This window comes from Nelusetta ayraudi, unplaced genomic scaffold (genome assembly GCF_046127955.1).
Source record: "Nelusetta ayraudi isolate G7.1 ecotype Tasmania unplaced genomic scaffold, CSIRO-AGI_Nayr_v1 ptg000011l, whole genome shotgun sequence".
Classification (NCBI taxonomy): Eukaryota; Metazoa; Chordata; class Actinopteri; order Tetraodontiformes; family Monacanthidae; genus Nelusetta; species Nelusetta ayraudi.
The window spans coordinates 15,454,593-15,515,540 of NW_027466061.1; the positions used below are offsets into that span (position 1 = coordinate 15,454,593).

At 42.9% G+C, this 60,948-nt stretch overlaps 4 protein-coding genes across 4 annotated transcripts; all 4 read right to left on the reverse strand.

The window, feature by feature from the left end:
• Nucleotides 1-11,784: 11,784 nt before the first annotated feature.
• Nucleotides 11,785-22,849, reverse strand: LOC142884299 (uncharacterized). The gene is made up of 13 exons (XM_076019811.1): nt 22,373-22,849; nt 22,004-22,131; nt 21,660-21,921; nt 20,294-21,486; nt 19,149-19,470; nt 18,568-18,737; nt 18,250-18,481; nt 16,322-17,425; nt 15,037-15,315; nt 14,323-14,392; nt 14,140-14,242; nt 13,810-14,062; nt 11,785-13,162 (listed from the first exon to the last, which is right to left on the reverse strand). Exons 1-13 carry the CDS (start codon nt 22,658-22,660, stop codon nt 12,170-12,172), a joined length of 5,397 nt encoding a protein of 1,798 aa, XP_075875926.1. The 5' UTR covers nt 22,661-22,849; the 3' UTR covers nt 11,785-12,169.
• A 3,484-nt stretch (nt 22,850-26,333) lies between these two features.
• On the reverse strand, nt 26,334-33,430 carry LOC142885169 (angiomotin-like 2a). The gene is made up of 11 exons (XM_076021367.1): nt 33,265-33,430; nt 32,310-33,094; nt 31,699-31,867; nt 30,129-30,273; nt 29,951-30,040; nt 29,057-29,352; nt 28,780-28,955; nt 28,579-28,680; nt 28,289-28,485; nt 28,054-28,188; nt 26,334-27,612 (listed from the first exon to the last, which is right to left on the reverse strand). The coding sequence occupies exons 2-11, from the start codon at nt 33,014-33,016 to the stop codon at nt 27,527-27,529; spliced, it is 2,103 nt and encodes a 700-aa protein (XP_075877482.1). The 5' UTR covers nt 33,017-33,094; nt 33,265-33,430; the 3' UTR covers nt 26,334-27,526.
• A 14,582-nt stretch (nt 33,431-48,012) lies between these two features.
• Nucleotides 48,013-53,106, reverse strand: aire (autoimmune regulator). Its single transcript, XM_076019812.1, has 11 exons — nt 52,960-53,106; nt 52,604-52,778; nt 52,155-52,274; nt 51,468-51,595; nt 51,274-51,395; nt 51,090-51,162; nt 50,225-50,365; nt 50,027-50,148; nt 49,218-49,296; nt 48,953-49,051; nt 48,013-48,313 (listed from the first exon to the last, which is right to left on the reverse strand). Exons 1-11 carry the CDS (start codon nt 53,104-53,106, stop codon nt 48,230-48,232), a joined length of 1,290 nt encoding a protein of 429 aa, XP_075875927.1. The 3' UTR covers nt 48,013-48,229.
• Nucleotides 53,107-54,340: 1,234 nt separating this feature from the next.
• Nucleotides 54,341-60,645, reverse strand: rab6bb (RAB6B, member RAS oncogene family b). Its single transcript, XM_076021368.1, has 8 exons — nt 60,433-60,645; nt 58,389-58,447; nt 57,970-58,023; nt 57,523-57,628; nt 57,292-57,403; nt 57,090-57,183; nt 56,522-56,588; nt 54,341-55,378 (listed from the first exon to the last, which is right to left on the reverse strand). Exons 1-8 carry the CDS (start codon nt 60,500-60,502, stop codon nt 55,314-55,316), a joined length of 627 nt encoding a protein of 208 aa, XP_075877483.1. The 5' UTR covers nt 60,503-60,645; the 3' UTR covers nt 54,341-55,313.
• Between the last annotated feature and the right edge of the window lie 303 nt (nt 60,646-60,948).

Sequence of the window (60,948 nt, forward strand, 5' to 3'; positions counted from 1 at the left end):
AACCAGACCAATTCTGAGGTGTTCTGAATTCATCATCCAAGGTTAGTTTATACAGATTTATAGATATTCTTCAATAAACCACATTAATTACACAATAACCACCTTAAACATCAGATTATGTGCATATGCACCAAGCAATAAACAGCTGAAACCTTGATTTATATGAAGGATTTCATGGACACGAGTGGCAGAAGTTGTAGAAGACCATTTTTATTGAGAAAAAGAAATAACAGGGCTGAAGTATTTCATCTATTGCTGGATGTCTGCACTTAAACAAGATTTCCTGTGTAAATCTAATTCAATTTTGTCTGCCTATCGATGTAGCTTTTCTCCCTGTGATGTCCAAGCTGCAGGCGCATACAGCCGGCTCCAGTGTAATTGCTCTAATCAGTTTAAATCCCTAAAATACAATGAAATCTGTGAAGTTGTTATCACCCACCAATTTTATTGCATTTTGGAACTTAGGGGCTCGATTTGCATTTCTTCCTGCAAGCTCCACTTTTTGGCATACTCACACAAGAAATTACAGTCAGTGTACGGCCAAAAGAAAACAGCCCACTTGCCGGCAATTTAACACTTTAACTCATGGAAGCAGTTTGCAATAATGGGTCTAATTAACCTGAGAGTATTTCATACGTGTTTAAAATGAAAAGAAAAATGAAGGGGGGGGTTGGTAAAAATAAAAAAAATATTTTCAATTACTTGCACTGTGGTTGCGAGACAACTATATTTAGAAGTGTGTGGCTTCTTTGAACAGAAGCAAGTTACATGTCCAGTGGTTGACTATGTCTGCACAAGGACAGTGCCCCTTCTGTGTGTGTGTGTGTGTGTGTGTGTGTGTGTGTGTGTGTGTGTGCCTCTGTTTGCTCCATTACTTGTCAGGTACTTTACACAGCAACCTAAAGTGCTGCTACAGGCTCCGTGACTTTCTGCAAGGCAAAGCAAGTGATCATGAAATAACACAGGAGGCAGTGACCTTGCCTCTCCTCTCTTCAATGTGCAAAGAGTTCCTCTTAGTCCGCACCCCAACACCACCCCACCCTCCCTCCAACATTCTCCCTATTCACCTCGATCCTCAGAGCTGTATCACCATTAAGGTAATGAAGCAAAGTCTTCGTGTGCATGTGGCAGCGATACAGAGAGCGTACAGCGCGCCCTTAATGCCTCCTGGCACCTCCTCTGAATTTAGAAAAGAGGCCATCAATCTGAGTGTCCAACTGCATGTACAGCAGCAGTGACACTGCAGCCGGGAAACAGTGTGTGTGTGTGTGTGTGTGTGTGTGTGTGTGTGTGTGTGTGCGTGAGCGCATTTGTGCGTGCTGAAAAATGCCAAAAGGTTGAGAATGGAAGGTAACAAAGACCAGTGCAGGACTACCTTCCTTTTGCCTTTCCCACCTTTTTCACAGCCTGTCTCTGCAGGCAAGACTGGCAACGTTTCACTCTCGGGCCGACAACATGTTATACATTTAATACCTTGCCTTGGGCAGTAGCTGGGGGTAGTTCTTAGATATTCCTGTGCTTGATAAAGTGGAGAAACGTGAGAGCAGCTGCCGCACGCGATGAAGTGTTTCACGGATCTGACTGAGGCCAGGAGTCCGTGTGGAATTTAAAATTATATTAATTTTGCCTGTCTGCTCTCTTCGCCTTGATGATAATAGGCTCTTAATCCACTTGGGGATTTTTGTTCTGTCTTGAAATGAAATTTAAAAAAAACACAGACGCAAGTTTGCTGAAGTGAGTTCAGTTTGCTGAGGTGAATTAGAGTGAAATCTATAGAACTGTTTTAATTACAATGTCCAGCATGTAAGATTTAGTGGTATAGAATGAAAAGAGCGCTCGCTGCAAACAATCTCTCATTGACCTATTTGATCTCAATTCTTTTTTTTACCTGCTGTTACGAGGTAAGAATGACTAAACCTTGAACAGACCCATCTTCTGGAGTACTATAGATATATTGTAGCACAATATGGCCACATTCCATTTCCCACACTTCCATTGGGACCGCCAAGTCTTGATGTAATCATAAATATATATTATTAACAATTGGTATCTTCCAATTGAACTGCTACATACTCGGCTTTTAAACAGCTTAAAACAACCATGGAGAAGTGAACATTATCCATTTGTTGTGTCCATGGTTTGGAGAATCACTATCAAAAAAAAAAAAAAAACCTTTGAGGCCTTCAAGGCCAAATCAATCAAAACAAAAAAATCGAAAAGTAATAGTTTTTTTTTTTTTCGTTTGTTTGTTTTATTAAGCAACAGGTGTTTTCTTTTCTTTCGCCAACAAAATCTATTCTACTTCTATTGGCATGAAATTGAATGTTCCAGACTGGGTCATACTGGACCTTTAAGCTTATAAGATACAACTGGCAAAAAGATAGAATTCTACACAAATAAATATGAGATGTATACAAACCACACACAAGCCTCCCTGGAGACATTCAGGAGGTTGGCTTTATAGAGGGATTTTCCTTAAGAGCCCTGTAAAAAGAGACAAGGCAGCCAATAGCAAATTGTGAGCAGCACAGAGCTCTAGGCAGGAAGAAGCCATGTGTGGAGAAAGTCAGAGAAGTGAATTATAATTTCAAACATCGCTTTGATTCTTTTCCGCTCCCCAAACCCCTCTCCTGGTTGTTTTCAAGCAGCATCCCTTCATCCTCCGAATGCCTCTCTACTTTCACCTCTTCAGCCTGGAGTTTAAATCCATGCCTCTGTGTCTGGGTGTTGCCAGGGATGAGGCAGGATGTTTAGCGCAGGTGGTTTTGAAACGAGCTGCAAACTCAGTAGGGGTGGCAGCATCTCAGCGGAGGGCCTTGTCTGTGCTCAAGAGACAAAAATGTTCCTATCTGTCCCAAAAAGGTTCCATCTCCTCTGGTCGTGGCGGATGGATTGGTAGCATTAAATAAAGATGGGGGATTGATTGGCATTAGCCACACATGGCAAAGTCACCCTAAATTGGGGCTACTCCATGGGGTAATAAAACAAAACAACTAGCCTACGACTCTCAAATATCAGCAAAATGTTCTCTGAAAATACTCATAGCAATAATATAGTAATACTACGGTAATAAGCTAAAACAAATCTGAACTTTTCTAACATCTCTGTCTTGTAAAGCTCAGGCTCAGAACACCAAGCCGAAAAAAATAAAGCAGTTAGTAACACAGTAATGCTACGCTCAGGGTTGCACTCAGGGTTGCAGGGGGTTCCAAGAGCATATCCTAACTGTCTTGGGGGAAGGGAAGCAGGGTTATACCCTGGACAAGTCACCAGTTCATCACAGGTCCACAGAGAGACAAACAACCATTCGTATTTGCACTCACTCCTTTGACCAATTCAGACTTCCCAATTCACCTCACATGAGTGTTTTTGGACTCAGGGAGGACTCGGAGTATCTGCAGAGAACCCATGCAGTCCAAATGAGAACATACACACTGTACGCAGAAAGGCCCCAGGCCCGGCCAGGGATCAAACAGCCGACCCTCTTGCTGTGAGGCAACAAGCTCACCACGGCACCACTATGTTGCCTATGCTACATTCCAGTGAAATAAAAAGTGCAGTTAAATCAGATTTAACTGCACTTGTTGGGCAAACAAGGGTTTATCAGCAGAGCCACTCAGAATATTTCTAATCATCCAGAAATGTTGACAAAACATAACTACCTTGGCCATGACAGGCCCAGTGTTTACGACGGCGGAAACACCCATCATACACGTTTCAGTTGTTCATCATAATTTGGAAAAAACACCAAAAATGAGCATGCAAACTTTGCCTCCAATCTGGGTAAGTTTATTCAAAGGGCTGCCATTTCCATAAACCTTCGTAAGCGAATCATCAAAATGCAAATCATCAACACCTTCTATGGAAACGCTCCCACAGAGTTTTGCCAAATTAAATGGCTGCGGATATATAAATATATCTGCAGCACATTTTTTTCTTATGTGTTGAGGATTGGGTGTTTTATATTTTCAACCAGTGTTCCTGCCATCCAGCTACATCTGAGTGCAGTGCATCGGCCGGCCAGTGTTATGCCAAGAAGGTCGGACAGGGCCCAGATAATCATTTCAAACGCTTATCAAACGCCATTACACAAACCATATATCCTTTTATATGATCTGCGAACAGACTTTACCGAGGAGTACGTCCACTGTGTCCTTGGTTTAATGGCAATGTAAGTTGATAGAGTCGCCTCTTCAGGCACCATAAATGTGCTTGCAGTAACATACGCCGCTATCGCGTTCCCCACACAGTGTGTATGTGTGCGTGCGTGAGTGCGCGCATGTGTGCCATAAGGTCACCGCTGTGACACATCGCTGCCGCAGTTCATTGCTTGGAAATCTACGGCAGACCTTGAAGAGACGACGTTTAAGATTAAATCACGTCCTCTACAAGCTGCCCGGACACGCGGAACAGGTGAGGGGGCAAATCTCAAGAACGGCGGTCTCAGGTTTTGCTCTAAAATCACCTCGTAGCTGTCGCCTATTATTCCATTTACTGTGGGGAAAAAGTGGAGCTGTAATACTGCTGTATAAATGACAGCAGGAACGTCATTTATGTTGTATTTCGCATGCACGCCGTGTATCATCTGAACTGAGATGGAGAGATAACCCTGCCACTTTCTTCACTGTTATCTGCACTCAGCAGCGCTATTTAGCCTGACAACCACTTCTTTGAAAGCCAGCGATATTTTGTGCATATTCATGATTCCCATGGCGTGTCGTGACCTTGAACTCACAAACCCATCCGCAGCAAGCAAGGCCACATGCATGCACACACACAAGCATATCAAGACCTTGATGTCAACATCATGCGATGAGCAACGGAGGCAGGTGATGTTCATTTTTTTTTTTTAAGTCAGAAAAGAAAAACAGAGGATGTGTTTAAAGCAAGATGAATACAAATCAGATGGTTGAAGGGATTTTTCTCTGGTCTCGAGCTTCGGCGAAGAACGTGAAATAAAATCAGTACAGCAATTTCTAGATGAACAGAGATTTAAGGTGATTTCTGTTAATCTTGTTTGGTTGGGCTGTTTTTTTGTTTGTTTGTTTTTTGATCAAATAACATAAAAAAGGCAACAAGCTGCTAAATTGAACTTTTTCCAAGTCTTATATGTCTGTTGATTAATGTGGTCGTGGAGCAAAGTAATTTTGGCAGTAATAATTGCAGGGGAGGAGAGAAACACGGGGTTAATGACACGTGCCCTGTAGGAGGGATTAAAGTCTTATAAATGCAGCCATGCAAACAGATTTGTGAGGATGTAATTAGGCAAAGTTGTGCACTAAGCTACCCTGATATCGGCACGATACGTGTAAAACCCTGATGCATTTTTACCCTTTTAGCTTTAACACCACAGAACGCCACTGTAACTAATTAGCTCCACAAACTAACATATATCAATCGATTCACATTAAAAAAAAAAATAATAATAATTATTGATCATAGTTGAGTTCACTTGATCACAGTTAACAAGAATGTCTGGACTGACTACTTAAAAAAAAAAAAAAAACATAGACATAATTTGCAACTGTAACAATAGCACGGACACAACAGTCTCAGCAGAGACACCCAGCCTCCCCTGTCTAGTCACCTCCTCCAGCTCATCCAGTGGGAACCCAAAGTGTTCCCAGGCCTTCCTCAGCGTCTCCTCCCAGGGGTACATGGCCGGAACACCTCTCCAGGGAAGCGTCCAAAACAGATGCCAGAGCCACCTCAGCCGGCTCCTCTCGATGTGGAGGAGCAGTGGCTCTACTCCAAGCTGGCAGGTAACTGAGCTCCTCACCCTGTCCCTAAGGGTGCATCCAGCCACCATACGCGAGGAAACTCATTTCGGCCGCTTCAATCCGCAATCTCGTTCTTTCATTCATTACCCAAAGCTCATGACCATAGGTGAGGGTAGGAATGTAGATCGGTAAATTGAGAGCTTCGCCTTTCGGCTTAGCTCCTTCTTCACCACAAACAGATCGCCGATCGGTATAGCAACTGCATCACCGCAAACGCCACACCAACACGCCTGTTGATCTTGCGCTCCATCTTTCCCTCACCCGTGAACAAAACCCTGAGATACTTGAACTCCTCCACCTGAGGCACAGACTCTCCACCAACCCGCAGAGGGCAAACAACCTTTTTCTGTTTGAGAAACATGCCCTCAGACTTGAGAGGAGGTGCTGATTCTCATCCCAGTCGCTTCACACTCGGCCGCAAAACACCCCAGCAAACATTGGAGGTCCTGGCTTGATGAAGCCAACATGACCACATCATCTACAAAAAGCAGAGACGCAATCATGTGGTTCCCGAACCGGACCCCCTCTGACCCCTGGGTGCACCTAGAAATTGTGTCCATGAAAATAATGAACAGAACCGGTGACAAAGGGTAGCCCTGGCGGAGTCCAATATGCACTGGGAACAATTTTGACTGACTGCCGGCAATGCAAACCAGACTTCTGCTCCAATCATACAGGGACCGAACGGCCTTTAACAAAGGCCCCCGGACCCCATACTGCTGGAGCACCCCCCACAAGATGTGTCAAGGGGTTACGGTGCAACGCCTTCTCCAAATCTAAAAGCATTTGTGGACTTGTTGGTGAACTCCCATGGACCCTCAAGCACCCGGTGGAGAGTATGGAGCTGGTCCAGTGCTCTGCGATCTGGACAGAACCCGCATTGTTCCTCCTGAATCTGGGGTTCGACTACCAGCCATATCCTCCTCTCCAGCACCCTGGAGTAGACTTTACCAGGGAGGCTGAGGAGTGTGATCCCGCTATAATTAGAGCACACCCTCTGGTCCCCCTTCTTTCCAGATAAAGCAGGCAGAAGATGGATGGATGGAACGTTAGCTTCAATTTCATCAAGATGTGAGATGTGACCATACAATTCATTCACTGCAGAGGATGAATATTTGCAGTAAAAACTTGAAAGGGTGCATTGGGGCTGCCAAAGGTGTTCCTCAATCACAAATGCATTGCTGGATTAGTGTAAATGCAACGTCCACTCTCACATACAGTAGATGCATCTGCCAGTCTCTACACTCACAGGTCATTTTCCAATACCTTCATGGAACACTGTAGCGCTTTACAAAGCTTCTCATTCACTCATTCACACGCACACTCATCTACCAATAGGAACAGCAAGCAGAACCCTGCAAGAGTGTGGATTCTGCACAAATGCATTCCCTTGCTGCAAGGCACTGGGAGGAAATGTATAATAAATAATACTCTTCTGTCAGAGTCTGAGGAAGTCCTTAGATAACTGTGTCTGTCTTGGCGTGGCAGTGTTGTGGCTGCCACTAGAGATTTTCTGCCACTTGTATTTTTCCACTGTACCATTCTGTACTTGGGAGCAGCATGGTGATTAACATTTAGATGGATGATTAAAAAGGTTTCCAGTAAATGACTGCACCTCAAAAATGGGACGAGGGAAGGAAACAGATGCCAGATCTTAGACAGAGAGAGAGAGAGAGAGAGAGAGAGAGAGAGAGAGAGAGAGAGAAACGCACACGCGTATGCACACAGAGAGCCCTCTTCATCTTCGCTCATTGAGACATGCTTCTCTGGAGAGAAAGTGAAGTGAAAGCAGAGATGAAGCTGATGAAATGAGGAGCCAAAATTTAATTATTTAAATTTTAGCTTCTCTTCCAATTCCTTCCAGTATCTGCCATCCAAAACTGGGCAGGAAAGAAAAAGGGGGACTTTTTTCTTTCATCCTCATTCACAAAAGCCCATCAACAGAATGTATTATGTGATGTTTGTAAAAGGGAGTGAATGACATGAAGTTTCATCAGTATTCATCATTGTACAATTCTTTATGCATGAGCGATGTGTGTTTTCTCTTTCTGGGTCATTCGTAATCAGAGTGCATTAGTATGCGGCCATGTGTCATCATCAATGCACTCATTATGAATGCATTATTTTATTTCATTTTTTGTAACGCCTTCCATTTTATCTGTCGTGGTGTTTTGTCACCTGCCAGAGTCTGGCTGGCTGGTATTCCAGATGAAACGACCAGCAGGCAGAGAGATTCTCAGTGCAGGCAACGTGCTGGAAATACTGCACATTCATGTCATCTGTCAGGTGGCACTGTGGCAACACAAACCACACGCAACAGTGGTTCACATGAACTTTAAAGGTCCCATATTATGTCCCATCTTCGGGTCTTTTCATCTCAGACTCCAGTGATGGATGATTGAACTAATCATTTGTCGGATTTACCACCAACATGCAAAAATTCTCTGCTTTAGCTTCCTGTTAAAAACAAAGCTTTGTTCACAGGCTTGGAAGGGAGGACACACACGAGGCAGCCATGAGCTGGTCCCAGAGGGCGGCGTCCACACCTGTCTGCCGGCACATTGCCATGCTGTGAGGGAGACACAACTCCTACCACCCGTCTGTCTAAGTGAACAATTAGCTGTTTGACTGACAGCTGCTGTTAAAGGCTCTCAGAGCGTCTGCACTGTATGTATGCCTACTCCCGACCAGGAACACGCCTCCTAACCAGAAGACAACTTGCAGTTGTGGCAGATGCACAGCTAGCTCCCTGCTGCTTTTAGACTGACGATGCCACGCTGTCACGGCGGCTGCACACCAAGCAGGGGACAGCCCATTGTGCTGCTGACGAGCATTATTCCTCACCACTGTGAAAAAGACAGAGTGCTAAATATCGGAACACAAACGCTATTGTGTGGTTGATTAACTTTACGGCAATGCCCTTTGTTTTCCTTGCATAGGTCAGAGTAAAGGAAGGCCATTCTGATACAACAATAAAACATACTCCAACCTTTCAAAGAGAAAGTCTACGGTAAATGCAATCCTCACTGACAGCCGATGTGGCCCACTCTGTATTTATATCCACTTTAGAGGCGGCCAGGCTCACAGTTTTGTATGACCTTTAATCTCACAGCTCATGCCTTAAAATGTGGTAAAGGGGCAACTTTGCCTGTTCTACCAACCCTCTGAAAGTCCCGTCGGTAAATTGATTTTTTTTTTCTACTGAAATTGTAAAACAAGATAAATAAAATATGAATTTCTAAGAAATCGGTAAGGTCAAATGGCTCATAACTATGTATCTTGTATAACTAAAAATAAATCATGAATTTTAAAAAGAAAGACGGGGGGGAAAGACCAAAGGCAAGGGCATATGATTTTTATTGTAAGAGGTGTTGCCTGTTATCCAATAAGTAGGAAGGATTTTGGTTCAGACCACATTTGCTGTGAACGTCCATTTTCATGTGCCTATGTGATATTCATCTGTCATGAAATACAAAATGCAAAACAAGCATAAAACATTAGCACAGGTTACAGCTGCCTTGGGCTCAACATGTAAATTATCCACTCGTCATACTGCCAAACCTCGCGTCTCTTCTCCCTCCCACCCAGACTTTGACATAGATCTGAGTTCACTCATTTAAAAAAGATCCTCACCCGAACTCCAATGATAGACAGCTGAGTCCTCAGGTGGCACTCTCAAACCCCAGCATCAATCTGGTATTCTGATTATTTCTTACAAAGATTGACAAACATCAAACCCCGGAGAAGGCAGCAGCTAAGAATTATTCATTCTTTTTTTTTTCTTTTTTTTAATGCCAGTACAAGACGGAAGGCCTCTGGCTCTCGCAGTCGCAAGCATCTTCAGCTTCTCTGTAACACTAACACACCCTTGTGGACTCTTGGCTATCAGTGAGACCACACGGTCACCTGTAGACCCCAGCATGTGTCTGGAGTGGGAGATAATGTGTGAAACTCTGTTCACGAGTCGGGGTTCACAGGGACAGAGGGGGTGGTGTGTGAGAGAGAAGGTATGATGGACAGACCGCTGTAGACCGCGCAGGCAGGATCAGCTGCTGAAACAGGACCGTTTTCATAGAAATTGTCTCAAAGAGGCAGCCGTGTTTTCAAACTGGCACATGGAACATGGAGTGAGGAGGACACCTGGTGGTTGGTCTATATTTCGCAGGCCACGTTGCTGTGGCTTTTACCCTTGGTCAGATTGTGGGAGAAGCAGTCGTAATTCTGGAGTCTGTTGGACAATAGATCAAGTTGGACTCTTTTAACCCAGCACTTAGTACCGCCATGACACCAACAAAAATACTGTACACATTTTGTTCATGTATTTAGAAATGTAATTCATTACATTAGTATTTTTATAATTAAAAATTTGGGGGAAAATCTTTAAGTAAAAAAAACACCAACTAACTTCCTCACCAGCTAACTTCACTTTAACTAAACTCTCTTTCACTGAATCCATAAATCTTCTCTTTGATCTTCCTCCTCTTTATGTTGACTAAAATTCTGCATGCGTCAATGGACAATTTTGTTTACCCCACCGAAACGTCAGTAAGCTCTTGTGCGAGTACTAAAGTGTGCTAAATTAGAGTTGTCTGCTACTTGGCAGGTGTGGCCTGGATCATGAGCTTAGACTTTGAACTACTCTCCCTGCGAACCTACACATGGGGTCCACAATGGTAGAAGAGCGCTTCCCTGCAGGGCAGAGAGCCCTCTCTCTTCAGAGTTTTCAACTCATAACAAGAAAACAGGGTGATGAACATGTGAAGCAAAGTAGTTTACTGAAATGTTGCTCTCAATAAGTTAGCATTATAATCCTCTGATGTTAAATAATTCAAGGTCTGCTGCTGTTCTGATCAACCAGCACTGTATTGCTATGCAGTAAAATGTTTTTGGTTGCATAAAAAAGTTTTTTTTCTCCATTAGAATAATAGTCACGCTGATTTTTTTTTTTTTCTTTTGCTGCCCTAGTCCACCAATATTAGGTTGCTCACCTTATGTTTGATGGGGTCATTTTTCCTCTGCAGTGACATGCCAGTGGATTAGTTTGTGAAATCCACACAGGACTGAGGTTTGGTGGTATTCACTCAGAGGTTCTCTCACATGCTGGCTTTTCTTGATGAAATCAAAGAAAGATATGTGACGGAATTTTCTTGTGTTGCATTACCTGTTCCAATTATCAAAATATTACATGGGGCCCCTTTCTTCTGCCAACTCCCAGAAGTATCTCTCCTCACCATTGTCTTTCCTTGCCGTCACCAGTAAGTTTGTTTACATAGAGTTGAGCACAGCACTTGTATCAGGAGTGAGTGCAGTCACTTGGGGACCTCAGATTCAAGTCAGGCCTGCCACAATCAAGGAAGTGCCTGCCTTCCAAAGGCAACTCTGTGGACAAGTTCCAACCACCAACACTAGGCTGTCTGACTGTGTGATTTCAAAGGGTTCCAAGTTCCACAAGGTCAAAAGCCTCATTAAAACATTTCTGAAAGAAGCTGCTTCAAATTCACAGAGCTCTTCTCTTTTTTCTTTAGTGTTTCAACAGTCCCAAACGTGCCACTACTGCCACCTCTTTTTGTAGTTGTTCACTGCCTCGCTTGAGACTATACAGTTAAACACTAATTGTGTGGTGATTAGCATTAGCTAGCTGGACCTAAATTGAATGAGGACAATCACTTTTCTAACCTATTATTCATTTTATATTGTGTGTAAAATGTGTGTGTGTGTGCGTGTGTGTGTAAATGAGAAACCGTTAAGCCCCTATAAATTAACTGTGGACCAACAGTATTTCCCGTGAAACAAGATGTACGTTTTTTAACTAAGAAGCCTGGGACTTGTTTTGTTTTGTTTTTTTTTATCCAGCTAACACCAGCCATTATGTGAAAAATATCCTTAACCAGAGCACAAAAAAAAGACTGTCAGTGTTGGTGAGGCCCCAAGTGTAAACTAACACCCCATAAAATAAACAAAATATTCATTATAAAAGAAATTAACTGACAACACAGACACTGAATCTCAGCCTCAACTCCACTTTATTAAACCCTCAGATAGGATAGAATTGTGTTTCAAGGATAAAGAACAAACGGGAAAATCTGACTTGGCCAAGGTCCACAGTTTATACAGTAAGATGCACTTTAACAGGAACTTGTTTCTGTCCAGTTAAACAGTACTTAGTCCCTTTTTAGTAACATTGTGAAAACTTCAAGACTTGGAACTCTTTCATCTTCTCAGTGTTCAACCTGTTGTTTTTCTCCCCTTCCTCCCTCCTTTTGCTGAGTCTCTCCATTTTTTGTGCTGTGTTAGAACATTTTCAGGTCATTTGGCCCCCAAATATATCCACTGCCACAACAACTTTTGCCACGTTTCCACTCCTGCCGCTGTTGAACTACTGTGTGATTTTAAAACTGATCCTCCATTTGAACAGCCAGACTTGAGCTATCTAAAACCCTTTTCTTCGGCCTTCCAAGGGGTCTCCCTGTACTCTTCCTTTTGAAAATCGGCACAGTTGTCCTCCTGACCACACCTACATTGCACTCTTGTTCATTTTCAGGTTGGGCTTGTGCTCCTGTGCTGCTGCCCCTCTCGATATTCAGGTCTTTTTGTTCGGAATCAGAGTTGGCTTTGTGACATTTCTGGACGTGGTTCTTCAAGCTCAAATTGTGATTGAAGCTTTTGTCACACTGCTGACACTTATATGGCCTCTCTCCTGTGTGCAGACGGGTGTGGGATTTCAAGTGGCTTGCCTGCTTAAAACGACAATGGCAGATGGAACATCTGAAGGCCTTCTTTCCCGTGTGAACAGAATAATGTCTTTTCAAACTGCCGTGGTTTCGGAATTCAAGTTGACAGACATCACATTTTCGCGTTGGGGGGCCTCGGTGGAGAAACAGGTGTTTCATACGTTCAGCGTAAATGGCAAATGTTTCTGGACAGTCGGGACACTTGTAGGGCTTTTCCTGATTTGCGTGCGTTTTCTCATGACTGATTTTATCCGCTTTTGTTTTGAATGTGACGTAACAGTATTTGCACAGATGCTGAAAATTTTCATCGTGGACTTTACCGTGAGAATTTAGGGCATTCTCGCTCACAAACCTCTTGCCACAAATATTACAAGGATGTGGTTTGAGGATGTGTTCGCACATGTGCTGCTTCCACATGTTGTAAAACTTTCCACACTCTGTACAAAGACGACCGTCTGAGGATGCGACAGGCTCGTCCTCACTGAAGTCGCTTCCCCCATCTGACTCAAACTGTAGCAGATCGTCCAGTGGAGTCCATTCCTCTTCTGAATCTCGGCAGACCTCCTCGTCAGATTCCACAATTTCATCGCTAGGATCATCATCTTCTCCAAGTCTACCAGACACTCTGTTGTTGCGATCTATGGACACAAACTGTGAGAGATACAATGTTACAGTACATTATGGGCTGAGTATAACTTAAACCATATTTCCATCCATTAATCTATTTTCAAGACCCGCTTCGTCCTGCACACACAAGCAAACAGCCGCACTCACACACAGCCACCTACGGTCAATTTAGAGTTTCCAAATCGCCTCACATGAATGTTCTTGGACTATGGGAGGAAGCCGGAGAACCCGGAGAGAATCCACGCAGACACAGGCAGAACATGCAAACTCCACACAGAAAGGCCCCAGACCCAGAATCGAACCCACAACCTTCTTGAGGCAACAGTGCTAACCACTGTGCCGCCAGGTCGCTATTTTCAAAGTGTTTTTGGAAAAATACAAAATACTGTATTAGCACAGTTTGTAAAACTCATATTTATTTCATCACTGTGCACTCTGTAATCTCAGTGCACAGATGTACAAATAATTGTATGTTAATTAATAATTTGTTATATAAAACATTTAGAAAAAAACAACTTAGATGAATCATATTCATTTCATAAAATATGAACTAGCAGTAAGCAGTTGAACTGCTGACAACTTATTTTTTTTAATTAAGTATTATTTTTTTTGCCTTGCGAATATTTCAAACATTTTTAACTCGTCACTTAATTCATGTGCACACATCTTACCTCTTTGATCTGTGAAGTTATATCTTCTCCACCAGACAGGGGTTGGTTTTCCGGGACAGCGCCATTGACTTGGCTTTTCCACTGCTTTCTATAGCCACACTGAGGACAGTGCTGGTTTATAACAAGAAGCACCCCAAAGGTCAACTTCTCCACCTTCACCTCGGAATCACAGGATGGGCATGTGGGAGTGAACAACTGGAGGAGTTGTTGTTGGTTTACAATGTGATTCTCTTGTTTCTGAAGAAGGCCAACTCTAAAAATCAAACAAGGGTGAGTTTCAGTTAAATGGTCAAAGAGAGGCAAAAAAATAACACAATGTTCCAAACTTACTTGTCCCTGATCATTTCAAGGTTTCTAACTTGTTGAAGAGACTGGCAATATTCAGATGCTAAGGCTTCGGAGGAATCACTTGGCGTTGGACTTGCTGGTGCATCTGCAAATTATTTTAGTATTGGTGATTCTGAGAAACAAAAAACATATTTTGTCAAGACAAAAGAAAATGAGGATTCCCACCTGCTATGATTTGCTCTGAATCGTCAGAGTCTTGTGCTTCATTCTCACAATCTTCATCATCAGTGTCCTCCTGCATAGAAGGACAGAAACAATTTTCAAAGTAAACAAAAACACAGAGGGGAAAAGGGGAATTCTCCAACCTGGTCAGATTATTCAACAAGGTTTCTCCAGTATCCCTGAGTAAGGATCGACTTGAGTTTGTTTTTTTTTTTTTTTTTTTTTTTTTTAACATCACAGCTTATAAGAAAGGTGGGCGGGTGTGGCATCAGGAAACGGGAATAAAAAAAATATAATATTGTCCTTTTGTATGCATCGACGTTAGACGACTCGTTTTTTGCAGGATAGATAATTGAGCCCAGAATTTGTTGACTACAACTAACTAACAGCAGTTAGTGGCATATGATGTTTGACATATGCTGACCACTACTGAAGAGTGCACACTGGGCCTTTAAGTTCACTTATATTAAAAACATTACTACGAGAAGCTGCGTGATGAAACGAGTACATGTGGTTGCGCATTAGCTGGAAGTGGCCATATTACCTGTGGCGCGTCTCTAATGGTCTATGATGCGTAGATTTTCAAACTGAAAATAATTCAAACATGGAGACTGACGCAAATAAAAAAGAGTTGTATGCAATAGTTATCCAGATTAGATAGTCTCTACCGGTATTTTGTGCCTAGCTAAACTAAAGACAAGAGAAATGGACCATTACCTGGTTCTCTTCCAATACCTTTCGCTCCGCTCTCGTCCCCAACGACGGGACAGCGCCAGACATTAGCCGCACGGTGCCAGCCGGAAACGCCGTAAAGTAAGAGTCTTCATCAAAGTGTTCTATACATATGGTGATGTCAGTGCAGGACGATTCTTTGAAGCGTTGTTCATTCACTTCGAACAGGAACTGGACCCACTTCAGGCGCCTGTCCGTGTCCTCTGGTAACGGGAAGCGTAGCGCATTGCGCCGCCACGAATCACAGTCGAACACCGAGCACATCTTTCAACGTCTGCTCCGCTTTTAACAGTGACTTGTCTCAAAATACGATTCAAGTTGTTTTACTGAAAGATAGTACATATGGCCCGATAAGGCTCTCGCTGCCAGTCGCGTGAAGGCAATTTCCACAGGATTGTTCTCTCTCTTCTTCCCGTGTTGTTAGTGTGAAACTAAGTTTAGATTGGATAGTGCCCCCTACAGGGCTGGAGCATGTAGGGCGGCTTTTCGATTGGAATACCTTCGGTTCCATTGCTGCTTCCCCGCGGTACAATATGTGAATTACACTGATTAGAGCCGTTACATGCGCTGCTTCAAGATTTGAAGATTGACTTCGAGCAAGGACGCACAAAATGAGCAGAAGCAAGACAAAACCGTTTCATCTTTTTGTAAAAAAAAAAATATGGTCATAATTATCAGTAATGCAAACAGGCTGTACAGTCTCAATTTCAAAAAGTGAACCCATCCACTTAAACAATCAGAGAAACGAAAGGAAAGAAAAACACGTGTAAATTAAATATGGAAAACCAGTCTTGAGTGGTTTAGCAGGAGGCAGTGTCATGAACCGTCAGAAAGGATACCTTTCCTGCTCTATCATGTATTGTAGTTGCACATAGGACAGAAACAGAACAAAAAGAGCAATGACATTTGTTGTGACAATGACTTTTCATTTCTCAAGGTCTTAAAATAGCTGTTAGTTGTACATACAGTGTATGTGGACCATTTTTAAAACCCCAGTGATTCTTAAATATACCACTCACAATACAATGGTTTTACTGGTGTTGCCCAGCCCAAACACAATAGTCACAATTATAAAAGCTGTACTGCCATTCCTCTCTTTTGTAGAGTGTTTTTTTTTTTTTTTTTTTTTTTTTTTAAGACTGTGAAATCCAAATGATTCTTAGTGTCATTCTCTTTCACATCATGTTTGGTTCTTGGTATTGTTCAGCCCAACCTTTGGTCACCACCCTAAAAACGTTTCCTTTCTTCTTTTCTTTTCTGTCCTCTCTCATTCTGTTACCTTTCTTGGCCTCCCTTTTTTTCTACCACGTTTCTTTTTTGCCACCTGGAGTCTCTCTTTTACATTTTCAGGATTTGAACACTGATCTGCCTTTTTAACTGATACAGCTGGGCTGACTGCGGTATTCCTTTTTGGCCTTCCAGTGGGTCTACCAGTGCGCCTCCTTTTGAATTTAGTCGCAACATTTTTGGACTCACATTCTTTTGCTACATTGTCGGGTTGAGAGTGATCTCTTCTGCGTTCAGCTTCATCTGCCTCTGGCTCCATTTCAATCTCCCTGTCTTTTTGTTCGGATTCACAGTTGGCGGTGTGATATCGCTGAATGTGATTCTTTAAACAGGAATTGTGATTGAAGCTTTTGTTACACTGCTGACACTTGAACGGCCTCTCTCCTGTATGTAGACGTACATGTGATTTTAGGTGGCTTTCCTGGCTGAAACTGCGCTGGCAGATGTTACATTTAAAGGCCTTCACTCCTGTGTGCACAATATAATGTCTTCTGAGACCGTTGTTGTTCACAAATTCAAGTTGACAGATATCACATTTTAGCTGTGGAGGACCTCTGTGTATTATCAAGTGTTCTTTGCGTTCAGAGTGGCTGACAAATGTTTCGGAACAGTCAGGACACTTATAGGGTTTTTCCTGATTTTCGTGGGTCTCCTCGTGTTTGATTTTTTCCAACTTTGTTTTGATTGCAATGTTGCAGTATTTGCAGCTGAATGAATAACTTCCACTATGAATTCTACAGTGAGTTTTTAGAGCTGACTCAGTGGCTAATCTCTGCCCACATAAATTGCAAGAGAATGGCTTAATTTTGTGCTCACATGAGTGTCGCCCAAGATGAACATAAAGGGCTCCACATTCTTCACAGAGGTGTCTGTTTTTGAAATAAGACTGCTGATCCTCGTCTGCAGGTTCATCCTCCTCTTGAAGACAGTTGGTCAATATAGGTGTACTGCTTGGCTCCCAGTCCTCATCAGAATCCTCTGCAGCCTGATCACTCGACTCCCCTGTGTCGTCCAAATTTTCACTGTCTTCAAACTCAACATCACAGGTCTCAGATGCTACTAAAGCAGCATCTTGGGTCGCAACATCCTGCAATAGAATGGTGAGCACATATGTAGTTGTTGTTTTCTTTAAAGTAAAATCAAATTAAATACAACTGCGCATACTTCTAATGTGAACACCAAAGATGAGTGTCTCCACCAGTTCAAGATTCTGTAGTGGTCCAGTACTGAACATTAAGATGTAAAATCAAACCCATCCTTCAACTCATGGTGACAGCACGCTGTCCTGCTGGTTTAAACTAACACAGCAGTGAGACAGAGGTTAGACTCTTTCTATTGATGTGCCATGTTGTTGTTCATTACATAAACACGTCGATTTGCACTCGGTGTGTCAACCCCTCACAAATCCTAATTACAAGATATCGAACAAGCTGAGGCTAAAAAAAAAAAAAAAGGTGTGGAAGGTTTGTTTGTTTTTTAACCAGAGACGCAGTTATGAGATTGTCTGCAAGTTGTGTAAACTGGAAATGGCTCTAGCAGAACTGCTACACAGGAACACCTGAAATGGAAACATCCCAGAGCACTCCATCATTAATATAAGAAAACAGAACCATAACCCTTTAACGTTCTGCTCAACTGTTCGGTCAAGCACATTTTGAGTCCTTGTATCCTATCCAAAAATGAGTTGAAACCAACCTCAAACTGATTGGGCCATCTCAACTACTCGGTTTACATGTGTGGTCTATAAAAAAAAAAATGTTTTTAGATCTTGCTATTATTTTACACAAGAAAATAAAAAATGCAAAGAAAAAAATTCCATAACTTGTTTTTTGGACTTTTAAGGGATACACTCGTTCAGCTTTCCATATTTAAAGGATTTTGTTTGATTATGTTACTTGAACATAATTTTACCTCCTTGGTCTCTGAAGATCTTTCAACTTCTGGAACGCTTGCATCCACTTGGCTTTTCCACTCATTTTTATACTCGCACAAAAGGCACTGCTGTTTTAGGGTGATGAGCACTCCATTGGTGGTCTTCACCATATTCATTAGAGAGCCACACAACGGACAGAAGGTAGGGAACAACTGCAGGATGCGCGTTTCGTTGACAACAAACTTCCCTTTCATCTGGGCACGAGCAGCTCTGAAAACAAATAGATTGGCATGTTGAAAAAACCTTCCTCTGTGTATCTTAGGTGTTCATCACAGATGTTTTTCAAGTAAACTTACTTTTCTGTGACAAAACCAAAATTCACATTTTTTGGATCCATCTGGCCATACACTTTTATTAAAACATCTGAGGTATCAGTTGACAAAATTCTTGGCACTGGGCTTGTACAGACTCCTGGAAATGAACTTGCAGAGTCTGAAACAGGGATCTGGGACTCCAATTCTGATTCCTAAAAAATAAAAATAAAAAATGAGGGTTGGGGTCCGTCATTGCTTACGTTCTCTTAGCAGAAAACGGGCACACTGGAACGGAAATGTATGTAGTCGTGAGACAACACAGTGTAACACAGAGACGACAGAATAGCAACTAAACGCTTCAGCTGAGAAGAACAGCCACGACAACCATGACAACACAGTTGTACATCTGGGCCAAAGGGGACGTATTAAGTGTCTCCACATTTAACATTGTGTGTGCACCTTTACCATCAGGTAATGAGCTTTTGAAAGCCGAAGCGTCTATCCTGTCCATCTGGGTAACACATCGCTATAATTTGCAAGACACGTGTTGGCAGTAATTGCTACTGTCGTGCAATGACACTAGTAACAAGCAGTCCTTCATGCAGAGAAGGTAGCAGACTCACCTCACTTTTCATTAGCACGTTCATCCCACTGACGCCAGGCTGGACGCACAGTGACGGGACGGCATCTTTCTTCAACGCGAAACGCACCATACCAGTCTGAACAGAACGATTCGCTGTCACGTTTTCGAAACAGTCATTTGTAAAGTGGTCGCAGCAAATAGTGAAGTCCATCCAAGACGATTCTTTGAATTGTTGCTCATTGGCTGTGGCCAAAAACTCGACCCATTCCAGCCTCCTGTCCGGATCTCTCGGCAAGGTGAACCGCTGTGCAAGGCTTGTACATCCAGCGACCGAGCACATTTCCAGACGAACCGCCAAACTCCGTCACTTTGACCTTTTAATTTCTTAAGTTGACACCTTCTGAAGTTGATGGTTTTGCTAGCTGCTAACCATGGACCTGCTCTGTAAACAACAATGTTTTTCCCGGGTCGGCATCAAGTGTGGTCGCATTAGTGACGTCACTCACTGTGGTGCGGCCAATAGCGTAGCTCGATGGACAGAGTCATCCAATCGGATCGACCCTTTTCTGCCATCTTGGTGTTGGTCAAATAAAATTGACAGTGAAATAAAAAAAATTGCATTTATTTCTTCTTTTTTTTTTTAATATGTTGACACAAAAGTGACTGAGGAATGCAATTAGAAACCACGACATTGGCTCCGATTTGTAATTTAATAACAATTAGTGGCGGTTCTTAAAACAGAGTGCCGCTCTGTTATGATCACCACAACATAACCACAATTAGTTTTTGATAAGAAATGTAAATCAATGAACAACCATGTTGTGCATGTTTTTGTAAAAAAAAAAAAAAGAAAAAAAAAAAGATTTGCACAAACACCAGTTTATACATTAAAGGCTACGATGACATATTTTGCAGATAGTAGGAAGCAGTGTGCAACAGTTCCATTTCATGCTTTATTCTACTTGGATCAGAGTGAACACATGTAGAACATGGAATGTCTTGAGAAATCAACTCAAATTCTTTTACACAATTAGAAACAGTGATTCCTGGCCCTGGTAACCAGGATATAGTTTTGCTATCAAGTTATTTAAAACCCCAATGATTCCACAGCTCATTCTTCTCATATCAAGTTATGTTTGTGGTCTTGTTCAGTCTAAGCTTTTGTCATCATTCTGATAACTTTACCTACTTTTCTTTCCTTTCTCTTTCTGTACCGTCTTCCTGGGCCTCCCTCTTTTTCTGGATTGGGTGGTAGTTGTCATCTGTACTGTGTCCTTGAACTCCCATGCTGAGTTGGTTTGTGCACCGTTGTGCTTACTCCCTTTCAGAGGTTTTATTGTATCAGGGTATGAACACTCCTCTTTAACTGGTGATAGTGAGCTGTCCGAAGCATTCTTTTTCGGTCTTCCAATTGGTCTGCCTGTGGCCGTCTTTTCTAATTTAGCCACACCCTTTTTGGCTTCTCTTTTTGCATTGCTGGGTTGAGAATGTTCTCCTCTGCCTTCAGTATCCCCTGCCTGGTTTTCTCTTTCACTCTTTCTGTCTTTGAGTTTATATCCACATTTGGCTGTGTGATATCGCTGAATGTGATTCTTTAAGCATGAATTGTGATTGAAGCTTTTGTCACATTGCTGACACTTGAACGGCCTCTCTCCTGTGTGCAGACGTACATGAGATTTCAAGTGGCTCGCCTGGCTGAAGCGACGCTGGCAGACAGAACACTCAAAGGGCTTCGCTCCTGTGTGCACAAGTAAATGTCTCTGAAGCCTCACCGTTTTGAGGAACTCCATCCCACAAAAGTCACATTTTAGCTGTGGCGGCCCCCGGTGATCCTCCAAGTGGACTTTGCGTTCAGTGTGAGTGGCAAATGTTTCAGAACAGTCAGGACACTTGTAGGGCTTTTCCTCATGTAAGTGAATCTGCTCGTGATTGATTTTATCCACCTTTGTTTTAACAGTAAGATCGCAGTATTTGCAGCGGAATAAATAGTTTTCGTTGTGGGTCCTGCGGTGAGCATTTAGAGCATACTCAGTGGCTAATCTCTGGCCACATATGCTGCAAGAGAAAGGCTTAATTTTGTGCTCACATGTGTGTCGTCTGTGTGGAGCAAAGAACGCCCCACATTCCTCACAAAGATGTTTGTGTTTGACAGGTAAAGGGAACAGATCATCATCCAGGTTTTCAACAGCTTCGACCTTCTTTGGAAAACCATTAAACAGTATAAACCTACTGCGTGGCTCCCAGTCTTCATCTGAATTCACTTCAGCCTGATCACTCGACTCCCCTGTGTCATCAAAGTCATCACTGTCCTCGCTGATGACTTCGTGAGTCTTAGGAACACCTGACGCCCAACTTTGGGTTCCATCCGTCACAACTTCCTGTATTACAATGAGCAATGAACAGTAAATTCTAGTTACTAGAAGACGGTATAGCATTCACAGGATTAAAATTTAAACATAACATTTACTTAAAACATTTTTCGCTGCTGCACAACCCCTAAGCTACAAACAAAAGTCAGCACAAGTTACCTGTCTGGATGTTTAAATCTTACCTGTTTGGAACCTGAAGACACATATCCACCTCCTGTCAGTGCGTGTTGCTCTTCAGCTGCCGATACACCCTCATCCACCTGAGCTTTCCACTGGTTTCTGTACTCACACTGCAGGCATTGTTGTTTCAGTACGAAGACAACTCCGTGGATTATCTTCTCCAAATTCATTATAGAACCACACAATGGGCAAAAGGAGCGGAACAACTGCAAGATGCGTGTGTTGTTGACAACAAATTTCCCTTTCCTCCGTGCACGCGTTGACCTGAAAAATACATTTAATGGGATATTTAAATGGTAGCCTAAGCGTATCTCAAGAGTTTGTCATAAATGTGAAGAATAGTTACCTTTTTGAGATTAAATCTAAATTCCCATTTTCAGAATGCATCTGCCCACATGGCCTTATCAAATCGTCGGAGTTATCAGTTGAAAAACCTCTTGGACCTGGGCTCCTACAGGCATCTGTAGTTTGTGGCTAAACAAAGTGAAGTAAAAACAGTATGACAATAAATACAAGCATATATTGGACTGCAGGTTAAGACAGCGGTCTAACACAGCATCATAATTAATTATACATGACGTGGGCAGAATCTGACTGTAGAAATTAAAATATATCAGGTAGGTTCATATTTGAGCAGACCACGACAACGCATTTGGCCAAAACACAGAGTCGTTGTCATCCCTGAGATGTCCTGGTGGGGCTGGAGCAGACTCACCTGCTCCTCGCTCTGACCTCCGTCTGGCTGAACGCACAGTGACGGAACAGCATCGGGCTTCAATGTGAGCCGCACCTTTCCAGTAGCTTCTAAACGGCTTGGTATCAAGTTTTCGAAACAGTCCTCTGGAAAGTGGTTGCAACAGACTCTGAAGTCCCTCCAAGAAGACTCTTTGAATTGTTGCTCATTGGCCGTGGCTAAAAACAGGACCCACTCCAGTCTCCTCTCTGGGTCCCTGGGCAACCTGAACCGCTGCGCGAGGCTTGTACATCCGGCGACTGAGCACATCTCGAAGCGAACCGCGGAACTCGGTCACTTCAACGTTTTACTCACTCAATTCTATGCACATTAACAATGACAAGTAGGCTTGTCTATACGTGTGTCCCACAAATGTAGCTCATTTAGCTAGCCTCTAGTCAGCCCAAAATGTTCAGCCGCTAAGTGAACATGAATGTTTTTTTCCGGGTCGACGCAAGATCAAGCTTTGCCCCGCCCTCAGTGCCTCTGATTGGCGGCTCTTGTCGTGGCTCTTACCAATACAGACAGGAGGTACCCTGTATTTCCGGTGGTTTTGAAATAAAGTGTGTCTGTGAAATCATTGTGAATGCAGATTTAAAAAGAAATGTAGGATTATTTTTTATATATTAACAAATCACATTTCAGTTTAGTGTTTTAACTATTAATTAAAACTCGCGAATTGCGAGAAATGAGTACATGCACATATACATACATATTAACAAAATTATAATTTTGAAGAGGAAGATATATATTGCTACACATGATATATGATTTATTCTTAATGGCAGCCTCAAGTAAGAAACTCTTTACAGAAGATAGCGCCTGAGCGGGTTGGCTTTAGAATTCCTCAAGCAAGCAAGGTTCTTAATTGCCAGCAGGGGGAGCTATTTATTGAGTTTTGTTTTACCACAGCGTGCTGCCACGAGATGTCTAGTATGCAAGTTCTTTGTGACAATTACTAACAACAGGTTTTAAAGTTTCGTTTGCGCTTCTTTTTGTTTCCAATTCTCCTCAGACTGCTTACAATTCTACAATGAAATGAGATTGCTTAGTTGTTAAATACTTTAATTCAACGACGTGATATCTATGTTTTAATTGAACAGACTTCAATTCATTCAAAGAAATCTAGTTATTTAAGAGAGCCAAGTTAAATAAAAAACTTACATTGCATTCTATGAATTAGGAAAATATGAAAAGTTAAAAGCAATAAACCTCCCACATTAGTCTTGTAAAAGCAACATTTTTCAGGAGGTGAAGTGCAAGCAGTAGGTTTACATTGTCATTCTGTCTCTCAGAGGATCTGTGTGTGTGTGTGTGTGTGTGTGTATGTGTGTGTGTGTGTGTGTGTGTGTGTGTGTGTGTGTGTGTGCATAGCCAATGAGAAAGAACAATGTATATACATATATATATATATATATATATATATATATATATATATATATATATATATATATATATATATATATATATATATATACACACACACACACACACGTGGCTCCAACATCCAAACACACATTCATGAACTGGTGTTACAAGGGTTTTGCTTGATTTCCTAGCATGGGAGAAGATATATCTGTTGGGCATCAGGGAGAAAAAGCCAGGTGCTATCTCTAATTGCAGCTTTTACAGCTAATTATCGACATGTTTCGCATGTCTTCATGCTAATTTATCTTAAAGATTTGGCCTTTTTCAAAACAAAGACATACCCCTATGTTGTGAGCCAAGGACTATCTGCATTCCAAAACCTGCCCCATACCCCTTTGTCTTTGATATAATCATTTGCTGTCAGCATAACTGTTGAATGTGCTGAAGCTTCAAAGCCTGACATTCTCAAAGGAATGTGCAGTTAAACTGTAAACATTCTGATGGGGCAATAAAGCCAAGGGTGCACACAAACACAGTGTGAGAGGATCATTTCCACGGTTTACACAGCAACAAACCCAGTCCTTTCATTGCCAATGGCAGTCCATATGAGCTCCCATGTGACTGAGCTGGAGGGAGGTGGGGAAATTCTTTGGAAATGTGTAAAAAATGTAATTTTCTCTTGAAGGGCTGGACACAATGGAATTTGACCCCTCACTCCAATTTCATGTTCCAGACGCCTCCATCAGATCAACTCCGGACTGGGAAGGAGGAGAAAGAGAGAGACAGTCGCAGTCCAGACATGTCAGTTGCCTTTCACATTCACAGAGGAATGTTGGCAGGCCCTCACAATGTTGTCAGTGCGCCTGATAAGAGCTTGCAGTTCATAAATGAGATTGATGGCATCGCATACCGACAGTTACTGCACTCTGTGTTTTCCCATTCAAGCTCTCAAGGGCATCAGTGTCGTCTCATATCCTCTCTGCCCGAGTCCAGGCTTGCTCAGGTGTTTTAACATATTCCTCATTGTCTCGTTAAACTGCACTGTAGTAGAGATGCACACCTTTGCCAACACAGACTTATTGTAGGTTATCTCATATGGAGCTAGAAATTAATTCCAGGACTCAACAATGAACCTAGGAAAAAGCTAAAACATTATTAGTAAAAGTGAAATACTTCAGATCTAAAATTGTATTTTCTTCCAACTGCATTCTTATTTCTAATTGGCTACTCGGCTCCAATTCCCATGGTGTTATGTTGCCATTCACTGTTCTTGCCAATGTTTAACGAAGCGTGAACCGTCACACACGTTTTTGTTTTCAAGACATTTTTCTTGTGTTGGTATGTAACACAAGCAGTTCAGTGCGTCAATTAAGCCCCCCTGGAGCTGGTGAGATTCAGTGTGTTGCTCAAGTACACATCAGCTGTAAGAATGTTTGGCACAGTTTTGGGACCACCAGAGACAGCCGTGGAAATTTTTATTTTTATGATGTTGACAGAGCGATAGGCTGTGTTCCCATATGGTTCTCTTTATGGCTGTTTGGATTTCATTTACTCTATTGGGAATCAGGAACTATGCACTTTCAGTAATGACTGTGGAACAAGCCAACTGCAAGTTTTGCAGGATTACTGTTGATTATTCTAAACTTGACATATTTTGTTGCGATTGGTTACCATTTTAAATCCAAATATGTTGCTAAATAGATTTTAGTCCAGATCATCTGGAATCTTCATCTGGAAAAGGTCAGTGGGACTTTTACTGCCTGCCAAGCCTCAGTTTGCACTTGCAGTGACTAATACCTGATCTATAAAGTATTTGGTGCACAAACATTTTCCCTTGTCACAACACAGCCCTTGTTCATGAGCACTTCCATATCTGAAATGTTGTCATAAAAGCTGTCACTCAAAATTGTGACTGATGAATCATGTCAGTGCCACTGATGACAGCACACTGATGCAATTTCCATTGTCCTCCTGCATTGTTAACTTTCATTGTCGGTGCTGCTCAACTCAGCTGCCCCCAGACTGGTGAATGTCAATATCTGTCAATATCATTTGTGGGTTTGTACAGCTGTGTGCGCATATGGGAGACATGAATGGATCCACCCCGACAGACGATACCACACAGCACCCTGCCGTCCTCCTCTTCACATCACATATTCTGCGAAACCTTTCAGGGCGTGTGGGCTAAATTGGAATGCAGCACATGCTTGCGAAAGGTGGAAGGCAGCGGGCAAGAGTTTCAAACAGCAACAGCGGCTAATCTAGGAGAAACCTGTCATTGTCACTTAGAGGGTTACATGTCCCAGGGAGAATGTGATCTATGTCAAGCATGCCGCTAATGGCAAGCGGAGAACAAGAGAACAGGCCATCCGAGAAAGTTGAGCCCAGATGAATGTGGCTCTGGTATTCATTAATGAAGAGTGCTCGAAACAAGAGTACAGGAACAAGGAGAACGAGTGACAATGAGAGCAAGAGAGGAGGCAAAAAGAGAGAGGCGTAGGTGATTTGACATCTTTTTTTGGGTGATAAAGCAGGGTTTTGCCAGATGTTATAACCATGTTAAAAAGTCATGAAGTTCATTTATTAGAATGTTTTATTGAAATGTTGCATACTGTTTAAAGTTCACAGAAATGTCTATTTAAAGTCAACACTATTGGTTGGTTTGTGTACAGCTTGACATGTCTGCGATTGTCAGCACATAATTTACATACATAGTCTTTGGCATCTTGCTCAAAGCACGATCAGACTTAAAATAATAAAAAACATCTGTAAAAATATAATAATAATAATAATAATAATAATAATAATAATAATAATAATAATAATAATAAACTTGTTGTTAGTTCAAAGCTCACAGTAAACAAAACAAAAACAAACATGGTGTAGGTTTCAAATGTCATTCCACAGCGGTGACCCAACCAGCGGGACCACCACCACATCAGGAGACACACTCACATACTGCAATCACACATGCAAACACGCTTTCAGAAGTTGTCAGAGGGAGCAACAGATGATGAATTCAACACCATGATGCAACAATGTCCCAAAACTTACAAGCAACACAAAGTTTGCACTGAGGCAAACAAACAAAAATAACAAAAAAAGTTTTCTTATATATTACGCATCTCGCCCTTCACACACCTCCACGCTCCTGCAGAACCAGCTGCCAGAGCTTGCGAGAGATGAGCAGCGGGAGCTCTTTAATCAGCAGTGTGTCATTTGGGAGCTTAAATTATCGAGTAAAAGGGGGGAGGTCTTTCAAACAGATACATGCACGTAATGAGGACGAGGTCAGACTCAACACATTTTGGGACGAAGAGGAGAGGAGGGCAATGCAGGCCATGGAGATGACCTTTAATCCAATATATCTGTCTGAAAACGCATGGGACATAAGTTAATATTTTGGGAATGTGGGACACCGGTTAAGATTCTATAAATATTTTGGCATACACCTTCTGAGAACATGTTTTCTTATTACAATCCACAATACTGTCCAAGTACCTCAGAAGACTCTTTTTTTTTTCCTTCCTCAGCGTGGCCAACCGCCTGCAGCTGTGCAAGCTGAGAGAGTAAAAGTGAGCAGGAGCACTGCTCCGCTTCTAAAATGCAGGGCGAGTGCGGGTGAAAAAAAAAAGGTCCTTATTTTTCTCATGCGTTGGCCTCTCTCCGCCACATTCTTCCATTCAGCGGTCAATCCATTCTCTGTTCAGAGATTCTCAGAATTGTTTTCGTCCTTTCCCCCATTCCATAATCCACCCTCTCAGTCCATCAAATGAAGATCTCCACCGCCTCCGACTCCAGCTCCTCCAGGCCTCTGAAGGGGTTTAACAGCAGCTTCTTCTGCGCTGTCTTCTCTGAGGAGGGGGGGCAGAAATGAGGGGGGTGAATACTTATAAAAGCGCTCCAAGGCCAAAACAGCGGAAAAAAGTCCCAGATACATTTAGACTATCAGTGTCTAAAGGTTAACAGAGATTTTCCACTGTCAAACAGATCACTCAGGCAAATGTGCTCGGTCAACAAATCCACAATATTTCTCAACTGTGCACATTCCACTTGGCCCACATTTGGGCCCACGACCTACGCAGATGCTATTTCATTGGCTAGCTGAGCGGCAGCATGGTTAATCAATATGTCTGTCCATGTCCAAGTGTTTTTAATTTTTTTTATTTTTCAGGCAAACAGCTGTGCACTCATGAGTGCGCGACGTTTGTGCAGCTGAACGATACTTGGCACATCACCTGATTTATGACTTCTCATAAACAAATGCGCTCACACATATTTTACAGATTACTCACCACTGTTGAGCTTTGTTGTGCTGGCCGTCTCTTTGGCTTTGACTTCCTTAACGTCCCGTTCTAGTGTTCCGGGTTCAGACTGAGAGCATAACTGATGGTGCTGCGGTAAAGTCTGATCATCTGAGAGACTTTTACCTGTTTAAAAAAAAAGTTGGAATTAGTCAAATTATTTGCACTTAAGTGACCTTTTTTCATCTAACATTGAGATGAGCTGTACCAGCTGTTCTGTTCTCACCTCGACTCATCGTGGTGCAGTTGATGGTGCTGATGGAGGGCGTGGAGGTCGCCGGCCTTAGGGATGCAGCCGCTTTATTCAAGAGGTTCTTCCGGGGACTTTGCTCGTCCTTCCGCCCCTGGTCCTGGTGCAGCCGCTGGTTAAGGATCTTGATCACAGCGTCCTTCTCTAAGATCTGAGCGTAAAGAGCCCGGATCCTGATGACAGAGAGGGACGTGGAGACGATTGAACTTTAGCATGGAGAACAGGTTTCATTCTCAAGAATGTATACGAGAAGAGCTGGTGCACACCTGTTCTCCATTTCCTGATTCCGGTGGTCAACGACCGGCAGGTCCTCGTTAAAGCTGTTGTTGGAGGAGTGGCCGGGCGAGTGGTTGATGATGGTGGTGTCTCTGCAAAGGAGAAGACATTGCAACGGGTTAAACTATCATCAAGAAGTAAACACCACAAACACCACAGCAATTCATCAGCCCTTGTGATGAGATCTCTACCTCTGCGCGGCGGCAGTGGCGGCCACCTCCATTGCGAACTGTCTCATGGTGCTCTCTTCAAGGTACTTCTGCTCCCAGCGAACCATGTCGGCCTCGAGCGCCAGGATTCGCTCCTCGCGCTCCCGCAGCCGCTCTTGGAGAGAACTCACGGTGACACCTGGAGGCTGGGATTGCCTCTGCGGGTGGAAAATCACAGAGTATGTTAGGAAACATTGCCATTACACAGGTGAGTCATGTTTTATTGTTTTCTTCACTTGCCAGGTAAGATTTCTTTTACCTGCTGTGCCCTCAAACTCCTCAGCTCCTGCTCCAGCCGCGTCCTCAGCTTCATTTCCAGGCTCTCCCTCTTCTCGCAGGTGGACTGGAGCTGGGCCAGAGCGCTCTGGAGCCTCTCCACTTTCTCCACGTAAGCCCTCTTCCGCCTCAACTCATCCTCAAGCTGGCGACCACGGCCCCGTGCCGCCTCCAGAGCATCCTCGAGCTGCTTCGCCCTGGCGTTTTGCTCCTCGGCAGAGGCTCGCAGGCGCTGCAACTCCCGCTCGACCCGATCCCGCTCAATGTTCTGCTCCTCATCTGAGGGGGAAAAAGGGGAGAGAGAAGGCGGCGGCGTTAATTTGAATCATCGTAGTAGTTGTTTATTTGGAATTAGGGAGAGCCAGGACCTCCCGGGTCTGACCCCCGGCTGTAAGTATCAGCATTGCTACGTGCTGGCCAGTGTTCCTCATTTAGAGAAGCACCCCTGGAATGCTGAGAGAAGCCAGGAGGAGGAGGAAGAGGGAGAAAGCTGCCCTCTCCCTTTGACCCACATAGCACAGAGCATTCCTCATCAAGGCCACGCAAACACTAGCGCCAGAATCGAATCCAGTTCCTTAAACAGACGACATAAATCACAGCCACAACAGGTGGGGGAACCTCACTTCTGCCACTTCCACTGCCATGTGATTTTGAGCTCGCTCTTTCCCCCTTCGCCAAGAGCGGTCCACTCTGAATTCCCTGTGATTAAGCCCTCTTACCAAATAAGCTGAGGTTATGCAAGTGGAATTCCACAGTTTAGGATGCCCTTAGCTACAATGAGGGGGCCCCATGCTATGCTAAGATCCAATCCGATCCAGCCGTGCTGACTATTAAGGAGGAGGGTAACGAATCCGGCGTGAACGAGACTCACACTTACTTTGCTCGAGCAGCTTCTTCATGATGTGCTGATTATGATCGGCCGCCTCCACCTCCTTCGCCACATGCGTTCTGGCATTCTGCAAGTTTTCTGCGGGGCGAGATGATGGCAGATGATTAGACACACTGTGTGTGACTTCAGGATGTTCCCTGCAGTATTGGGAGGGTGGGGCACAAACCTCTCAGGTCTCTGTTAAACTCCTGTAGCCGCCTGATCTCAGCCACCAGCCTCCTCCTCAGTGTCTGTTCCAGGTTCTCCCGCTTACTGCTGCCCTGCATCAGCGTCTCATAGGCCTCCGAAATCCGCTGGATCTCCTGCTCCAACTGGAGAGGGGGAAGAAAAGGGCGAGGGAAGGAGGAGGCAGGGCAGGGTGAGGTTTGGAGGAGAGAGGGGAGGGAAACAGGAATTCTCGGTTAACCTACTTCACATGCCAGGGAGGAGCTGGAATGTTGATTCATGTCGTTACAGTACACACATACCTGAATCTAGCTGTCCTATATAAGCGACTACATGCATACAGCGCGCTTTAGGTGTCTTTGTGTAATGTCTGTGTTTGCCTGTGTTTTTGTCGGGGGGGTGTTAATAAACCTGTGGAGGAATTTAAATCTGCACCACTCCCTGAGAGGCTGATCTGTATCTACATTCCTCAGGGCTGACAGCTCCCGTTCCAGGTGTGTGAGTGCGCGATGCACTGCTGTACACACGTCAGACAAACACGTACAAACACACACACACACACACATAGGGAAGGCTGCCAGTGGAGGGAAGGTGTAACATGTCTGTGCCTGGGCTGCGGCGCGGCAAAGAGCAAGCCGCCATAATGGCAGTCACACAGGCATGTTTACCCAGGGCTGCGGCCTGACGGAGAAAAACTTTCCAACCCCTGCAATTATCATTTTTTGAGGCTGAGATAGAGCGAGAGCCATGTGACATAACGGCATTAACGTGAGCTTCTACTTCTTTCTTTTTAAACAAGGTATAAAATGTCTTTACTGTTTCACCCGTATCCTTTGAGAACACATTTTTTTTTTAAGTGTCAATGTGCTAATAAAAGGGATGGTTGGCCAAATCCCCACCTCCCAGAAAATGCTAAAAATAACCGGGGAAAACTAATTTGGGTTGAAGTGGGAAAGTGAAAAAAGCAGTGTTTGGTTGAAAAACAAAAGAGGCCTTTCACTTTCACTGAGCGGTCCACCACCTGCTGTGGACCCTCGCTTCACCTCCCCTCCTCCCCCAATCAGTCGTGTGTGTGTGCATGCGTGAGGGTCACAACCCCATCGACTGCTGCCTGACAAGGCCTAGATTACATTGAAAATCTATGGCCTCCCCGAAAGCACACGCACGCACACACGCACCGGCCAACACCAGGTCATCTCCACAATGAAATGACTGTGTAAACACAGTAGCAGGCTGTGACCTCTGCTTGTGGCCCTGCGGTACGGAAGGTAGCAGCTGCTGATCTCTCCCGCCTTCCCCCATCCGTACAGATGATGGAGTTGGATGTCGGAGTGAGGGAGAGAGAGAGTGAGACAACTGTCTACCAGGGTTGTGTTTCACTTGACAGGTGGCTGGGCTGGACCCTACTGTCTGTCTGTGCCCACAAGTCCCCTAGAAAATATGAAACCCAGAATCCAAACTGTCCCAACTGTGTTGTTTGAAAGACAATGCAGAGTTTAAAGTTGGATTTTCACTGCAAAAACCAGTGAGTGTGTGAGCTGAGCAAGATGTGAGGTTGTTCACCCTTGTACCTTCTGAATGCGGCCCGTCTTCTCTCTGTGTGCTTCTAGCTCTTGCCTCAGCCTCTCGTTCTCCATCAGAAGCAGCTCAACCTGGTTGGGCTCCTCCAAGCCAGCAGGGGGCAGGCTGTTGAACGAATTGTAGCATGGGACCTCTGGTGGTTGGCTAGATGGGATGTACCTGTGTTGAGAGAGACATTGTAAGGTAAATTTAAAAAAAAAAAAAGTCAACAGAATGAACATCGGGTGAATCTGGACACTTCAGAGGAACAAATTTTCCAATTTTTTTTTTTTTGCTTTATCCTGTTTTTCGGCAAGCCGACAGAGTGACTTCCTTCCCTTTAAAGAATGTAAAAAAAAAAAAAAAAAAAAGATAAACACATGCTAGCAAGCACGGGAAACTGTTCAGTTCTAGTATGTTTAGCACTACAAACAGCGCCTCGGCTGGACTTCCTCTTATTTCAGGGGGGAAATATGAGGCTGCACTATGTGCTTATGCATATGAAACACAGAGTCCTGGAATGTCTTTGCCAGACTACCCCCACACAAACATAAGAAAAACACCACAGCATAATGCAAAAAAAACCAAAAACAAATACCAACTACTGTGTGCTCTGTTCTACCTGTGCTGCTGAGCCTGCATCGGTTCCTGCATCTGGAGGGGGATGAATCCCTGGCTCTGGATTGGAGCCGGGTACTCTGGAGGCGGGCATCGCTCATCCAGGCTCGGGCCCTGCGGCGGGTAGTAAGGAAGCTCCGGGTAGCTGTGCGACGTGCTCTTAATAGCTTCCGCCTTGGCAGCGGCGTTATTCCTCTCCAGCGATATCTGCATGCGGTGCTCACTGAGCGACCGCACGTGGCTGCACTTGAGCTCCGTGGGGTCTGCCTCTTCGTGGAAGGCCCCCTCGTGCAGTAGCGTCCCCCCCTGGAGGGGCCTGCCGGGGCCCGCCAGGCCCCAGTGAGATGCCATGTACTGCGAGTGCGCCTTGGCCTGCTCATACGTCGGCAGCTCTTCCCCATGCAGTTGGTAGAGCTCGTAGCCGCTCTCCGAGTGGTGGAAGTCTCCCTGGTGCTCCTGGCCCTGGGGCTCCTGTCTCTTGGAGAGCTGAGGGAACGCCGGCTCCTCCTGAGTCAGGCTTTCCAGAGAGGACCTCGGGCTCCGGCCCATGTCTCCCGCGCTGCTGGGTCCACTGTTGCTTCCACTGCCTCCTCGCAGGGCCTGCTGCTGGATGGCTAATAAGGTGCGCGTGTCCGTGGGGTTCCCGTAGCGCAGCTGCTCCTGGATGAGCCGGTGCAGGACCGTGCCAGACGGCTCTTCCGTGGATGTCATGTTGCTATATCGCTTTGCACAAAGCAGATTTCACTTCTTCTAAAAGTTGGTCTGTATAAATAAAGATCAGCTGCAAATCTAGAAGAAAGGAAAATGGATGAGCAATCTGTCCAGATGGAGGAAACTGACAGTGCAAACAAATCTGTGGCAACCTGTGTGACAAAAAAAAATAAAAACAGCTAAAAACCTAAATATAATTTCATGGAGGTGCGATATTCCCTGATAAATCTGTGAAAAGTCCTGATCACCGTTTTAGTTTGAGCTTTCGTTTGAAAATACTGTGGGGCTCGTTTCAGCAACAGCGACAGCAGGAGATGTGGAAACATTTTCCACAGCAGGCAGCCTCACAAAGCATGCGCCAAAAATTCCAGTCTCACGGGGGAGCAAAAGCGCAGGAAAAGTGCGCTGTAAAAAAAAAAAAAAAAAAAAAATAGAAAAAAAAGAGGAAAAGAGATGGGGTTAAAAAGAAAAAACCGTCGATGCTCCACGAGATTTATCGGATTTAAAACCGTGTTTAGAACATTTAAACACCGATTGTTCTGAAAGTGTTTACAAGCAGGAAGTATGTTGTCGGGACTTCAGTCCTATTTACGTTTTTTGTTTCACGAAAAGAAAGCAGAAAAAGACGCTTTTCTTACCGGGTTACACGCTCATCATAAAATCCTCGTTCTCGGACTCGTCGGTAAGAAAACAAAAAATAGTCAGGGTATTTCCACGATTTCCATGAGTCCGAGTCAAACGTGTCTCATGTTCGTGCCCCAGTCGGACGAGCTGCCGCGGTGCTCTCTCGCTGTGAAATGATTGTGGAGGGAGCAGGCGGCGATAATAAGTAACCGAGGAGGGACTGAGGTCGGAATGCCAGGAATGCAAAACGCAAGGTCCTTCTGGGATCAAAAGCGTAAAACCACACGGTAAAGGGGGGGAGCTGCTGCAGTGCACTCTGCCGTCTCCGCCGAGGACTTCACACATGTATTCAAGCACTTTTCAGCTCCGGCTGCTGCATAAAGAAACGCTTTTATGGAAGTTTGTGGGAGTTCGTTTTCTTTTTGTTGTTGTCTTTTTTAAATGCACCCCTCGTGGTTTGTCTTCTCTCCGACTTTTGGAAGGAAACATTTAGAAACAGAAACCGTTGGAGAATAAAATTCAATGCTAAAAAGAAAAGGAAAAATATATTAAAGGGGGGCGGGGGGTTGGATCGCCTGTTTTAATCAAATTCAACGTGAAAAAGTCCCACATCTTATCTCAATGTTGTAATGAAAATGAAAATAATAAACACTTTTTGATCGTAAACAACCACAGTACTACAGAGAAACATACTATAAAGTGCAACACTAATTGTACATTACTTTGAACTTAATTTAACCACTTTTGCAGAGTCAATGAGCTCAATGACGCAACAGTGTTTTCTGAGAAAAAGCAAACTGTTATATTGAGAATCTGAAGTGAATCATAGTTGTATTCATATTAGTTATGAAGTTCTCAAATGCTGTTTCAGGCAAACAACAAATATCAACATAAAAGACTTAAAAACATCAAAGTTGAATTCATAGCCAACAACTTGGTGTTTCAAGGCTAACATGGACTAATATTTGCTAGCTAACGTTGCAAAATTGCAAATATGAAGCTTTTTGTGTTTAAAGATAGAATAAAAATGGTTACTTATTCAGTGGGGGTTGTCTTACATGAGGCTGAGCAAACTTGTAGAGCAGCAGTGTCTCTGTGGTAGAGACTCACAGATGAAGTTAATAAAAAAAAAGTTACTAAAAAGAAAGTCTTAGCCCGTTCCCCTTGTCTGTTTTAACTCCCCAGCTCTTTTTTCATTTTTTCACACCTTCCCATTATATATATATATATATATATATATATATATATATATATATATATATATATATATATATATATATAGATATAGATATAGATAGATATAGATATAGATATAGATATACAAACATATATCTACTTTGAGCACTTGTGAAGCAGGATCAAGTGTCCAACATTCACTGCAGGACACATGCTGGAATTAAAACCTGTGTACCAAAATGTATTAAGGCCTGCATGCCTTCATTGTGTGCATATGTGTGTGTGTGTGTGCGTGCCTGGGTGGTATGCATGTGTGCATGTTTTGCAGCTGTCCCCTGGAATCCCAGGCCCGTGTCTGCCCCGTTACAACAAACACAGCGTCTCGTTGTGCCCAGCATGTCCCTGCACCATGCAGGGAGACGCTGGAGAATGCCAAACATGGGCAGCCCTCGCCCTGCTGATTTACAGGTTCAAATCTCCAGCGTGCTGGGGTTGTCCACCCACTGGGACGGGGTCACGCACACATTCACGCGCTGGATGGATGGACATACAGTCAGGAGGTACTCAACCCTCTATTCAACTATGAATTTTTGTTTCTAGTCTCAGATTTGAAAGGTTATTGGACTCGATACTGCTTGAGATGTGTTCTGCCATGAGCAAATTTAACATTTTAATGCTGTCATAGGCAAAAAATATGACATAAAGAACTTTTCATCTTCTCAGACAATGGTGCAGCAAGGTTGCTGACTTGCAGGTGATTTTTGATGGTTTTCCCTGGAAACAATAGAGATTTTAGTCATATTCAACTGTCATGTCCACCGGCTGTGAGGAGTAAAGTTTTATCAGCAGTCTCGTAATTAGTATTGGGGAAAAACGTACAAAATGGCACAGCAGGCCTGACTAATTGATCATTGTACAGTATGTGGCCACTGGCCTCAGGCCAATTATCTCATTAAAGCCCAAAACCAATTAGAGCAAATGAGGTTACATTGAACTGTTGATGGTTGGTATGCGCCCACATTTATCTGTCTGACTTTTTTCACCCTCCAGACTTTAACACATGCACTCAGTCACATTTCTGTCATGTCTCAGATGCTATGTATTCTTAAACGGTGCTTTAGAAAAAAAAAAAAAAATAGGCAGACACAGTGTCTCCGTGGGCGGCACTCATAGGGAGGCAACCGGTCAGCAAAGTGGAACATGTTTGCATTTCAGATCCACACTGTGAAGCAGGACAGTCTCCACCTTTTTAAAACTCTGGTCATGTCATTTAACACCACCTCATGACTTCCTCTACTCCCTCTCAGTGTGTGTGTGTGTCTGTGTGTCTGTGTGTGTGTGTGTGTGTCTGTGTGTGTTACTCTGGCGGTGGACAACGCCTCGGGCCATTTTGTCCTCCATTGTACCACACTTCCTGTGAACCTCCAAAGGAATGCAAGGCTGAACCTTTGAAAATTATGGAGGCTTTCAAAAAGTCATTACAGGAGATGAACATCTGAAATGGTGTGCCACAAAAATTCAGAGGGCCTGAGGCAAGACAGGAGGGAAAAAAAACTGTTGAAAAAACTAATTATTCCTTGTTTGTGAAAAGGAGAGTTGTACTGAGGAGATACAGAAAAAAGTGTAGCGTTGCCCTTCACAGTAAAATTTTATTTCCCCTGAGGTTTCGGTGGAAACAAGAGCACAAATGTGGCGACGGTGCGAGTAGATGCAAACTACCAGTTACAGAAGTGGAAACAGTCTGATCCTAAATTTACACTTCCGTTTTAAAGTCAGAGAGGAAAAAAGGGATGTGCAGAAGGCAGGAAATATACAAAATCTATGTTTTTGTTAACAGAGGGCAGAGAAGCAAGGACCCGTTGCTGTTGAGAAAAGAGTGAGAGTGTGGTGCATTTTGAGCGGTGGACCAGTTGTCTTGTTTTCCAAAAAGAATATGTGGCGAAGGGCAAACGTTGAGCAACCAGAAAAATAAATCTGCTATATTAGAATATAAGATGAAAGGAAGGGTGAGATTTGACTGATTTACATAACTTACAAACCATTGGTCCCTGTGGTTTGTAATTGATGCATCTTTCATGCCATGTTATGTATGTTCTACATGGAATGAAAAAAAAATAACTTCACTGTCTCAACCGAAGATTTACAATGGAATATTTACAGATGCGTTTGAGGTTTCACATGTTCTATATGATGAGGAGAGAACCAACCCAAGTTTTTCCCATATGAAAGTGACCACTGTTTAACCAAACTGGCATGTTCAAAAAAAAGTTTCAAAACACAATGGAGTCATCCAGTCGACATGCATTTCACAGATTTAATCCCCACTACATTGTAATCAAGATCTATATTTGTATGTTCCATACGCTGGATTGCTTTTAGTTTGGCAGGCTGGCACTCGTAAAGGCCGAGGGCAGTGCTCTTCTTGAGAGATTGATGTGAGAACAAAGACCAAACAATCATGAGATGTTTAACTTTCCCAACTACTATTTTGTTTTGTATTGTTTTTGTCTCAGAGTGCGTGGATTATTTTGGATTCACGACCTGATCAGACACTTCCATGTCTGTGTCTAACTTGACACGAGGTTTACGGGACTGGATGGAACAGGATCCGGGTTGGGTCGTGTGGGAAAGAATGACACAGAATAGCAGACAAGGTCATCTGATACAGCGGGATTGGTGAGGAATGTGGCTGATAGCGCTGCAAGGAGCGGGATGGCTCCTCTGCTCTCGCTTCCACGGGTGACTTCCTCATTCTCACAGTGCACAATAGACAAAGACAAGGTGCACTGCGCTCAAGTGGGATCCTGTTCGAGGAAACCTCTGGCGACTGGCTTCCCACGCCGGTGCTTTTTGCCATGGCTTTGATTTGGAAAAAGGTGAAGTGTCCGTACGGTTCGCGGGGAGACTCAAAGGTGTAACCTAGCTCTTCTGTGACACCACTGGGACCGAGGGGAAAAGCGAAGCTCAGATATGGTCTAATTTATTTAAAGCACTCAGCGGATTAGTCGCTGCATGTTTCGACAGGACGGGCTGCATCCGAGGGAATTTCCAGACATCCACAGACTTCAGACATTAGTCATGAGAGATGAATCTGTTCAGCGTGTGAAGATGTCAAAACAGATGTGCGGCGCAGTTAGCAGTTTTGTTTTGGTGACCTCTGAGACAGATTGATAGGGGAGGAGGTCATCTCAATATCAAAATAGCCCCTTGGGTTGTATTTTTTTATTGATCCCGATCATTGCAAGATCAGTTTTGCCACAAAAGCCTAGATATAAAAATATGTGTTGCTGTCCGTATGAAAGCACAATGTGTGTGTGTTTTTTATACTAATTGGACAGACAATAATCCAATAGCGGACTTATTTTGCAACTTTTCAGACAAAGTTAAGGCTTTAGCTGCATTTTAAGCTAATTACTTCATCTATGCTGGTTACCCAACTAGACTCAGAATTTGTGTACTACAAATGCTTCAATCTCTAATTTTTCCATTGTCCCATCTAACCCCAACTGCAATGTGGTGGTGTGTTTTCAAACAGACCATGCACCAAAACCCGGGAGAACTGGAAAATCCGCATTTTTTTCCCCTCCGAGTTGTGATATCTGAGAAGGCTTCCTGTGCATTGTTCAGCTCTGCCTTGTGAGCTTTGTGTCATTGTTGCAGTGTTCCAAAAAAAAGTGAAGTGAGGGCTAAAATGGGATTCGCCCCATTCGAGTGGAATCGTTCTCAACGCAGTTGAGCGAGCGCTAGGCACTTTGTTTACGTGAGCCCAACATTAAGCAGCGCACTGTAGTCGTGCGCCTTGCTGACAGAAACCAGGTGCACAAGAGAGAGGAGCGGATTAGCCGTTAGACGTCTATAAGTTTGTGAAAAGAGGTTGATGTGCGAGTCGTAAAGGCTGACATCGGCCAACTTTCACAGTCAGACACAAACCTTGATGTTAATGTTGTACCAGCTCGTTATAAATCATCTGCGCCTTTAACACAACAATTCAAACTATGACAACTCCATGGCAACTGCACTGTTTCTCTCCATCTCAAAACACTCTGAATATTTGGGCTCAGCTTGGAGATGCATTACTCACACGGTGCAGAGGGCACATAGCTGAGAGTCACTGTAATGATGTTCTCTTTTCCATGTTCATCCCATTACACCCCCCCATCTCCACCTCCACCATCCCCTCACTTCTCTTTGAGCAGACACAGGACACTGCTAAGATGTCTTGCGTGTTTCTGGTGTCCGACAAAAATTACACAGGGCTCGATGGAAAATATGTCATAACGTTGTATAAAAACAATGCATCTTAGGGGGACTTGAGGCCTGACATGGCTACTCTTTCCCAGGGAACTGACATGCTTATCCCAACTTACCAAAGGATTGAACCTTGAATTTAAACTTAGAAAATGTAATTTTTAGACAACTCTAACTCTAACTTCAGGTGAAACGAGCCGTAGTTTGCGCTTTACTGCCCCTAGTGGTTAAAAATGCACTAATGCGATCACAATTGGCACACTCGAGACACACGTGCGAACAGATTGGGCAACAGATTCAAGATGCGTACTTCGTGATACGATCCTCAAAAACAGTTGCAAGTGACCAAGTGCAAACAAGGCCAGTGTCTCTTGCCTTTTCATCCTTTACCTCTTTTCCTCGGTGCAACTTTCAAAAAGTGTCTGCTAAAACATTCAGCTGTGGGAGTACATGACATCACGAGGGACTGAAATGTCCCTTGTGATGTCATATAGAGCACAGACATCTCATTGATACTTCACATGATACTCAGACAGGTGTTGAACAGGTGCCTCATCTGCATCTGTTTTTTAAATCTTGACTCTCTTCACAGTAAGTGAAGCATGTGTGTTTTTACAGGAGCATGTAAGAAGACAGAGAATTTGGATAGTTTTTGAAACGCTGCACCTCTGGAGTTCAATATAATGATATGTGATATGGGCATAATCTGGGACCTTTGAATTGCTTTGGTCCCCACCACCCTAAAGTGAAGCTCTGAGGTCTCTGTATAAATGCCATTCCAAGCTGCCCTTTAGAGGCGTGAAAATATTTTGCAGCCTTCTGCCCTGGAGACGACATGCCAACGGCCTACCGCAGACGAATGACACAGCAATGAGCCATGACACCCTGTCCTAAAACAGCCCTCTATCCCAACAGTGGGCTGCTATCTGGGAGGCGGGGGGGGGAGGACAGGAGGGACGGGGAGTCACCAGAATGCCAGTCATTCATTCAGCCCCCTGCATGTGTGCCCCCAGCAAATAGCTATGCTCCTCTGCTGCTGAGGCTGCACATAGCAGCATGTGATCTGGTGGCTGGGTCTGGCCCGGCGGCACCGTGGGATGAGGAGGGGTGAGCGGGGGTGCTGTGTGTCTGCATGCATGCAGGGTTCAAAAGCTCAGTGCATGAGAGGAATGAGGGCCTGGCCAGTTAACGCAAGGGGGAGGTCAACGTTGTAGGGGTGCTTTTTATCGAGGAGAATTGGTGTAGGAGCATGAGAGAGTGCGAAGACAGACGAATGTGATGTGATGGTAGATACATTTGTAATAAGCAAGACATGTGATCAGCAAGTTCTGGATGAAAGCATGACACCGTCGTAAAGCAGTCAAATGCATGAGAAGAATTTGCTCTTTGAAACAGCCTCTGGTCATAAATGTACTTGTTTTCATCTTATTCCCCATGACAAACGTTCACTTCACTCAAACGATGTGTACCTCACTGGATAGAAAATGTTCTCTGAGGATGTTTTCGAATACATGTTGCCCATCATGTAAGATTAAGCAGCATTAAATGGTAAAAAAAAAAATGTTGGGATTAGTCCACCATCTGTGATGTCAAAGTAAAATCTTGAAGCTCTGACAAGATTTATGACAATATAAATGCCTATTTTTATTATTAGCAAATGAAATCAAAGTAGCCATTTATTTTTTAGTGACTTTATCCATCAAAGAACATGCGTTGATATTTACAATTCCATTTGTCACTAACAAATCAAAGGCTGTGACGCTCTTTTCTTCAGTGGGTAAACGTAGGGACATCATTCATAGTTTGACGCAAGTTAAACTTGGGAATGAAAAGCATGTCGAGCAGGGACAGACGACACTTGAAAGAGGCTTTGTGGGAATATCTGGACAAAAGTGAGTGAAGGCAGTTTTTAGGTCCAGGTGTAAAACAAACACTGATCATTTTTCCCCCTCTGTGACTTTTCACTTAGTAAGCACTCAGCTATTTGCTCTCCCACAGCTGCCTGGCAGATATTGTGCAACTCAAGTGTTTAGACATCATGCATCAGCCAACGGTGCTATTGTGCAACCGTACATGTTGCTGGGCACACTCCCAGTATTTTGCAGAACAGTTAAACAATCAAACATTTGCTCTTATATTTTAGATCATATAAGAGCCGTTCACCAAGCAGTAGTTGGATCAGGAGTCCTGACTTGAAGCTCTTGACCATATGAAGTACTATATTAAGAAAAGAAAAAAAAAATCCATACGTGTTTTGTTTCGCACCAAGGCGTTAAACCAGTATGACAACTGTTGTGGCAGAGTGGGGTGGAACTTCTTCTGAAAAACTGTGGAATTGCTGCCTGTTCAAAGTTCGTAAACAATATCAAAGTGATAAATAAGGACAATGTCATTTCAGTATTAGGCTATTGTTTGGATATATATGGCTACCTTACTGTCTAAAGAGATTCTTCAGCAGTATGTTGTCACATATTCAGCTTTTCCTCCGCAGTTTATTTGCATGTATTTTAAATTTGTTTTTGTTTATGTTGATTATCTGCGAAATGTATGAATTTAATCGTTTTAATCTTTATTTTATTAACTTAATCTTTTTAATCTAATCCAACTGAAATTGTATTACTTATTTGAGTATTTTTCTTTTATATCCCTCCAGTTATATCACTTGTAAATCAATACATCTGTCACGGCCAAATCCATCTGCAGCAGCTAATCTTTCTTCCTCGGCCAGCTTGACATTCATTGGCCATATAACACAATTTGTTGAATTGTTGCCTGAAAAAAAAAAATCATTATTTGGCAGATGACTTTCAGCTTTGCTACGACTACCCGTAAGTGGCAATGATTCAGATTTGAGATATGTTAATAGTTGCAGCCCAGGACAAGGACGTGTCTGCTGACACACAATGGGTCCTTTGTGTCAACTAAAAGAAGCTCGTTGTCTTATTTTCTACTTTTACTGCCTATTTTTAAAGTGTGATGGCAAGCAGCCGGGCACACACAAGATCTGAACTGGCAAAAACAATTTGAGTCACTTAAAAAGTTGATAAAAAAGGTTACATTGTGTGCTGACCTAGATAGACAAACTTGTCGAGAAGCAAACTGAATCAGTTTTTTGATGGCGTCTCTTTGTCAACACTTGTTTAGAATAATTGTTGGAGATTCGGCACCATCATGTTACCAAAAGATTGAAGCTTATTAAAACACAGATAAAAGTCAGCAGTTGGCTTGTGGAAAAAAGACGTGCCGTGTACTTTGAGTGTTTCAAATTGTTGTGAAAGGGTCTGCCAGTGTGTTTCAGAGGTAATTCTTGAAACATGATCTGAAAATTAAAAATGTAGACAGTAAGATTTGAGTTCGTTGAGAAACTCGGGCGTGCACCAACAGACTCACCCGGCTGCAGAGGTGTGACCTTAACAAAAGTAGCCAATGTAACAACATCAGCTACAATCCTATGACACACCTCTGAGTTTTACTTTTATCTTTTAGATGATTAATTCAACAGTAATACCTTTTTAATACCCAGTTTAAGCAAGTATCATCTTATTCCTACTGGCCTTTTGAAAGAGCATTGAAAGCATTAATGCAAAAGCTAATGCATCTGACTGACATGACATTTTGTTTCATTCCAATAATCTCTGTTACAAACATTTTACTGGGCTGGAGTCAATAGCTGGATTGACTGCTCACCATCACTCTCCCTTTTTGTCTTAATTTTCTTTGAGGAAAATACTTTTAGCTTGTTTGTTTTTCAAATTAATTAAAAAAAGGCAGCAACCTTCTAAAATGTTTAGAAAACAGCATGCAAGAGAAACAGTATGAGAGGTGGAATAGATAGTTCCCTCGCTGGTGGATCTTGACCCTTGTGATTAGTTAAATTTTAGCTTGTCAGTGTGTAAGAGAATCACCTTAAAGTGCAAAATAAGGGGCTGCACTCAGTGAAGGACAAACTTGTTTTTTTTTTTACTTATCAACAACAAACCAGTTAAGCCAACTAAGGATCAGAATGGATTAAAAATCCGGGTAAAACGTTCAGAACGGCTGCTGGTACCTCTGTCAGCTCAGTGTGCACAGGAATGCTGAACATCTGCCAAGCCTCATTGCTCCCAGTGTAAATCTTGTGCGGTACAGAGCCGTGATCACAGGAGGCGCTGTTTGGGCCGCTGCTGTCCCAGAGGAAGAATGCAAACATACGAGAAGCTCTTCCAAGAATTCCCAGTTGAGGGTCTTTCTGGAATGTCCTAACGAGCCTTCTCCACTGTGTTTACAGTTCCAGGCCGATGGCAAGCCTGCAATCTGCCTCGCCAGCGTGTCATTATCTGGCCTCCCGAGGGGACACACACACAAACGGAGAGTCAGAGGAGTTTTCTAACCAGAGCTTTAGAGGTTTTGTCCCCAGCGCTGACCAGTTGACAAGTTCTCAACAGAGTAGGGAAAGGGAAAAGACAAGAGACACCACCGATGATGAAAATCCACTTAAAGTTTGTGAGATGTGAAATAAGGAGATGCGCCACAGTGTGTTGTGTTGGTCAATAAAAAGGCATCCATTTATTTCAAAGCCCAGCAGAGGGAACTTTGACTCGAACATCAGTCGAACCAAAAAAGAAAACTGACAAACCTTAATGTTTGTTTTAAGTTGGAAGCTCGATGTCAGCGAAGAGAACAGGGCGAAACGTTTCTTGGCAGGATGGAAGAAACATGTGACACCCATGTGTGTGTGTGTGTGTGTGTGTGTGTGTGTGTGTGTGTGTCAGTGTTCCACTTCAGTGATCCCAGAAACATAAAATGAGAAGTCAGGCCTTATTGACTTCCGTCACTCTTATGTAACTCAGGAATGTTGGAACTGAACCATCTCACAAAACCACAAAAATGTTAAGAGTATCCTTAGTGAGGAAAGCCTTTACTGTGAGCAAATGCCTTTTAAATCATTTAGCACAATTAGCTCGGAATTTATTTTCAGTCAAACCTTATGACAAATAAAACTTCCACGTTTCTTGATTAGAAGCACCAAAGTATTATCAGCGAGATGACTTCCCTGTCATGCTCTCTTCACCAGACTGGCCTAGTTCTGCAAGGTCATTTTGCTCTATAATAAGAAACACAATTATATCCAAACAGAAATAATTATTCTAGTTCTTGGAAATGAGTGGAACTTTGTACTGATTCAGCAAATGTGAAGCAAATTCAAATTACAAATGAACACATATGACAAAAAAAGTAGCATAAAATCAGCTGCTCATTTTCAGTGGAATGAAATTTTGTTGACAATCGCTTTTCTTTCATGCGGAAATGAAAGAGAGGGGGAAAAGAAGAAGGCACTTTGTTGGGGTGTAGGTTGCTTAGGTTAAATTTGTTTTTCAGCAAATGTTCTTTATCCTCTGATCCTCAGGAAAAAATCCAGGGTACAGGAGGAAAAAAACATGATAAACATAAATGTAAACCGCACAAGAAGCTCCATCCACAGAAACAAGTTAGTGTTGGGAAATTCCTGATAACACAGAGCAAACAAAAGAGAAAGTCATCCCAGCATTAGCAACTCAGCCTAAAGCCAATCAAAGTTAGCTTTGAATCTTTTTTCAAGCCAGAGACAATATCCAAAGGCATAATGGGCCATTCATTTTCAGTGTTTCTGAACCCCTGTGCCAGGACAACCGAGGGGCCCCTCACAGTTTCCTGGCCACAACAATGGTATGAACAATAAGTGAAGGCTCCTGACTGGAAGCAGTTCAGGTTTCACCTCTACAGGAACCCTCTGGACCACTCAGCAGGAAACCAAACTGGATGGCTGCCTTGACTTATAAAGTGCCAAGGAAAACGCATGGAGAGGATGCCCAAAGCGTGGGAATCACACCTATCATATTTTTCCAATGAATTCCAAGTCTGTGACCCACGGAGGAGTAACAGGAAGTGTGTGTGTGATGTGTGCGTATGCGAATGAGGAACTCAACCTCTTAAACGGACGCAGCAGTGGTGCTGGTTTATCATGCGTGCTTGGGAAAATGTCTTCTCAGAAACATTCCTGAGTACATCAACAAATGCTTGATCGTGGGCCTTTTGCCTCAACCAAAAATGTAATGAGGGGGGTCCAAACGGTTTCCTTCTAAAACTGTTAGAAATTCTTTGCATTCTTTGCGGAATTGGCTCACTTTGGAAAATTCTCAGAACAATTATGTTGCCAGAGCTGAGTTTCAGGCAAAATGCCTGATTTTTGTCTTGATTCAGTGTTACTGAAAGTCAGTCACACCCCCCAAAATGGTCATTTATTATTTGAAAATGTGGAGTTTTTTGTATGGATTGAACAAAGACTTGATTCAATCTATTCAAAAGATGTTGTTTCATCTTACGTGTGAAAAGGACTGAAGCCTGGATTGTAATAACTCTTTGTCGTTGACGCACAACGCGCTACTGCCAAAGTCCCTGACAACATTTCTCTCCCATTAGATATCAGGCCGGAATGCCACACAACAGGAAGTAAGACGCGCAAGATAACGGCAAAGGTATGCTGCAGCAGAAGTGATGAGCAACACATACACATCATACTTTGAACCCCATAGCACAGCTTTACGACTGCATGGGCTTATCGTGACATTGGCTCTTGAAGCATTAAATGCCAGACGATCTTCATTTTTGTCTGTAAAAAGATAAGATAGGTTGACAGTACTGGAATTTGCTTTTTTAAGGGGTCACAGAAGGAGAGAAAGACGTTACAGAGTCTGTGACAGTATCACTACAAACCAAGTATTCATACTTTCCCAGTTTAACACTATTGGAGGCTGTTCTTAAACTATCAAGTAAGCGTTTATTATGTGTCTTATTGGGTTTTTTTTCCTCATGTACAAATTGCAAATAAAAAGGGAACAAGATGTTAACATTTTGAAGGTAATTCCCATATTGTTCATACCCAACTCTGATGGAGAAACCGTGAATAACATGGGAAGTATGTATCAGAGAAGTTTTAGAGTGTGACATCACAATAGGCTGATTTAGAGAAACGTGGACCTAGCAAAAGAAGTATTTTTTTTAGTTCTTCTGTAAGATTTTTCTGCTTTCACTCAAAGGCCAGAGCGGCACGTTGTCCTTGGTAACATTGTTAAATAAACTTTTGACTTTTGATATGTGACCTTTAAAAGAAAATATGTTCCTTTGAATTCAGCTCATTTGAAATATTGTGTAAGTCAGTACACTGAGCTGTGAGTCACCGCGTGGTTGGCGATGCTATGAGAGACTGTGGTGGGTGTTCAGTATGTGCCTTGTTGTGTCGCTTCACTCACGCGTTAACGCCACCTAGCGGTGAGTTGGAGTTCCATGCTGTAACTTCTTGGAGCGGTTTCCAGCCAGAACCAGCAGAAAGCTGTGTAGGAAGAAGAAAGAGCGACATGTGACTGAAATGTGTACAAGCGCATCAAGTGAACAATTTATTATCTCATGTTGCCAGAAAACACTGTTTGGGAGCAGATTTAAACCATGCAACAGAGGTTCCACTTCACAGCTTTATACACACACTGCAGTGAAGATCAATGCCACATTGATTTCATCATTTAAAAAAAACAATACACTTCAATTGTTATTCTAATTTTATAATTATTATTCTAAAATGTTGATTGTGATTTTTTGTTTCTTTCCAAATTTTAACAAACTCTCAAAGAACATTATTGCCATTCTATCAATTGGTTCGCTGTCTGTCCGTTGCCTCAAGCATGCAGGAGGTTTCATGGACCCTCTTGGAATTAGGCTCCTTGTGAAAGGAAAGAGAGAGAGCGAAAAAGACAGCCAAAACATGCCGACTGTGGAGAGCACACGTTTCTCATCCTTGTGTTTTGGGCCTGTGTGAGCCTAGAGCCATGGCAACCGAGCACGGAGGGGAGAAAAATCTGTGCGCTGCCTGGCCGAGCTCCATCCCTCTGGCATTCATGCTCAAACTCTCCAGTCCCATGACAAAAACAACATTCCACATCTAAGTGATGGTCTTCAAGGAATTCCCGTTAAAATGGAGGCATTTTCGCACCGGAGCATACCTCATCGCATTGAAACCATCTGTTGCTGCTCGCGAATGTGAATTCTTCTGCAAGTTCACAGCACCGGCTGGGGTCACGCATCTCTGGCCTCGTGGTGCACACATGGGGCTCCGTCTCCTCTTTGGACCTTAATGCGTGTGCCCATGTCAATGACAAATGCCAAGAAGTATTCTCAAGATGGCTTGTAAAATAATGCGCAATCACTCCTCTCAATCCAACTTTGGCTGCATGTCTTGAAATGTCAAACCTGCAGCCAGGAAGCCAGGAGTTGCAGAAATCCCTCTATTTTAATCTCAGCCTGATCTTTACAGTTGGTTCATTTGTCATCTGGATTAAATTATTACCACATTTGTTTGATACTAACTTTTATTTAAAACTCAAGCAAAAAAAACAAAACAGGAGCAGATCTTTTTGAAACGTTGGCATACTTTATTTTCAACACGTGCGATTGCCATTTGTATTCTGTCATCGTATAACCTTTTATCCTTACTTCTTGACGTTGATCTGGTTCCACTTTCCTCAACATGTGCATGTCAGTTTGCAGGATGTATGTTTGCCATAGTTTGGCCGCAGCAGAACTGTCCAAGGCCTACTGCCAGCCCTTCTACATCGTCCATTTTCTTTTTCTTTTTTCTTTTCTCATTTCATCCTCATGTCTCAGTTTGCAAATCTTGGATCCCTCACACAATCGAGAGGGGGCAAGAAAGTAAGTAAGGAAATAGGAGGAAGGTGAAAGGAGTTTGAGGCAAAAAGAAGTGCACTTCTGCTGAGAGGGCATCACTTCAAACATGATATTTGGCAACAGCTGCATTAACTGTCTCTTAGTTTGTCATGTTTTACGTGCGTTTGGGAAACAATCTAACATAGGAGATCATTCACGAAATGCAGTTTGTAACACACAACATCAATGCATCCTTCAAACTTCCAGCAACTTCATTTTTATTTTTTTTTAAATTTGTAGCACTTTGTGCTACATAGACTGAAATGGAATAATAGATAATTGTAAAAAATAAAAATAAAAAAGGACCACCTTCCTTTTAGACTTGTGCCTGGATATTTGAGTAAGCATGAGATTTGTACATGGAGATAAAACCTGTTGGTGGTTTAGGGTTGTTAGCAAGCCAACTGTGGCTGTGTTGTGAATCTGCAGCTGTCACTGGTAGAAACCCTGAGAGTCCGAGAGAGGGCGCGAGATGTTGTGGAAAGCCCATTGCAAGATGCCATCAATGGAGCCCTGCTGGGAAAAAAAACCCAGTTTTATTAGTTTGTGATGATGACTTTCCCAGAGCAGCACTTTTGTAATGCCAGCAACAACAATAATATCACACAGCAATCTTTTTCCGTCCCTAGATCTATGCCAGAATTATTAGGTTGTTTTGGAAGAATGTTTTCATTCTTGCGTTGTGCTGAAAGGGACATTAAATATAATCATTAAAAAAAATGGATGTAGCTAACGCTCAAATCTCCAGAGTCAGTATTTATAATAAAAAAAAATGTCACATCAATGTGAGCGTTAACATCTTGTGAAAACGTTAGGAAGACCTGTGAAAGCATTCATTGACTTGATGAATGTATTATCAGATTAAGGAAACATTCGATCTTAAGGGTAATTTATTATGGAAAGTTGTCTCTCAGCCTTTCAGTGAGCTCCCCGGAAATGAAAATTAGCCCTTTGTGATGTCATACAGTGCACTGATGCCACTCCCAGGCTAGCGACGACAGCCGCAGCCACACAATCGATAGCCCTCTTCAACTGTCTTGCATCTGCTTTGTTTCGATTTGCTCATTTTGGTCTCATTCAACCATTTCTTGGGTCAAAGAATCAAATATTATTGCTACGTTAACATCCAAGTGCTGTCCATTATATGTGACTCACATCTCCCAGGATGGAATCCAGGTCATCTTTATGAAGAGTGGGCTCCGGGAGGGAGTCGCTTGCATCATAACTGAGGGTGTTCTGAGCCACAGGGGCCAGCTGCGCGCACGCACACACACACACACACACACACACACACACACACACACACGCAAAGACAAAATAGATCACAATTTTTCAAACTCAGATAGAAGATGAAGATACACACATACACACAAAAACGCACACACATTATTTCAGCTTTTCTTCACATATCAATACCCACCTGTAATAATTGTGGCTCAGCCTCTTTCTCTACACCGCCACCCCAAGGCCTAGAGCAGCCCAAGCAGATTGGTCTCGCTCTGAAACCATAATGAGAATACTCGAGATGAGCCAAAGCAAACATTGCTGCAAAGGATGGAAATTTAGAAAATTGGGCTTTTGTATTTCAACCAAAATCAGAATTCTCTACTCATCTGTTCAGGAAACTTGCTGTAAAGTAAGGTACTTGTCAGGTGCGACTGCAACACACTTTCATGTTTCATGTAGTATATAATATATGGTTTGCAGTATGTTGTACTATTTAGTATGTACAACCAACTATGGTATGTACTACCAACCTACTGTCTCCCAAATTACATTGCTCTTGCAATGCAGTTTAAAAAATAAAAACTGGTTCCACAGCACAGCAAACTAAAATAGTCAAAATTGGCCTTTAACATTATGACTTTGTGTCAGCTGTTTAAATACATTGCGCTTCGGGTAACTTTCTCTTAATCTTTACTAACTTGTCTTTTTTTGTTGTTGTTTTTTTTATTACAGTAAACAACATACAGTGAACCCTGATGTGCTTGCCCATTCACCGTCCATGAACTGATCACTGTGATGAACTGTCACAGTGTGTGCCTAGTGTCATTGTGTTCACACCCTTTATGCATCAGGTTGAAGGAAAGAAGTGACAGTAGGAAGTGGATGAAAAATAACCTCGGAGAAGGAAGTGTCTAGAGTCTAGACTCTAATTGCAGATAATACTGTCAAACCATGACAAATAAAAAAAATAAATAAAAAAGAGCTTGGGTACAGGTGACTTACTCGGAGGAGAGGCAGCGTGCGTGGAAAGGTCCTGAACACTGGATGCAATGTGTCAGGTCCCCTCCCGCCATGTGACAAACACCACACACCTCCCTCATGTTGACAAGCTCTCCACCTGAGCACTGCATGCACATTGGTTTTTCTTTGTTTTTACGGAAACATAATTATTTTTTGCATCAAGAAGTGTCACATCCTCACCTGGGTTCTGCTCGCGGGTGCGTTTGTTGGGGCCGCGGCACTGGTGAGAGTTGTGGACGGGAGCGTGAAAAAGAAAGAGGAGACATCCGTGATGTCTTTGCTGGAGGTTGAGCTGCTTTGCAGAGCCTCAGCAGGCCGTAACTGCAAAACACAGAACTGATTTATGACAGTACTTGACGCTGAAAAGCAAACATTCACAACATTTATATTGCAGGTGCAAAAAGCAACGGGAATTGTCACATTTATATCAAATATTACTGGTACAACATTTCAAACTGCTAATTGTTGCTCCAAGCCCCCTGACCAACACGGTGTGAAATCTTCAAAATGTACACACGCACACACGCACGAACGCACGCACGCACACACACGTGCAAGCTAAATATATAACACCAGCGCATGCAAAATAGGAAAAACTTCTATTAATTAGATTAATTGATATATATCAATGTTGATGGAGGCTCTGGTGGTGACACTAATGCACAGAATCATTCTGGAGTGCTGTGGAGGGCTTAAGAGCCATCCAATTCAAATGTTATGTTTTCCTCAATGAAATATTAAACATGGTGAAGTGGGCAAGAAAATGTAGAAAGCAGAAATTTGTTGACGGTTCACTTTTAAGTCAAGTGTCCCTTTAAAATAGAGTCACAGTTGTTTAAATACATCAGCAGATGCAAAATAAAATGACCAAAAAACCAAAAAACGTATTTGGTGTACACGCACACACACATATATACATATATGTATATATATATATATATATATATATATATATATATATATATATATATATATATATATATATATATATATGTATATATATATAAAAATATATGTATATATCAGTTGCCTTTCCAGAAATCACCTGTAAAGGCAGTGGATCATCATCCTCTGTTTTCACTCTGCTCCCACCGCACCTCTCACACTGCCAAGGGCCGCTGTGGAGCAGGGAATGAAGTGGGATCAGATCCGCTCACAGCGGGAGCCGCCAAACACATGCATGAGCAAAATGACAAGCTTTCACAGGCTGCGCGACCTGGAGTGGTCACCTTGGTATGGATGTGAGTGGGGGGTCCAGGCAGGTCAAGTGAAAGGCCTGAGGGCAGCCGTCACAACAGATCAGCTCCCCTCCGTCCTTACACACGGCGCACTCATCGTCGTTGCAGTGAACCTACAGAGGAAACGTGAGGCCCATAGTGGCGCTGAAGCTAATCAGGAAGTAGAGAGGGAGCAGATGGACTACCGTGTCTGTGGCTGTCTCCCTCTTGTGGTGAAACGTCTTCCCGGCAGAAGCAAGTGTACTTCTCATCTCTTCCGACTCGCCGCAGGTGTAAAACACACCACCGACTTTGATGCACCGCCTGGCACTTCCTGTCACGGGACAAGGCAGAGCAGTCACATGATGTTTGATTGTTTCCGAAAATTTGTGAGCACCATTTTCACTCACCAAATGGCTTCTCATCCGAAGCAGACACATGTTTTACATGGATCGTCTCTCTCGCTTCAAGGCTGAGTATTGGCTTCGCTGAGGAGGAGGAGAAGTTGGTGGAGGAGGAGGAGGAGGAGAAGTTGGTGGAGGAGGTGGAGGAGGAGAAGGAGGTGGAGGGAGTGACGGGTTTCTTGAGTGAGGAGGTCACCAAATGAACTCCTGTGTGAGAGAGCACATTTTAGTATGTCCACAGTTACAATATGTTGTCTGCTTATATTTGAAAGTAATCATGAGTGGATTGTCAGTTACTTTTGTCAGGCGTTATCTTTGTCGCTGCAACTCTGCTCTTCACTCTGTACAGTTTTACTTTTCCACCTTGAGAGCACAGAAAAGCACATTTTGATACATATTTCTATGTGGGTTTTTAGGACTTTGGCTGATCACAGTGCAACATTAAATATATATTTTAATATAGGCAGGCAACTAAACCTGGTCTATCACTGGTCTTAGCCTGATAGTGCGGCTGCTGACGGTGCCAGTGTGTCCCCGCATCCTCCTGACTCCTTTTCTTGATGTGAAGAGTCTTGTGATCTCCGGAGGTTCTCTTTTTGCCTCGAGGGCCTGCCAGCAATGACAATGCATAAATAAAAATAAAATCCAAAAATACAGAAGTCTAAAATAGAAATAGAACTGTGAAGAGAGATAAATGGGCAAATATTTCAGTACAGGAAAAGAACAGGAAAGGTTGCTTTATTCATCATCTTATTTCAAAGGAAAATTAAAACTAAACAAATGTTCAAAAAGTTTCATTCTACTTTTGCACTGCTGGCATAGTTAACCTGTCTATTACTACAAACATTTCAGTGATCAAACTGCTTCTTCATAAATACATTTTGATTATAAATCCATAACTTAAAAATATAAATGTGTTAAAGTGGGCTGTAGCGTACTGGACTGCAGGTTGCTGAGCAGCGTCTTGAGCTTGGGGTAGCTGTCCTGGTTGTAGTCTTTAAACAAGTTGCTCCAGAAGATCTGGATGGTGGATCTTCTCTGCTCCAGGAGCCAGGACAGGAGCGAGTACATGGCCCTGTGGATTCCTTCTCGGCCCTCTTTCTCCAGAGTGTCCTATTGAAATTTGAAAAGGCTGCAGTACGAACGGAGCAATACATTCCTGCAAGCGCCAGCTTCATTGGCATTTCAGGAGCTCAAAGAAGCAGTATATGTCTCAAAAACCTATTTTTATGTACTGATGGAAATTTGGTAAAAGAAGAAAAACTGCTGACATTTTTCAAATATAGCCACTTACCTTAAGCAGCTGGTCGGTGATGATGTTTTTGTCCGCTAGGCCGTAAACAAGAGGGAACGAGTCGTCCACTGCCATGGCGATGTCCGTCCTTAGCTCCCTCAGCAGGGAACGGGGTTTACTGTCTCCAAAGGCTTCCACTCTGGACATGATCTGCCCTGTGTGCAAAACTGGGCCCACAATGATTCAATCCTTCCACGATCTCTGATGTTTTGAATGGAAGAGGTGTGTCTTTCTCAGGAAGGTGAGCTGCTGATGTTTTCGATGGTTCTGATCATGCTGACGTATGTAGCAAATGTGTTCAGCCACAAGTTGTGGTGTGTGCTTCTGTTTTGATTTTTAGCCCACAAATAGTCTTTGCATGACTACATTTGCCATTATGCTCGACATTGACTCCTCCTCGAGACCTTTTTGTGTGCCCACTGTGAGCCTTTTGTCCACAGCAATAACTGCCTTCGTCTGCGAGCGGCCCTCAGGGGAATCGGATGACATGCTGTCCATCAAGGGGAATACCTGTCCTTCTCATCGGGAGTGGCTGGGCAGTAGCAACGTGGTGAGTTTCAGTGACAGTTTCCTCATTAAAAGGTTCTTTCCATCTCAACTTCCCCTTCACCAACAGGCCCCTCAGCAGGACCAGCGCAAACGAGATAGCAATATTATAGACATTCACTGATTCCATGTGCCGTTTGGTACAAATTGAATTTAAGTTATGACATCAAAAGGTCTGACCGCAGTTGGAGGTCAGGTGACCAATATGTAGGTGTTCTGTGTTGCTTATTTAAACAAAATAAAAACAAATGGCTCCAGTGTCTGTGCGGGTTGCTGCAACTGGAGAATATTTTATTGTTTTTGTCCAAGTTGCACTCAGGCTAAGCTATCACTGTTGAAACAGAAAAGGAAATATGTTTGGATTTGTTTTTCCACGTGTTTCTAAATTTAGTGTGTTGAAGAGGCACTTTAGAAGTACTGGGAATTATTGCTAAAGCTCTGCTAGTGAATGGCACAAACATTTACAAATACCAAGCTCTTTCTATAAAGTCACCGGTAGTTGTATAGTATATACATTAAATAGTCTGTTTTGTTCATTATAGTCCAATAATAGTAATAATAGCATTTGTTATTGTTTTTTATTACAAATATTAAAAAAAAAAAAAAAAAAAAAAGAAAGAAAGAAACTCCTGCTTCTCTTTCACTGGTCAGCTGTGATGGATTTTGTCACACCTTTCACTGATTCATAATGCAACAAATGTTGCATGGAGTGTACTGTATGACTGTGCAATAAAAAAAAAATAGCAATCAATCAATAAGCAGGCAATACATTCTGCATGTAGAAAGCACGCCACTTTTGCGACCAGTTAAATGTTGATGGTTAGGAGAGTGAAGCCCTTTAATTTGTAATTTATTAATCATTAAACATTATTACATTTTTCATACTGGTGAACAAGGACCACTTCTACAGAGGGACGTTCACGACATACATATTACATTGTTATATACAGTGCAGTGCATGACAGTGAGTTGTTATATGTGTATTACCAGGATGTAAGGATAGGGGGAGTAGGAGAGGAGAGGGAAGGAAGAAGAAGGGAGTGGTTGGAAGGAGAGAAAGTCGTGATAGTAAGTTTTCTTTTTACTTTTTTTTAATCCACAGTACAGTTTGTTCTATAAAAGTTAAACCCATAGAGAGATAGAGTGCCACATTTTTCACAGCTACTGTAAGGTGATCCTACTGGAAGTTGAACCTTGTGGGAATATCAAATGAGATACATTTTTTTTTTTTCGTCATGAGATGCTATAGAGAGATGCTATGAAACATTCTACGATAGTCGGCTTCCCTCCGAAGAACGAGGACCCCCTGGAGGGCAGGGCCGATGGTCAAAGCTCAGATCAGCGTGCATGCGTGGTGCAGACATTCAGATGTGTTCAGCCATCGAGAAAAATGGCTGAGTCTCCCCCCGCCCCACCTCCCAATATTTATTATTTTGTGTTTAGGCATCATTTTTGGTGCTTTCCCTTTTTATATATAAAAAATACAAAACATAACAGCGAAAAGAACTCCAGTGGTTTGTCCTGTTTTTGTCATGTCTCCAAAACCTTTTTTTGTTCATTTTCATGTCAGCATTTCTTGTTTGTTTTTTTTTGTAGCCTTTTTTCCTATTGTCCTCCAGTCACTTACATATTGACAAAGTATACAATATTTTACAACTGAACAAGACTGAAAGGTAACATTTGATTTGTCCAATCAGATAAAGGCCCACATCCTATATCCAATTAGAGAAGTCAAGTGGAAGCTAACCGGTAGTAAGCAACACAACAAGCCTATGGTGTGAAGGGAGCTGTCCGACTCGGGCTGTCCATTAACATGAGCAGCCGCCCTCGGGAACGGTGGGCTCTGCCGGTTTGTCCAGCTTGATGTCAATCACTGGGAAGAGTCGCGTTAAGGAAGAGGGAAAAAATTTCAGTGCAGTGTGTTCAGTGCAGTGTAGTAAGAAAACACGCAGCAAACAAATGAATACCTCTTTTTGCAAGTGTTCACACTCACGTCAGTTGCAGCAAGCAACAGTTGTCAAACCTTTGGCTGAAAGGTCGACGGTGTCCTCCTCTGCAGCACTCTGCAAACACCCTCTGTTTTCTTCTCTCGTGTTTTCTGATGTCCATCTTGACCCCACATCTTACACCAGCAATGATAATTGCGCTAATCATGAAAGTCTAAGCAGATTCACCTTCAAGGGGGCTGCTGTAGAAACATGGCAGCACAATAATGGTGCCTCCTTATAAATGAACCTGCTCTTTAAATACATTGGAACGCTTAATATTAGTGAATATACAGTTTTGCAACTTTACCATACTAAAAATATTGTTTTATTTTATATTTAACTATAGTCAGTTTAGGAATCTGACGAGATGATTCCTCTCTGATGTGATCTTCCTGATTATCTGTCTCTTTTGATCAAAGTATTCAAAATCCTAAAGTCACTCTTGCTCAATACAATTGCTGTTTTTGGTGTCGACAGCCTTATTGCCTCTGACCTAATTTCTAGTTTGTTGCAAGATCTCATCTCTCATCAGGAGAGATTGTCAACACCTGAGTTGGTGGCAATACTCTGCTATAAATGGAGCTCAGAGTTTTCTTCTCAGTGTGTTTTCGATTTGCCTAACATTTAGACTCATTTACACCTTACAACCATTATGAATCAAATGACAAATTTACTTTGATTAAATCTAATAATGTTAGATTTACATAAAGTTTTTCATGTACGGTCCTACTCGCTAGGCCTTTAACTTTAACTTTATGTTGTGACATTATAAAAATGTATTTTCAACATTAAAATATGTGCCATATGTCAGACAGCCACTGTGTGGTGCTGTACCTCTCTGGCACGCCACGTTTTTTTTTCCCTCTGACAAGCAGACGAGGCGTAATGGCTGTTGCCTCAGGAGACAGTGCACTATGTGGTCGGTTTGTTGTGGTGCCAGAAACCAATAAGAGATTAAAAATAAGCCGTGCGCCTGTTTCCTGGCTATTTAGCTGCGGGCTCGGTGAGTCAGTGTCTGGAAAGGATACTGCCTTCGGGGTTTGCGTCGTCCAGGCTTTCCATTCCAGGTAGGGCCGCAGCAACTCGACGAAACAGCTGAGAGGAGGGGACGACATAGGGAAGGGTGAAGAGAGGAGGAGGGCAACGAGAGGAAGGCAGAGGAGATTAAAGGAAGCATCGATTGTTAGATACTTAAACGTAAACATCAATAAAAATACACAAATATATATATATATAGATATATATATATAGATATATAGATATATAGATATACATATATATATATATATATATATATATATATATATATGTTGACAATGTATATTTTAGGATTAAATATAGGAATGAAGTGCAGTGTCAAATATCCTAAACTGACTTTGAGAAAGTGCATAAAATCACCTGAAATCCAGAAATTAATTTAAGACTTCAATGTACAGTAAGAACTCAAAATTGAAAGGTTTAGTGTACTTTTGCTGGTACTGTTTAGTGATACGCAAAATATTTTGTGACTCCGTCACCTTGCAGGGACAGTGTGAAGGCAGGGAGATAGTGGCGGCCAAAATGCCGTAAAAACTGTGGCGAAGCTGCAGGAATCACCTGTTTGACATTGCAGCCAGTCTTGGCACTGGTCTCGATGAACATGACGTTCAGCTCTTTGGCTCTCTGCTCCCCCTCCTCAATCATAATTTGTCTGCAGGAAAACCACAGTTCAGCCTCATTCCATTGAGCCGACGCAGTCGTTGCAAACGCCGGTCCAGAGGACGTGCGCCGTGGTCACACACTGAGACGCGCCGCTCACCTCTTCTCCTCCAGGTCCGTTTTGTTCCCGACGAGCATAATGATGACGTCGCTTCCTCTCTCCGTCCTGACATCATCAATCCATTTGCAGGTCTGCTGAAATGAGTTCACGTCTGTGAAGAGAGAGCGGCGCACTCTTTTATCCCCAACTGCCTGCCTTTTCAGTTTACGTGCAGAAAACAAAACAAAACAAGCAAAACAGAAAGAAAGAGAGCTTTAAAAACCAACTGACTTGTAATGTCATAGACAACAACAGCCACCGTGGAGTCACGAATGTAGCTGGGGATGAGGCTCCTGAAACGTTCCTGCCCAGCAGTGTCCCACAGCTGCAACCTTACCTAACACACACACACACACACACGCACACACGCACATTATTAATACTAGATGATCCCTGCGAAATGCTTCTTTGGGCTGGAGGAGCTAACACCCAAAAGCTATTACAACCAGGAATAATCTGCGGATAAGCGTGTTAGCCTGTGAAGAAAGCAGTAATTAAGCAACTCGAATCAAGGATTAGTGGAAACTCAGTGAATTTGGGCAAACATCTTTTGAGTTGAGGACATTTTTGGGCGGACAGGGAGTTAGGAAGACACAAGGATGAGCAAATGAAGTCATTGTGACACATCCCCACACGTCTCCATTTCTAAGTATATTTGAAATGATAATGGTGGCCTACTGTTCGGTCTTCCAGGTACATAGTCTTTGATAGGAAGTCTATTCCGATGGTCGCCTGTAATGAGGAAAGAAGATAGAGAGAAGAAGAGAGAGGTGAGGAGAAAGAAATCAACAGGGTTACCCTGCCTTTAAAAGCCAAATGTCTCTGAGCACCATCTGTTGTTTCTGGCAGATTGACTTGTGTGCAAATGAAGGAAAGTATAAAGGCTGGTAAAAAAAAAAAAAAAAGAAAGAAGAAGAAGAAGAAGAAGAAGAAGAAGAAGCATGGGGTCCTAATGGATCCCTCCTCAAGGATTAATTTTGCATTCATCATGAAGACATTTTTTAATTCATTGTTGTGCCAATAAAAGTTCAAATTAATACAGATTTTCTTTCTCCAGCTGTTACTATTTGTGGTGTTGGATTAGAAATCAGCCTTACCTGATATGTGTTGTCAAAACTGTCATACATGAACCTAGTGATGAGAGACGTTTTTCCCACTGCGAGAACAGATGACAGGAGAGAATTTTTAGTTCAGATTAGGAAGCTTACAAACATTATGGATCTGTACAATTAAATAAATCCACAGAATAAATAGATGTTGTGTTTTGACCTCAGAGTTTGTATAATGAAGACGTAACTTCGAGTATGACAGCAGAAAAGATGAACTAACCCTAACCCTAAGGTTGACATGGTTTCTCTCCAAATGAATTCGACCACGGTTAATTAATTAAAGTTTATTTGTCGTGTCGTGTTATGATGATAACAATATTGTTGGCAAAGAAGCATTCTTACATTGTTGTGACCAAAGTATGTTTCGTCAGTATTATCAAGCAGCCAAACTAAGGTCAGTCGAGTACTATTTTAAAATGACATTTCATTGGGCTTATAATAATAATAATAATAATAATAATAATAATAATAATAATAATAATAATAATAATAATGATAAGGAAATGAAAACGGAAAAAATATTCAGTAACATGGATTGCAGAGGAGGAAAAACACAGCTGAAGCTGCTGCTGAACACTTAACTGATGATGAACCTTTATTCTAATGCTACTGCAAGATTGTTTTTGATTAGATTTCAATGAGGATTTTGTACTAAACCCCCTGAATGAGCTACTGCGTGATTAAAAAAAAACAAAAAAACAAACAAAACTCTGTTGATCACCTTGTGCATCTTCCAATAAGAAAAATGCCTTTTGGACTGCAGTTGCAAGTTTTTGCAGAGAAACCATGCTCAAAATAATGACTCATCATCAACAAGAAATACTCGAGACCATCCCGCCATCTACCAAACATTTTTCTGTTGTTTACGCAGGACACTGATTTCTCAGAGGATCAAGGTGAGATGGAGTGAAGAAAGGAGTGTTTTCCTGCAGGCCATGGTCGTCTCGGTGAGGCTCTGGGGCAGTGGCCACGCCAGGCCTCGATTCAGCACCACGGACAGCAACATTGCAGTGCAGGCCACACAAACACAAGCACAGGGGAGGGAGGCTGCCACACACACACACACACACACACACACACACACACACACAAACACACACACACATACACACGCGTACCGCCAGTGTGAGACTCTTGTCATTTTCGGCCTGGTTGTGGGTCTTTCTGTGTGTGATTGTGTTTCTATATTTCATAGGATCTGTGTCAATCTGCTTCAACTCTGGATGTCTAATTGTTTCATTATCGACCAGCGCCTCCCGAGTTACACCACATCACATCGCATCGCCGTGTCATCCCCACCCTTGATACGGAAATTGCCCAAGAAATGCAATAATCGTCTCTGCCAAGCGCTGTTAATTTTTTCCCCGGTGCATGTTTGCGGGTTGTAGACGAGGAGGTTTCGAGATCCGAGACACGGCCAGTTTAGGGTGTGTCCCGAACTGACACACTGGGGACTGTTTATCATCTCTTCTGTATGGATGGGGCGGAGGGGGGTGAAAAAAAGAAGAAAACCCCACGGCTTAAAACCATGGAATGCCGTGTGGAAATAATTGACCGATCACGACACATGCTGCGATTTGCGTGTTGCGAAAACGGCTTCTTTGATAAACAGTCTTGGCATATTTGTCGGCCACTGCAGCACTTCATAACATCCCGATTCGTATCGCCTGCCAAGACGTTCTACCCCACCTTCGGAGCATTCGGCGGTTGTTTTTACATCCATCACACTCGCAGTAGGAACAGAAAATGCGCAAATTACCGGCGTGTTTTTTCCCCCACCGCCCCCCGTCCCCCGTCTCCTTTTTTTTTACGCCTGTGATTAATCCAATTTCCTTCTGTCGCAGATTGTGCCAAACATGGGCGTCACATCCAGCCACAGGCCAGCCAGCCACACACACCCTCCACGTCCATCCCTCAATCCCCGAACTTTGCACAAGGGGAGAGATATTATATGCTCGGCCATCGACATGCACACATGTATGGCAACGGGGATGAGAACGACATCCCAAAGCCTCGTCATGCACTGACTCACCGCTCTGCTCTCCCAAAAAGACGAGTTTAAATTTCCTCAGGGGATTCCCCAAATCTCCTCCAGCGGACATGGTGGCAGATAACCGGCTCAACTCGGATTATTATTGCTTTTTGTTATTATTATTTTTTTTCCTCCCCTGCTATGTTCTTATCGGCCCGGCGTCTGCTCCGCTGTTGGGTGCGCAGGGGGATCCTCCTCTCCTCACAGAATGATGGGAATGCAGCTCGGCATCCTCCTGTCATTCGACGGCGCTTGTGCGCATGCGCGACCTCACCTCTTTCAACCGTCACCGTTTTTTTTTCTCTCTAAATTTCAACAGTCACGGTTCCTTTTCTCTAAATTTTAAAAGAATAATTTCTTTTTTGCTGGAGAGAAAAAATCTCACCAAAGGGTGCTCTGCACTGACGTTCGTGAAGTTAAGTTATATCAAACTCAATTTCATTTTATCTCTTGGAAAACATTATGAAGAAATGAAAAGGGATTCTTGAGAGATTACCATGACCACTAAGAAATATG

Coding starts and splice junctions, on each gene's coding strand:
- LOC142884299 (XM_076019811.1), bottom strand. CDS start 22,660: ATGTGCTCAGTCGCCGGATGTACAAGCCTCGCGCAGCGGTTCAGGTTG. Junction 18,738..19,148: donor ACGTGCTAATGAAAAGTGAG/GTGAGTCTGCTA, acceptor TTTATTTTTTAG/GAATCAGAATTGGAGTCCCA. Junction 14,063..14,139: donor CTTGAAATGATCAGGGACAA/GTAAGTTTGGAA, acceptor TTTGATTTTTAG/AGTTGGCCTTCTTCAGAAAC.
- LOC142885169 (XM_076021367.1), bottom strand. CDS start 33,016: ATGACATCCACGGAAGAGCCGTCTGGCACGGTCCTGCACCGGCTCATC. Junction 30,041..30,128: donor GTTTAACAGAGACCTGAGAG/GTTTGTGCCCCA, acceptor CTCGCCCCGCAG/AAAACTTGCAGAATGCCAGA. Junction 28,486..28,578: donor AATCAGGAAATGGAGAACAG/GTGTGCACCAGC, acceptor CTCTGTCATCAG/GATCCGGGCTCTTTACGCTC.
- aire (XM_076019812.1), bottom strand. CDS start 53,106: ATGTCCAGAGTGGAAGCCTTTGGAGACAGTAAACCCCGTTCCCTGCTG. Junction 52,275..52,603: donor GCTCAGCAACCTGCAGTCCA/GTACGCTACAGC, acceptor CATTGCTGGCAG/GCCCTCGAGGCAAAAAGAGA. Junction 51,396..51,467: donor GGGAGACAGCCACAGACACG/GTAGTCCATCTG, acceptor TTTCCTCTGTAG/GTTCACTGCAACGACGATGA.
- rab6bb (XM_076021368.1), bottom strand. CDS start 60,502: ATGTCCGCTGGAGGAGATTTGGGGAATCCCCTGAGGAAATTTAAACTC. Junction 57,404..57,522: donor TGTTGTCTATGACATTACAA/GTCAGTTGGTTT, acceptor CTCTCTTCACAG/ACGTGAACTCATTTCAGCAG. Junction 56,589..57,089: donor CTGGCTGCAATGTCAAACAG/GTGATTCCTGCA, acceptor CCCTCCTCTCAG/CTGTTTCGTCGAGTTGCTGC.